A 52,500-nucleotide genomic window follows, 5' to 3' on the forward strand; every position below is an offset into this window, starting at 1 on the left:
TCCATCTCAGGGTAAGAAGGCTGTTTTCAGGGACTTTGTCTCTATACTTTTAGATTCGTGGACTTTTGAGAGAGTGTGTGTGTGTGTGTGTGTGTGTGTGTGTGTGTGTGTGTGTGTGTGTGTGTGTGTGTGTGTGTGTGTGTGTGTGTGTGTGTGTGTGTATGCGTGACTTCTGCCGCCTCTCTGACCACGGAGCGTCAAGGAGAGCCGAGTATTGATAAAGGAGTGGCTTGAAAGAAGACCAGACAATTGCGTGCATGAGGGCGACAGGTGGAGGTGGACAGGTGCTTCACACGTGTTGGGCTGACGGCTCCCTCGTGTGTCAATGTTAGGGTTTTACTTACTCCTCTAACAGACAAACAGACACACATACACAGAGATAACATTTCTCCTGACGAAGGGAAAGAAGGAAGGCTGGAAGGAGGAAAAAAGAGTAGGAGTGGATGGCGGGTTAGGAGCAGAAGTAGGAGTAGCTAAAGGAGGCGGAGTAAGAGCAGGAGGAGGAGGTGGGGTAGGAGTAGAAGTAGGAGTAGGAAGAGCAGAAGAATAGGATTACGAGTAGGAGTAGGAGAAGGAGGAAGAAGAAGTAGGAGTAGGAGAAGGAGGAAAAAGAAATAGGAGTAGGAAAAGGAGGAAGAAGGTGGGGTAGGACTAGGAGGAGTAGGAGGAGTAGGAGAAAAAGGAGAAGGAGAAGAAGGAGAAGGGGAAGGAGTAGGAGGCGGAGTAGGAGAAAGAGAAAGATGAAAAAGAACAACAACAACAACAACAACAACAACAACAACAACAACAGCATCAAATAGAAGTAGGAGGCGAAGAGCAGAGGTAGGACTAAGAGTATAGGTGTAGGAGGAGGAGGAGGAGGAAGGAGGAAGAAGGAGACGGAGAAGGAGCAGGAGAAGGAGGAAGAGTAGGAGTATAGGAGGCGGGGTGGTCCCAATTACCCCTATATGTCCGTCACGCCCTGGGCTCTACTCATTTCCCCATTTATTACAATTACTGACGCCGAGGTGCTGAAGGAGGGAAGGGAAGAGCGGTTAGGAGAGGTGAGGTTAGGAAGGGAAGAAGAATTGCGAAGGTGGAAGGAGCTTGTGTGATGTTGTGAAAGGTTACGTTAGGTTAGGTTAGGAATGGGGGAGTTTGTGAAGTAAGGTTGGGTTAGGTTAGGTTAGGAATGGGGGAGTTTGTGAAGTAAGGTTGGGTTAGGTTAGGTTAAGGATTGGGGAGTTTGTGAAGTAAGGTTGGGGGTTTAAGTGACGGGGAATGCAGTGAAGGGTAGGTACGATGTGGATGGATGGCTGGATGGATGGATGAGATGGGGAGGAGGGGAGGTGTGGGGTGAAAAGGGAGTAAAGATAGAAAGAAGGGATGTATGGAAGAGAAGAGAGAGAGAGAGAGAGAGAGAGAGAGAGAGAGAGAGAGAGAGAGAGAGAGAGAGAGAGAGAGAGAGAGAGAGAGAGAGAGAGAGAGAGGTGGATAAGGGATAACTCCTGTCCATGGAAGAAACCTGCGATGCCCCCCGGAATGCAGGTTAAGTAAGGTCAACCCACACCCCGGGAGGTCGACGGAGGAGGAGGAGGAGGAGGAAGAGGAAGAAGAGGAGAGGAGGAGGAGGAGGAGGAGGAGGAGGAGGAGATGGTAGGGATGCTGGTTCACTGGGGGAGAGACACTGACGGGGAGGGGAGGCTGTGGGGAGGAGGATGGGGAGGGAACGCTTATGGTGAAGGGGAGAACATGTCAGTGGTAAAGGTTTGGTGGTGGTGGTGGTGGTGGTGGTGGTGGTGGTGGTGGTGGTGGTGGTGGTGGTGGTAGTGGAGTGGTAGTGCTTATTATATTGAGAGAGAGAGAGAGAGAGAGAGAGAGAGAGAGAGAGAGAGAGAGAGAGAGAGAGAGAGAGAGAGAGAGAGAGAGAGAGAGAGAGAGAGAGAGAGAGAGAGAGAGAGAGAGAGAGAGAGAGAGAGAGAGAAAAACGAAAAACGAGAAACAAGAGAGAACAAGAGAGAGAACGACAAAGAAAAAAATAAAAAATCGACAAAAAAAAAAGAGAGAGAGAGAAGAGAAGTAGAAGTATTAACAGTAAAGAAAGACACACAATCCTCCTCCTCCTCCTCCTCCTCCTCCTTCAAAGATAACAAAGATAAGGCTACTCTGTCACCTCTACCACGTGTCACTGCTCACTCCTTATCACAAACACCATAAAACGTACTGAGGACACACCGCCGACCCGCCGCGAGACGAAACTTTCAATATACTCACCGCGAAATATGTTTAATAAATCCAGCAAGTAAAGTGGTTTGGGGGAAGTTGGCCCAGTGTTTTTTTTTTTGGGGGCGAGGGTTATTTGGGGGGGGAGGGAAGGGGTTGTTTGTTGTGTGTCGGGGGGGAGGGAGTGGATGTTTGAGAAGTGTGGAGTACGATGCTGGGGAGTTTTGTGGTGTTTGATACTGTTTAGGAGTGTGTGGGAGTGTTTTCGGAGTGTTTTGGGAGTGTTTGGGAGTTTTTGTGAGTGTTTGGAGGTGTTTGTGAGTGTTTGAGACTGTTTAGAGAATGTGTGGGAGTGTTTTGGGAGTGTTTGGGAATGTGTGAGAGTGTTTGGGAGTGTGTGAGTGTTTTGAAGTGTTTGAGAATGTTTAGGGATGTGTGGGAGTGTTTTGGGAGTGTTTGGAGGTGTTTGTGAGTGTTTGTGAGTATTTGGAGGTGTTTGTGAGTGTTTGTGACTGTTTAGAAGTGTGTAGGAATGTTTTGGGAGTATTTAGGAATGTGTGGGAGTGTTTGGGATTGTTTGGGAGTGTTTTTGGAGTATTTCGAGGTGTTTGGGAGTGATTGGGAGTATTTAGGAATGTGTGGGAGTGTTTTTGGAGTATTTGGAGGTGTTTGGGAGTATTTAGGAGTGTGTGGGAGTGTTTGGGTATTTGGAGATGTTTTGGAGTAATTGAGAATGTTTGGTAGTGTTTATGACTGTTTTGTGAATGTATGGGTGTTTGTGAGTATTTGTGAGTGTTTGAGAGTGTGTGGGAGTGGGTGGGAGTGTTTGAGAGTGTTTGGAAGTTTGTGGGAGGGTGTGGGAGTGTTTTGGAAGTTTTTGTGAGTGTTTGGGAGTGTTTGTGAGTGTTTGGAGTGTTTTGGGAGTGTGTGTGTGTGTGGTGAATAAGGTGAATAAGAATGTAAGGTGTAAGTGAATTAGGGATAGAAAGGAGGAGGAGGAGGAGGAGGAGGAGGAGGAGGAGGAGGAGGAGGAGGAGGAGGAGGAGGAGGAGGAGGAGGAGGAGGAGGAGGAGGAGGAGGAGGAGGAGGAGGAGGAGGAGAAGGAGGTACAAAAACTGAGAAGTGGAGGTGTGACTAAAGGTTCTGATGTGTGTGTGTGTGTGTGTGTGTGTGTGTGTGTGTGTGTGTGTGTGTGTGTGTGTGTGTGTGAGAGAGAGAGAGAGAGAGAGAGAGAGAGAGAGAGAGAGAGAGAGAGAGAGAGAGAGAGAGAGAGAGAGAGAGACGGGAGGCTAATGGCGTATTGTTTACATGTGGTGACACGTGGTGACTTTGTGCCTCTCCACCACCACCACCACCACCACCACCACCCGACCTGTGTGTTTGTCCTGGTGGTGGTGGTGGTGGTGGTGGTGGTGGTGGTGGTGGCTGTAGTGGTTGTAATTGTTGTATTTCTTTGCTGGCATTTCGTTTCATTTCATCAAATTTATCCACACAATGACTCACCTTGAAAGAAAATGGTATCGTGATATTTTCCTTCTCTCTCTCTCTCTCTCTCTCTCTCTCTCTCTCTCTCTCTTTGGCATCAAGAAAACACCGTAAATTTTGTGTCGCCATAAGTAATTAGCTTAAAAATAACATAAATTTGACTCACACACACACACACACACACACACACAGACAAGCGAAGACAAAAAAAAAATCTCTTCTGTATCACTACTTTACCGTGAAGAGTCAAATGTACTGCACGAACTAAAATAAAAAAAAGAAGAAGAAAAAGAAGAAAAAAAAAAAAAGCAAGGTAATAATGAATGTAAATAATATCCTGCTCATGGAAGGCGTCAAAGATTAGCATGAATTTACGATCATTACCAGCAATTATAAGCAAACACCACCAGTCGAGTCCCGGAGCATTCGACAAGCCACAAGGAACAAGTCGACACAATATTCTAAACCCACTGAACTCGACACTGCAAGATTTCAATGACGTTTAGTACTGCAAATGTGTCAGGAGCAGTGATAAACGTTTGCATCCCCCTTGGCAGCCTTATCTGTGGCAGGCAGCGAGGAGAAGGGACTCTTATCAGCCAGACGTCACATGAATCAGTATCTACACCCAACACCCGCATCGCTCCCCGCCAAACTACTGCAGGAGACGCTGGCCAGATCCTCACCTGTTGATAATCACGTCCAGGTAATTTGTTTTGTGTTTGTATGTATGATTTGCCCTTGCGTGTGTGTGTGTGTGTGTGTGTGTGTGTGTGTGTGTGTGTGTGTGTGTGTGTGTGTGTGTGTGTGTGTGTGAACCAGCTCAAAAAAAAGAGAGAAAGGGAGAGGAAAGTAGGAAAAAGAAAGGAAGGGATTGTGAAGGGAGAGAAAATAAAGGCGAATCATTAAAGGGAAAAAGGAAAATTAAGAGAGAATGTGAGAAAAGAAAAAGAAAGAAAAACGAATCTTCCAAATAAATAAGATGGAAAAAGAGGAAAAAAAAAAAGAGGCATTTCAAGAGCGAGGGAGGAAAGGAAAGCTTGTGACGGGATAGGGAAGGAAGTGAAGAGGGAAAGATGGAAAAAAAGAAGGCATTTTAACGAAGAAAAGGGAGAAAAGAGGAAGGAAGAAGAGAAGTGAATCACGATAGAAAGAACGAAAGAGAAAAGGTAAAATAAAGAGAGAAGAAGGAAGGAGTTGTGAGGGAAGAGGAGAGGAAGGAGAGGAAGGGGGAGAGAGAGAGAGAGAGAGAGAAGAGCAACCCATCTAAGAACCAAAGATTTATATACAGGAAATGAGACCACGAATTAGGCCGTACGTCAGCCCCCCGTGAAGGCCTGGCCGCTACTGAAGAAATACACGGTGACGGAACTCTTTAATGGACCACGCTGGAACTCAGGAATTAAAGAAAATGGACTCATAAAAATACCGCAAAGAGGGCTGGCGTTTGATTTACGGCGAGGAGCTTAATGCTGGGAATTTATTAAGGAAGGAAAAATATATAAAAAAGAAAGAAAATAAAAAAAGAGCCGTTACAAATAAAAGGAAGGGAAAAATATTAAAGAAAACAATAGTTCTTTAATTTATACAGTGTGGAATTTGATGCTGAGAATTTATTAAGGAAGGGAAAATATATAATAAAGGAAAGAAAATATAGAATAAAAGAGCCGTTAAAAATAAAAGAAAGGAAAAAAACAAGAAAAAAACATGTGTACATCAATTTCTACAGTGTGGAATTTAATGCTGAGAATTTATTGAGGAAGGAAAATATATAATAAAAAGAAAGAAGATATAGAAAAAAACAGCCGTTACAAACAAAATGAAGAAAAACAAAACAAAACAAGCGTACATTAATTTCTACAGTGTGAAATCAAATGCTGAGAATCTATTGAGGAAGAGAAAATATATAATAAAAAGAAAGAAAATATAGAAAAAACAGCAGTTACGAATAAAAGAAAAGAAAAAAAAAAAACAAGTGTACTTTAATTTCTACAGTGTGGAGTTTAATGTTGGGAATCTAAAAGGGAAAGGAAATATAAAAATGTAAATCGTACATAAAACTGAAAAAAAAAAAAAAAGAACAAGGGAATTTGAATGTTTGCAGTGTGGAGTTTAATGCTGAGGATTATTTATAGGAAGGAAGGAAAAAGAAAGAAGAACACAAAGAAAGAAAACAGAGAGAAAGACAGAGAAAAGATGGAAAAAGGGGAAAGGAATGGATTAAGTATAGGAGGAGGAGGAGGAGGAGGAGGAAGAGGAGAAGAAAAGAAAAAGACGAAAAAAAAATCCAGATGAACATAAATTATAATATCCTTTCAATAACATTAATATACCTCTCTCCCAACACTCCTATCCCACAGTCCTCTCCCTTCTCCACCTCGTGTCATTCCCACACTTACACCATTATTCACAAACGCCTTCCCCTCTTACTACAATTTTAAAGCCAGAGAGACAACTAGTCGAGTTTTTAAGACAGTTTCTTCTTTTTGATAAACTAGAAATCTTGCCAATCTATCACCAGAAAAATAAGAAAAAACTCATAAAAACACGGGTATCTTCAACTGGAGCCTTCGGAAAGCAGTGATGGTGAGAGAGCAAAGGGTTTCAGAATACAGGAAGGCTTGTATTCTCAAACACTTCTGCGTCTCACCTCCACTACTCCAAAAGGCTTTATTTAAATTTACTCGAGTTTTTTAAGATGTTTTTTACGGTTCTAGAGGCAGAGTGACAAGATTTCTACATTATTAACTGAGAAAACACTTGAAAATCCCGCTAATCATCTCTGTGGCCTTGAAAAAATAGTCGTGGTGAAAGAACAAAGGGTTTTTAAGTGTGTTTTTACAGTTCTAGAGGCAGAGTGACAAGATTTCTACATTATTAACTGAGAAAACTCTTGAAAATCCTCGCTAATCATCTTTGTGGCCTTGAAAAAATAGTCGTGGTGAAATAACAAAGGGTTTTTAAGTGTGTTTTTACAGTTCTAGAGGCAGAGTGACAAGATTTCTACATTATTAACTGAGAAAACACTTGAAAATCCCGCTAATCATCTTTGTGGCCTTGGAAAATAGTCGTGTTGAGAGAGCAAAGCGTTTCTGAATACGGATTTTTATCTCATGTTCCTGTGGTCTTGTGGCGCTCTGGTGGCCCCTGGTGGAGGGCTTCGGGACCTGGGCGCCGCGTGCAGACCACATCCATCACCCAAACACCGTCAGGAAGAGAGACAGTGACGGATTGAGAACAGCAACAGCCATTGGTAGCTTAACTTGCTGTCCTGGTAGCCATAATACATCTCTTCTTCTTCTTCTTCTTCTTCTTCTTCTTCTTCTTGCTCCTCTTCTGCTGGTGCGAATACTGTAGCTCTTTCCTTTATTGTTGTTCTTTTGTTGTTTTTCTCTTCTCTTCTTCTTCTTCTTCTTCTTCTTCTTCTTCTTCTTCTTCTTGCTCCTCTTCTGCTGGTGCGAATACTGTAGCTCTTTCCTTTATTGTTGTTCTTTTGTTGTTTTTCTCCTCTTTCTTCTTCTTCTTCTTCTTCTTCTTCTTCTTCTTCTTCTTCTTCTTCTTCTTCTGCTTCTGCTTCTTCTTCTTCTTCTTCTTCTCCTTCTTCTTCTTCTTCTTCTCTTTCTGTTTATTCTTTATTTTCTTTCTTTTTTCTTGACTCGTTTTTCTTTTTCGTTTTTTTATTCTTCCTTCTTCTTCTTCTCCTTCTTTTATCTTCCTTTTTCTTCTTGAGCTATTTGTCTTCTTTCTCTTCCATCTTCTCTTGCCTTGCCTTATTTGTGCCTCCTCCTCCTCCTCCTCCTCCTCCTCCTCCTCCTCCTCCTCCTCTGAGAATGTCTGGGTATGTCTAAGAATGCACAAGGAAGGTTGGCAATGCTCTTAGGATGGTTTGGGATGGTTAGTATAATTTGGGATAGTCTAGGATGGTTTCGGATGGTTTAAGATGGTCTGGGATGGTTTGGGATGGTCTGAGGATGGTTTCGGATGGTTTGAGATGGTCTGAGGATGGTTTAGGATGGTTTGGGATGGTTTGAGATGGTCTGAGGATGGTTTAGGATGGTTTGGGATGGTTTGGATTAATTTAGAATAGTTTAGGATGGTTTAGGATGATCTGGGATGGTCTGAAGATGGTTTGGGATGGTTTAGGAAGGTTTGGGATGGTCTACGATGGTGTGGGATGCTCTGAGATGGCCTAGGATGGTTTGGGATGGTCTAGAATGGTGTGGGATGCTTTGAGATGGCCTAGGATGGTTTGGGATGGTCTAAGGATGGTTGGAATTGACAGAAGAGATACTGATTAGGGATAAATTTCAACGTTAATTGTATTTTTTTCTCCCCCTTACGAGTTATAAAGCAAGGACACTAAACAACCACACACGCACGCACACACACACACACACACACACACACACACACACACACACACACACACACACACACACACACACACACACACACACACAATCTCATTTAACGTGATTTCCAACACTCTTATATTTCCTATTTAATTGTTCCCTCCTCCTCCTCCTCCTCCTCCTCCTCCTCCTGCAAACCTGTCTAAGCCAAAGAGGTTGACGGGAACAGGAGGAGGAGGAGGAGGAGGAGGAGGAGGAGGAGGAGGAGGAGGAGGAGGAGGAGGAGGAGGAGGAGGATGGAGGATGGAGGAAAGAAGGCGAAGGAAGAGGAAGGAAGAAGAAGAAGAAGAAGAAGAAGAAGAAGAAGAAGAAGAAGAAGAAGAAGAAGAAGAAGAAGAAGAAGATACTGAAGTAACAAATGAGAAAGATGCAAAAAAGGGGAAAGGAATGGATTAGGTGAAGGAGGAGGAGGAGGAGGAGGAGGAGGAGGAGGAGGAGGAGGAGGAGGAGAAGGAGGAGGAGGAGGAAAAGGAGAAAGAAAAGGAAAAGAAATAAAAGAAAAAAAAACAATCCAGATGTACGTAACACCCTATGAACAACAGAAATATAACTCTCCCAACACTCCTCTCCCACACCTCTCCACACACATCCTCCCACTCACCCTCTCCTCACACCCTCTCCCACACACCCTTTCCCACACACCCCCTCCCACACACCCCCACCCACACACCCCGTCCCACACACCCCACGTTAGCATAGTAATCGCTCACTCTGCTCCCTTGATCTCTCCACCCACCCCTCCCACAGCGCAGTAACGTTATAAATACTCTCTGATAACCATGGGCGGCATCGTAACAGCACATCTTGCCCCGCGCCGCCCATAAAAGCTGTTAGTTGGAGAGAAACAGCCGGCAACCCACAGCGCCATCTCCACCCGTAACATTACCACCACTCATTAGCCCCTTCACCTGGCTTAAATGGACAGGTAAAGCCACGATACCTGTCCACTGCTAGCGCCTCGTGAAGATGGATCACAGACGGGCGGTGAGCGACAGGTGGGCTCCGAGACAGGCAGTGTGATCCATCGTTCGTGGGTCAGTAAGAGTGATCAGCAGTGAGAGAGAGTGATGTTTCCAGTCCCTAAGGTTTTTGGCTCTCCCTCTCTTTCTCTCTTCTTCTCCCCCTCTCTCTCTTTCTCTCCCAGCGGCCATTGGGAGAGGCCACGCTGCGCCCACTCTGCCCCCTGGTGGTGGACATGGAAAGCACACCTCCCTCAGCCTATCCTCGTCAAACTGTGCCTGGAAGCGTCGCCTTTTATTCTCTACGGCAAGTGTTTTCCATTACTCCTTCCTACCGTTCCCTTTTTGCTGAGTTCTAGACCCTTTTGCTCTCTCAACGCAGTTATACAAGGCCACACATCTGGTTAGCCGGGTCCTCAAGATTTAATCTGTCACTAGAACCGTAAAAACATCCTCAAAAATCCACGTAACTTTAATTAGAACCTTTAATATTGGCCACACATATAGTTGGCCAGGTTCTAATGAGTGTTTCTTCTGTTGATTAAGTAGAAATCGTGTTAATCTGTCACTAGAACCGTTAAAACATTCCTCTAATATCCATTTACCTTCATGATTAGGTTGTATTTCTGAACGCTTTCCTCTCTCACCATGATTGTTTTCAAAGGCCATAGGAATGACTAGCAGGGTTCTGAAGAGTGTTCCTCCTGTTAATAAGGTAGGAATCATGTTAATCTGCCACTCAAAACGTAAAAACAAGCTTAAAAATTCCTATACCTTCAACTAGAACCTTCAAAATTGGACACAGAGATGGTAAGCCGGGTTCTCAAGAGTGTTCCTCCTGTTGACTAGCTAGAAATCGTGTTCATCTGTAACTAAAACCCTATAAACACCGTCAGAAACCCGCGACTCTTCAACTAGAGCCTTCTGAAAGTAGTGGAAGGGCGGAGTAGAAAAGTTGCAGATTATGGCGCCAAAACTGAGGGTCCTTCACGATTTTATGTTCATGGGAGACTGTTAATGGCTGATGGAGTGATGGAGTGATGGCGCGAGGGTGTGAGGATGTGAGAATGAACAGAGGGTGAGCAGAGGGTGAAAAATGGCACGGAGGAAAGGGGAAAGCAAAACGAGAGAGGGGGAAAAAGGAAAAAAATATGTAAAATGAAAGAGGGAAGGAAAATAAAAAAAAAAGGAATGTAGGATTGAAATGGACCGGAGAAAAGTGACAAGGAGAACAAAATTAATAGAAAGAAGAAAATGAAAGAAAATAATGAAGAAGGGAAGGAGAGAAAGGAGGAAAATGAACAAAAAGAGGAATGTAGGGTTACAATAGACCGGAAAAACGTGACAAGGAGAACAAAATGAATAAATGAATAAAGAGGAGAAAATGAGAGAAAAAAATGAATGAAGAAGGGAAGGAGAGAAAGGAGGAATATAGGGAACGTGACACCACCACCACCACCACTAGTGACGCCCCATAACACAATTACTTTTGCCGGTAACTGAAGGCGCAGACGAGGCGGTGAGAGGCGTGACGGAGAGCTCCCTTACCTCCTTCCGCCCTGCTGCCCCTGTACTCTCTAATTACCCAGGAGAAATGACCCGCCGCTAACTAAATGCCAGGTAAAGGTGAGGTGGTTAACGAGGCTTGACCACCGCCACTTCTCCGCTAAAATGAGCTAAGTGGAGAGGCTGGAAAGTGGCGAAGCGAACACATATAATTAGCTAAAATGTTTTGGTCATAATTGTGTTGTAAAATTACTTGACCTGAGCGTTACCTGGTGTTTATGTAGCGAAACTGTCTATTATTAGTTATTTGAAGTGTTTCGTGTGTATTTTTTAAGGAAATGTTCAAGTATCTGAAATATTTGGGTGTTGTGTTGTTAAATTAACTTGAAGTGAGTGTTACTTGTTGTTTTACGAAGCGAAATTCAATTGTTACTTATTTTAAATGTTTCGTGTACATGTTTTTTATTTTTTTATTTATTTATTTTTTTAAGCGAACATCTAATTATCTGAAATGCCTTGGTCATAATTGTGTTGTAAAATTACTTGAACTAAGTGTTGGCTGTTTTACGAAGCGATACTCTCCATTATTTGTTATTTGAAGTGGCTTGTGGGTAGATTTTTAAGTGAAGACACAATAATCTTAATATTTTGGCCATAATTGTGTTGTAAAATTACTTGAACTGAGTGTTGGCTGTTGTTTTATGTAGCGAAAAAACAACAACAACTTTTCTTAGTTATTTGAAGCGTTTCGTGTGTGTTTTAAGCGAACACATCCAAATCTGAAATGTTTTGGTGATGATTGTGTTCTAAAATTACTTGAACTAAGAGTTGGCTGTTGTTTTATCTTGCAAAACTGTTCTTCATTAGTTATTTGAAGTGTCTTGTGTTTTTTTTTTCTAAGCGAACACATCCAATTACCTGAAATATTTTGGTTATAATTATGTCGTAAAACTGTTTGACCTGAGTGTTGGCTGTTTTACGAAGCGAAACTGAAAAAAAAAACTGTCTATTATTAATTATTTGAAGTGTTTCGTATGTTTTTTTTTTTTTTTAAGCGAACATCCAATATGTTTCTGGTTGTGATTGTGTTGCAAAATGACTTGAACTGAGTGTTGGCTGTTTTACGAAGCGAAACTCTCCATCATTAGTTATCTGAAGTGTTTCGTGTGTGCATTTTTTTTTAAGCACGCACATACAATAATTATAAATGTTTTTGTGTTCTATTGTAAATTTACTTGAACTTTAAGTGTTGGCTGTTTTACGAAGCGAAACTGAAAAAAAAAAAAACCTGTCCATTATTAGTTATTTGAAGTGTCTTGTGTTTTTTTTTTCTCTAAGTAATTGTTTGTTATTAATATATCTGAGTAGAGTATTAGTTGTTTTGTGAAGGAAGGCGAATTCCTTGCCACTTATATTGTTTTGGTTGTTTTGTGAAATGTTTGTGCTTGTAAATGTGCCGAAACTGAACACTGGTTGTAATTTCATGTGTCAAAAGCGATCGTCATTGTTGTCATTTGAATTTATGAAGCTTAAAGTTATGATGAGGAGGAATTGCCGTGTGTGTGTGTGTGTGTGTGTGTGTGTGTGTGTGTGTGTGTGTGTAATTCACTGTTTGATCTGCTGCAGTCTCTGACGAGACAGCCAGACGTTACCCTACGGAACGAGTTCAGAGCTCATTGTTTCCGATCTTCGGATAGGCCTGAGACCAGGCACACACCACACACCGGGACAACAAGGTCACAACTCCTCGATTTAAATGTACTCACTGCTAGGTAAACAGGGCTACACGTGAAAGGAGACACACCCAAATATCTCCACCCGGCCGGGGAATCGAACCCGGTCATCTGGCTGCGCTCTAACCACTGAGCTACCGGGCCGTGTGTGTGTGTGTGTGTGTGTGTGTGTGTGTGTGTGTGTGTGTGTGTGTGTGTGTGTGTGTGTGTGTGTGTGTGTGTGTGTGTGTGTGTGTGTGTGTGTGTGTGTGTGTGTGTGTGTGTGTGTGTGTGTGTGTGTGTGTGTGTATTGAAAGGAGAAGGTGAAGGATAAGAATGAGGAGGAGGAGAAGGGGGAGATGATGGTGGAGAGGAGGAAGAGTACGAAGTGAAGAAAGATGGCGGTACCTTGTCACACCTGAATAATATAATTTCTACCTTTGTGTTCTCTGCCGGCGGAGTCATTACGTGGCAGCAAATTGTTCCTGATGTGACACTGTGAAATATTGGAACGGGGATGGAGTGGGGGTGGTGGGGTGGGGCGGGGGCGGAAGGGCGGGGCGAGTACCGAAGCTCACCTGGGACTCCCGCGCCAGGTGTCACGAACTCCCAGGTAACGACTGTCACGTTCGGAAATACACCTGGCGACACCTGAACGTTACGAGACATAATACATAAAAACACTTTAAACTTATAAAAAAACGTATCAGAACAATATTATAAAGTTTAAGCGATATTTTTCTACGGTTTATTATTTCTAGAACGATAATTTAGAGGTCGTGGGAATGTTAGACGAAGCTGAAGTCGTAGTCGTGGGTGTCAACGAACGACCAGGCAGTCCAAGAAACGACATCAAGACACGACCGCAATTGTAGAAACTGCTGCGTGAAAAACTACCTCCAGTCTTGCCGTGATGAGGGATGAGATAATTGGTGGCAGCGATGAGGATAAACAGAACTCCCGGCGCACGTTGCTGTTGCTTCCTCTCACTAAATTCTGACCCCGGCGCTGCGCAAAGAACCGATATTTGAGTGTGAGGCGGTACAGTTCTTTCTTTCTTTCTTTCTCTCTCTCTCTCTCTCTCTCTCTCACACACACACACACACACACACACACACACACACACACACACACACACACACACACACCGTATAGTGTAGTGGTTAGCACGCTCGACTCACAATCGAGAGGGCCGGGTTCGAGTCCCGGTAAGCGGCGAGGCAAATGGGCAAGCCTCTTAATGTGTGGGGTGTGTTCACCTAGCAGTAAATAGGTACGGGATGTAACTCGAGGGGTTGTGGCCTCGCTTTCCCGGTGTGTGTTGTGTGTTGATGTGGTCTCAGTCCTACCCGAAGATCGGTCTATGAGCTCTGAGGTCGCTCCGTAATGGGAAAGACTGGCTGGGTGACCAGCAGGCGACCGAGGTGAATTACACATAGAGGTAGGGCGTGACAGGGGGGCTGCGTCGCTACTATACACTAATGCTAACAAAAACACGTCATACACACCCGAGAAAATATTTACCAAGAGTCGCGAGGCTTGAAAGATTGCAACTGTGTGTACCTGAGCGAGTGACAGTATATTTTGGGGGTGACTTAATGTGTTCGCTGCATGGGGGAAGGACGAAGAGGAGGAAGAGGAGGACGGAGAGGATGAAGAAGGAGGATATGGAGGTGATGGAGGAGAAGGGAATGGTATGAAAGTAAGGTTTAGGTTAAAGAATAGAACATATAACAGCACACACACACACACACACACACACACACACACACACACACACACACACACACACACACACACACACACACACACACACACACACACACACACACACACACACACACACACACACACACACACACACACACACAAGCGAGGGGTTCCACTCATCACCGAGGTGGTGGCGGTGCCTCGCAATATCATGAACAGCCCCAAGTGGCCGTAAACGCGGTGGGCGGCGAGCACATCAATTAGGAAGAATCGGGTCCCTTGAAGGGGGGCGGAGGGGGCGCCGCGCCACGCCAGCCCTGGCATGCCTGGAGAAGTGTTTGTGAGGCGGGGCAGCTCCACCACTGGCTGTTGGCGGTGGAAGTGCAGGCGTGGCGAGGCGAGGCGAGGCAAGGCGGGTATGGACGGAGGCGGCGAGGCAGCGGTGAGGTGAGGTGAGGTAAAGTGAGCGAGGTGGGCGTTGTGAGGGTGCAGGGCAACCACTCCTTTGTCTGAGGGCGGCGCAGGTGACGGGTGACGGGTGAGAGTATCTGCAGCGTCTTGTCGCGGATAAAGGGATGCCTGGGAGGCCTTTGTGTGGGGGAGGCGTCCCTGCCACGCCACACAATCCCCTCGCGAGTTATGATAATGACGGGGCGCTGCGCCGCGCCGTATTGCGCTCATCACTACACTTGTCCCGTGGCTCACGGTTCCCACGTAAGCAACGGAACTCCGAGTGGCGAGGCGCGGGTCGAAGAGTCCCGCGGCACGACGCTCCTCAGCCAGTGTCGGTAATGAATGGCGCGGCGGCGGGAACAAAACCCCCGGGAGACAGTGGCGGCGGGGGGCGGGGCGGCGCGGGGTGGGGGGCGCAGGTGATGACGAGCGAGTGTCCTCCAGATTGACAAGCACCACGTGAAGGTGCGCCAGGAGGTCCCTTGGCCGGCCAGGGCCCCGCCGCGCCCGACAAAGGGACGAGCCTGGCGCAGGTCTCTGAGGGCGGGACGCAGCGGCGGGTTGTGCACTTCATCGGTGGTTGGCCTAACGATCGGTGTTTGTCTGGGCGCAAGTCGTGTCTTCCGCCAGGCTGGGTCTTGTTTGTCTGTTGTTTCAGGGGCTGCGATGGTCCTTGCTGCACAAAGCCGCGCCTCCCCGCCACGCCCACGCTAATGGCCACAAACTGGGCCTGGTGAGGGGCGCGGACCCCCGGGGCCTGTACAGCATCCTCGTCCGCCTCGTAACGCATAAATGTGAACACCGATGGGCCTTATCACTCTGCAGGACAATGAGCGGCACGGCGCGGGGCAGGGTGGGGCGGGGCCAGACCCTCCTGGCGGGGCCTGGAACCATGCAAGGCTTTCACCACGAAGGCAACGTTTTCTGCTCGACGCCCTCACTCCCGCCGTGACCAGAGCTGGTCTTAGATTACTTCAAGAGTTTTACTGTTAGTGATTGGACATTGAAGGATGTTTTCATGATGGTAGTGACAGTTTAACGATGGTTCCACACCGCCAAGAGGAAGAATACCCATCAGAACCTAACCAATCACCACTGAGACTCTTGAAGACGGACTGGTGTTAGAATATAATGAAGGAGGCTGCACGAGGTGGTGGGTTGTCCAACACTGGGGCACCTCCTGTACTAAGAACGTCTCCCTTTGCCAGCCCTCCTATCACCACCTGTCCCCCTATCCACCCACCACCAGCCTATCCACACTGGTGACAAACACGGGGAGACGAGCGGCGAACAGCTAGAGACAGTAGTGGGCGTGTCCTGACATGCAAATGACGGTTTGAGAAGAGACGACGGTGAGAGCGAGATGAGAACCCGGACGGCACTTCTGAACCAGGGAGCCTCGCAACCGCTCGCCCCCCTCAAGGGCCGGACAATATACCCAGCGGGCCGCGGCCTCCCAGCGGGGCAGACACTCCTCGCGGCCCAAGACAATCGGCAGGAGACAATGATGGCTCTCTTAATGCGAAAAATATGAGGATGGCGGCCAACAGACATCACTGCAGGATTTTCCCATCAGGATTAGGACACAAAGGGATGAGCACAGTGGGCACAGGCACTCCGGGGACACGCAGAAAGCCCCGCAACAAGCACCACGCCGCGAGGACACTACTCTGGCACCCTACTGCCTGCCGAGGGAGGGAAACGAACAGCTGTCGATATGGGAGGAGAAAACGGAATAAACGAGGTGCTGGGAGGAAAACAGGAGGAAAATACGAGGGAAGCGGAGGGAAAATGGTGTCGTGGTGAGGGAGGAGGGAGAGTGGAGGGAGAGTAGAGGGCCGGGAGTTGTAGAGTGAAGGGAGTGGTGTTGTAATCTTTCTCCTCGGCTGTGTGATGTGAGTGGCTGAGGCGAAGTGGTGAGGGGGAGGAAGAGTGAGTGTGAGGTGAGAGGTGAGAGTGGCCCGCTGTCCTGGCTTAGCGGTGTGGTCTGGCTCAATCACTCACTCACTCACTCACTCACCCATTGAATGACTGATTAACTGACAGATTGGTGAATTCACTCACCCTCTGCCTGACTGACTGATTATCTGAATGACTTATCGTCTGACTGATTAATAAACTGCCTCATTAATTCACTGACTGCTACTACTATCACTACTACTATTACTATTACTACTACTACTGCTGCTACTACTACTACTACTACTACTACTACCACCACATTAAAATACTACTACTACTACTACTACTACTACTACTACTACTACTACTACTACTACTACTACTACTACTACCACCACCACCACCACCACCACTACCACTACTACTACTACTACTACTACTACTACTACTACCACCACCACCACCACCACCACCACCACTACTACTACTACTACTACTACTACTACAATACTACTACTACCACCACCACTACTGCTACTACTACTACTACTAATACTGATACCACCACCACCAATAATCACTCCTCACAACCATAACCACTCCATCACAGTTTGCAGAACACGACAGGACATGTTTGGGACAGGAAGCGGCAGCCACAACCTGACCACTTGAAAGAGGCGTGTAGGAAGCCACACAGCGAGCCTAACCACACCACCACCACCACCAAGTTCGAGACCCGCCGCCGCCTGGAAAGCCCCTGCAGTAAAACACAGAGCAAGGCAACGGAGAAGGACACGAGCCAAGGTATATTTTTTTTTTCACCACTAAGCCACCTCAAGTAAGAACGAAAAGTCACTATTGAGAAAAGAGATCAAGTGGAAGTGAGTCCATTTGTGGGAGTTTTATTTTGACGAGTGTTTAGTTTACCAATTCTCTTTCGTGAAATATCTAATCTAACTTAACTGCTGCTACTACTACTACTACTACTATTAATTACTACTACTATTGCTACTGCTACTATTACTACTACTACTACTATTATTACTTGTACTACTACTACTACTACTACTACTACTACCACTACTACTACTACACTACTACTGCTACTACCACTTGCTGCTCACTTACCACTACCACTACTACTACTACTACTACTACTACTACTGCACTACTACTGCTACAACAACAACAACAACAACAACAACAACAACAACAACAACAACAACTACTACTGCTGCTGTCTGCTGCTGCTGCTACTACTACTACTACTACTACTACTACTACTACTACTACTACAACTACAACTACTATTAATACTACTACTTTCACCAATACTACTACTACTACTACTACTACTACTACTACTACTACTACGAAGGATGTGCAACGAAGGACCTGAAGTGGGAAGGAAACAGCGAAGGATACTCAAATAGATCTCCCCCATTGAAACACCAAAGACGAAGGACACGTACTGGAAGCGAAGGATTTGCGCAACATCCTCACACTCTCCCTGAAGGATTTCTACTGCAGGATCTCAACTGAAGGAGCTCAACTGAAGGATCTGCACTGAAGGACTCCTAGGTAGGACTCTCCCTCTACCTCTCCCTCTCTCTCTCGGGATTGACGGGTAGGGATGGATGGCAGGGGCGGCGCAGCGGACAGGGGCGGACGGGTTTCATCCATCAGAGGGCGTGATGGATGGGTAAGGATGCTGCGTCTCCCCACCTGGCGCCGCCCCCTGACACTAATGGCCCCAGCCTCATCTCGCCTCACACTGGGGGCCTCTGTTTTTGTGCCGCCCTTGCTTCCTCCTCCTTCTCTTCCTCCTCCTCCTCCTCCTCCTCTTCCTTCGTCTCTTCGTTTCTTGCTCTTCTTCGTTCTCCCTTCTCCTTCATCTCCTTCTTCTGTTTTTTTATGTTCTTTTTCACGTTCTGACTTCTTTCTCCTTCTCTTCCTCCTTCTCTTTCTCCTTCTCCTCCTCTTACTCTTCTTCGTTCTTCTCCTCCATCTCCTTCTCCTGGTTCGTTTTCTTTGTTATTTTTCACGTCCTGGCTTCATCCTCACCCTCTTCCTCCTTCTCCTCTTACTCTTCTTCCTACGTCTCCTGTTCTTCTTCTTCTTCCTTCTATTCCTCCTCCTCCTACTTCTTTTCCTTTGTTTTTTTTCATGTCCTGATTTCCTCCTCCTCTTCTTCTTCCTACTCTTTCTCCTCTTCCTCTTCCTTTTCTTCCTCCTCCTGCTTGTTTATCTTTTTCTTATTCATGTCCTGACTTCCTCCTCCTTCTCTTCCTATTCCTCTTTCTCCTCTTTCTCTTCCTTCTCCTCTTCCTCTTCCTTATACGTCTCCTTCCTTCTACTCCTCCTCTTCTTCCTCTTCCTCTTCCTTATACGTCTCCTAATCCTCTTCTTCCTTCTCCTCCTCCTCTTGGTAAGGAAGAGGAAAGTTGAAAATAAAATCGGAGGGAAAGATACCAAATGTACGTGTAAGGTGGAGGAAAGTGAAGGAGGAGGAGGAGGAGGAGGAGGAGGAGGAGGAGGAGGAGGAGGAGGAGGAGGAGGAGGAGGAGGAGGAGGAGGAGGAGGAGGAAAAGGTGTGTTGCGTTTCATGTTTGTCTGTCAGTGGCGCTCCTTAGGATGAAGTGATAAGGCGACAGGTGCGACACAGGTGATGGAAGAGAGAGAGAGAGAGAGAGAGAGAGAGAGAGAGAGAGAGAGAGAGAGAGAGAGAGAGAGAGAGAGAGAGAGAGAGAGAGAGAGAGAGAGAGAGAGAGAGAGAGAGAGAGAGAGAGAGAGAGAGAGAGAGAGAGAGAGAGAGAGAGAGAGAGAGATGGACTTCGTGTGTTGATTTGCTTACTCTTCATTTTTTTTTCATCAATCTATCTATTCTCTGTCTTCTTTCTCTCTCCTTCCTTTTCCTTCCTTTAAAAAAAATATCGCCTTTTTTCAATCCTCCCTTAAAAGCAACCCCTTTTTTTTTCAAACCTCCTTTAAAAACAGCCTTTTTTCAATCCTCTTTAAAAATATCTTCTTCTTTTTTCAATCTTTCTCTAAAAATCAACCCTTTTTCAGGCTCCCTTTAAAATCAACCCAATTTATTAATCCTCCCTTAAAGTCAACCTTTTTTTCAATTCCTCCTTTAAAATCTACTCTTTTTTTCAACCTTTCTTTAAAATCAACCCTTTTTTTCCAATCTTCCTTTAAAAATCAACCTTTTTCAACTTCCTTTAAAATTCAACCCTTTCTATAGATCCTTCTTTAAAATCAACCCTTTTTTCAACTCTCCTTTAAACAAATACCTCCTTTTTTTCAATCCTTAAAAATCAACCCTTTATATAAACCCTTCTTTAAAATCAACCCTTTTTTCAACTCTCCTTTAAAAAATACCTCCTTTTTCAATCCTTCTTTAAAATCAACCCTTTTTTTCAACCCTCCCTTAAAACAGCATATCCTTTAAACCTCTCTTAAAAACACACTTTGAAATCTCGTCTCTCCCATTTTTCCTCCTACTTCTGCCCCTCCTGCTCCTGCTCCTGGCCCTCCTTCTACCCCTCCTTCGTCTCCTTCTACGTTCCCTCCTTCACTATCAGAGCAAAACAATCCTAGAATCACCAGTTCTCTATCAGTCTTTCTGTTTTATTTGATATCAGTAAAGACAGGAGGTAAATGCAAGGAGGAGGAGTAGAAAGAGGAGCAAGAGGAGGAGGAGGAGGAAGAGAAGGAACAGGAGGGGCAAACAATCCTTCATCAATATCCTGCTATCGGTCTATCGGTCATCAATCCCTGGCTGAAGGAACATCTGTCTGCAATCTCGCCCTTCCGCGCCGCCATACTCAGGGTTCATTCGTCATTTGTCTACAATAGTCCACTCATTCCCTCGTGTTGTTTTTATCTGACCACCCCATCGCACTGTTCGTCTCTCTCTCTCTCTCTCTCTCTCTCTCTCTCTCTCTCTCTCTCTCTCTCTCGTTTTTGTTTGTGGTTTTGTTTTTCACCCACTTTTCCTTTTCTTTCTTTCCTTTCTCTCTTTCTCTTCGTTTTTTTTTTCTTCCTTCCCTTTCCTTCTTTCCTTTTTCCTTTGTGTTTCTCCCCTCTCTTTTCCTTTTCTTTATTTTTCTTTCTGTGTTTCCTTCAACTTTCCTCTGTCTCTCCTTCACTTTTTTCTTCTTTCATGTCTGTTATCTTGTGCTTTTCTTTCCTCTCTTTTTCATTAATTTCTTTCTTTCTTTTCTTCCAAACTCTTTTCCTTTTTCTTGTCTGTGCTTTTTTTCTTTCTCTATTTTCCTTTGCTTACTTCTTTCCCTCTTTATTTCATTCCCTGCTACGTTGTTTTCCTTTTCTTGTGTATATTCTACTTCCTTTCTTTTCCTTTGCTGTCTCTTTTCTTCTTCTTCTTCTTCTTCTTCTTCTTCTTCTTTTCTTCTTCTCCTTCTTCTTCGATTTATTTTTCTTTTCCTTTCTTCTTCTTCTTCTTCTTCTTCTTCGGAGGAGGAGGAGGAGGAGGAGGAGGAGGAGGAAGAGGAGGAAGGGGAATTAAATAAAAAAATGCAGGATGATAAATGGAATAAATGAAGTAGATGGAATATCACAAGACAGAAGAAGAAGAAGAGGAAAAGGTGGAGGAGGATGGAGAGAGCTGTGGAGGAGCATTTGAGGTGGAAGGGTAATCTGTGGAGGCTAAGTGGAGAGGTGGAGAGAGGGAGTGAAGGGGATGAGAGTATGTACATGGATAAAAGGTGCTACGGTTGGGAGGGAGGGGTGTGGAGGAGCTGAGAGGGGAGTAGGGGCAGGTGGAGGGGTGGGGAGGAGGGGTGGGTGGATGCCTGGCGCAGCGGGGGAAGCTGGGTGGAATGTTTCATTAACTCGCCTGTGTCATTGTGAGTCTCTAGCTGCCCCTTGCACTCCCACCCTCATCTCCCCACGCCCCTACCCCCCCCTACACCCCTCCACGCCCACCCACCGCCCTCCTTCATCACCCCACTACCTGGATTAACCTGGGTAGCACCACACACCAGGGAAAGGAGTGACGGTGATAAACTAATATTTCTCTTTGTTTTTCTTGTTTTCCATCGTCACTCCACCGTGGGAATGACGCCTGTATAGAGGAACGCCTTCTCCTCTCAATAAACTGGATATCTTGCCAATCTATCACCAGAAACACAAAAATACTCTTAAAAACACAAGTATCTTCAACTGGAGCCTTTGGGAAGCAGTGATGGTGAGAGAGCAAAGCGTTTCACAATACAAGTCTGAAATCTCAAAGTGACGAATGTTTTCCTGTTTTCCTCCTCTTTCCTCTTTTTACGGAGAGGAGAGTAAGGAAAAGGAATGAGAGGGTAATGCATTCTTGTGTTCTTCCTTTCCTTTTTCCTCTTTCGTCTTTTTACGGAGAGGAGAGTAAGGAAAAGTAATGAAAAGGTAATGTATTCTTGTGTTCCTCCCCCTTCATTCCACAGCCACTTAATCAGGGAGTAGCAAGGATGAAGTTTGTCTTTTCTGTTCCTCTTCCTTCATTCCACAATGGAGAAGACAAAAAAAGGAAAGGAATGATAGAATAATGTTTTCCTTTGTTCCTCTTCCTCATTCCACAACGGAGAGGAATGTGAAAAGGTAAAGGAAGATCAAGACATATTTTTCTCTTGCTCCTACTTCCTCATTTCACAACGGAGGTACAAAGGAAAGGAATGGTAAAGAATAACGTTTTCTCTTGTTCCTCTTATTCATTCCACAACGAAGAAGATAAGAAGGGAAAAAATGATATAGTAATTCTTCTTGTTCGTCTCTTCATTCCACCACGAAGGAGAAAGAAAAGAAAACAAAATAAGGAAAAGAGTAACAGAGAAAATAATAAAAGAAAGAAGTAACAGAAAAATAGAAATAATAAGAATGGTAAACAGAAAAATAGTAATAATAGAAAACTAATAACAGAATAATAGTAATAACGAGGAATAACAAATAAATAGTGATAATAATCTCATCTCCTCTTCACAGCACCACAACATGGCCCCTTCACTCCCCACCACCCCTCCACCCCCCATCCCTCACCCCTTGACTCCATCACCCCTTATCCCTTCACACCCCTACCCCTCACCCCTCACCCTCACTTCTCTCACCCCATCACCCTATCACCCCATCACCCTCATCTCCCTCTCACCCCTTTGACTCCATCACCCCCTTACCCATTCACCCCATCCCCACCCCTCCTCACTACATCCTCATCACCCCATTACCCCATCACCCTCTCACACCATCACTCCCTCATCCCCCCTGACTCCATTACTCCCTTATCCTTCACCCCTACCCCCTTTCTCCTCACGTCCTCATCACCCCCCCTCCACGTCACAGCCAGCCAGCGTCCCTTCCCTCAGTATGCACGGAAGTCAGTGCCGCCGCCGCCTCATTACACGAGTATCGCACAATAACCCTTTGAGGAACCAACACAATAACTCCCTTTGTTACTGATGCACATTCTGATTTGATTTGGCTGCAGGAGACATACAAACACACACACACACACACACACACACACACATCTGTCTCCCTCCGTCCCATCTCCATCCATGCCTCACACTCCTCACTCACTCACTCACACGCTGCTAGATGTCACTGTTGCTTCATAACTGATAAGATTGGTAACTGTGCAGGTTCTAAAGGATACTAATATTATGAGTTTTCACTGGTTTATCATTATTAACTATTTCTAAAAGTAAAATCCATAATAACTAACATTGGTAACTGTACTGGTTCTAGAGGATACTAATATTACGAGTTTTCACTGGTTTAGAATTAATTACAATTTCTAAAGCTGCACAATGACACTTTTACCGCTAGATGTCACTGTTGCTCCATAATAAATAGTATTGGTAGCTGTACTGGTTCTAAGGAATGCTAATATTACGAATTTTCACTGGTTTAACACTATTAACTATTTCAAAAGGTAGAAACTGACACTTTCACCGCTGGATGTCACCACAATAAGCTAAACAATGGGTGAGAGATGAAGATACGTGGAAAAAAAGAGTGTCGTGTCTTTTTCTGAGGCTGCGTGTGTCTTCCAAGGCCTCCTGAGGTGAGGAAGATGTTAGCAGCGAGGAAAACAAGGGAGAGATGACACACGAAGGAGAGGGAGAGGGAGGAGGAAGGAACAAAGGACTTTATTTACACGTGCGAGAGAGAGAGAGAGAGAGAGAGAGAGAGAGAGAGAGAGAGAGAGAGAGAGAGAGAGAGAGAGAGAGAGCGGAATGTCAGACGAGAGAGATAAGGAATTTTAATATGATGAACATTCATATTAACACTACCAGGGAAATACACGGATTTTCCTGGGATTAATTCACCTGGTGGAAAGATTACCTGGAGGAGGAGGAGGAGGAGGAGGAGGAGGAGGAGGAGGAGGAGGAGGAGGAGGAGGAGGAGGAGAAGGAGGAGATAGAGGAGGAAAAAAAACAAGAACAAGAACAGGATAAAAACAGGAACGAAAAAAGAACAAGAAAAAGAAATGGAAGAAGAAGAAGAAGAAGAAGAAGAAGAAGAAGAAAAGAAAGAAGAAGAAGAAGAAGAAGAAGAAGAAGAAGAAGAAGAAGAAGAAGAACTTGAAAAGAAGATGAATAATAATAATAATAATAATAATAATAATAATAATAATAATAAGAAGAAGAAGAAGAAGAAGAAGAAGAAGAAGAAGAAGAAGAAGAAGAAGAAGAAGAAGAAGAAGAAGAAGAAGAAGAAGAAGAAGAAGAAGAAGAAAGGAGAAAAAAGAAGAAGAAAAAGAAGAAGATGAAGAAGAAGAAGAAGAAGAAGAAGAAGAAAAAGGAAGCTATACCAATTCCACTTTATTCCACCTCCTTTATCACTTTCCTTCTTCACCCCTTCATTATTCCTCTTCTCTTGACTCCCTTCTATATAGCACCCATCCTCCTCTCTACCTCTACTTCACCTCTCTCACCCTTTTTTCTCCTTCCCTATTTATACCCACCCTTCTCCTCCCTTTCACTCTCCTCACCTTTCCTTCATCTTTTTAACCCTTCTTCTCTCCAATTCCTACTTGTATATACCTCATCTCTCCATAATTCATCTCTCCCATTCACTTCCCTCCACTTAAACTCGCCTTGTCATTTGCCCTCATCTCATCTCGTCTCATCTCTTTCCTCACAGAAACTTAATGAGAAGAGGCGGATAATGACGCGACGTTGGAGAGAAATTTTTAGCAGACGAAGACGACGGAAAGACGAGGCAAAGACGAGCTGGAGACGACCTGGAGACAATTTGGGTCGTTAGTCGTAATGTTTCCAGCACAAAGAAGGTTGATTAGTGGCCGGTCTCTTTATAAATTGACCAATTAGCCAACCGGGAGCGAATCAAGATGGTAGAGAGAGAGAGAGAGAGAGAGAGAGAGAGAGAGAGAGAGAGAGAGAGAGAGAGAGAGAGAGAGAGAGAGAGAGAGAGAGAGAGAGAGAGAGAGAGAGAGAGAGAGAGAGAGGAAGGTAGGGAAGGTTTTTTTTTTATAATGATGGTAATGATGATGATGATAGTGGTGGTGGTGTGGTGGTGGTGGTGGTGGTAATGGTGATGACTGGTGATGTGATAGTTGGTGTAATCTTCATCTTCTTCTGCCTCCTCCTCCTCCTCCTCTTTCGTCCTCTTTTTCTGGCCTTGCTATCCTCCTCCTCCTCCTCCTCTTCCTCCTCTAGCAATGAGGTCAAATGATGAAAGGAAGAGGTGCGTTGATGAAATGATGAGAGAGAGAGAGAGAGAGAGAGAGAGAGAGAGAGAGAGAGAGAGAGAGAGAGAGAGAGAGAGAGAGAGAGAGAGAGAGAGAGAGAGAGAGAAGACAACATAAGATCCAACACACACACACACACACACACACACACACACACACACAAACAAGCAATTCAGCCGTCAAGTGGTTCACAGGATCGTTGTGCGTCGTTACGTCTCATCGCCACAAAGGGAGTGAATAAAGGAAAGTCCTAAAATGCCGTTCTATTAACCTTCCCTTTGAAAAGTCAGCGTGGCAAGCGTTATGGCGCCGCCCTGTCACCTCTTAATGGACCACCACCACCACCACCACCACCACCACCACCACCATCACCACCACCCCTCCATGCACTGGTCGCTTTTTTGTAAGGACACAATCCATTCGAGACGCAATTATACATGGCATGGCCCGGGACGTGAGGGAGGAGGAGGAGGAGGAGGAGGAGGAGGAGGAGGAGGAGGAGGAGGAGGAGGAGGAGGAGGAGGAGGAGGAGGAGGAGGTGGAGGTGATGATGTGTTGATGATGTGGTGGTGTGGTGTCGTGTTGTGTGATGTGGTGATGGAATGATGGTGTGGTGTGGTGTGGTGTGTGTGTGGTGTGGTGTAGGGTGGTGTGATGTGGTGTGGTGTGGTAATGAAATGGTGATGTAGTGTGGTGTGGTGTGGTGTGGTGTGCTGTGGTGTGCTGTGCTGTGGTGTGGTGTGGTGTGGTGTTGTGTAGTGTGGTGTGGTATGGTGTGGTGTTGTGTTGTGTTGTGTGGTGTGGTAGTGTGGTGTGGTGCGGTGTGATGTGGTGTGGTGATGTGATGGAGGTTGGTGTGGAGTGCAAGGCATTACACAATAATTTCAATATGCAACAGGTCTTTAATCTTTAAATCCCTCCCAGTGTGTGTGAGTAAAGTACTTCCAGTGTTTGGGAGAAGAAATACTTGCCGCGGTATTAAAAAAAAAAAAAAAAAAAAAAAACAGGAGGAGGCGGAGGAGGAGGAAAAGAGGAGCAGGAATACGCGGCCTGGTGCGCGCCTCCCTGGCATCCGGCGTGCAGGTGAGGGTGGCGGGCGCCCTGCAGAGTGTTACTTTATTGCAGGCATTACGGATATTAATACTCCAGGTGACACAGGTGCGGGGCGCGGGGCGGGGCGGAGCAGGGAGCAACGGAATGTTGCCTCGGGCGCCGCCGCCGCCGCCGCTGCATCGCGAGGCGGCGAGATATGGTCGTGGGATCGTCAAGTTTATGATTGGTTTGTGCGCGTCACAAAAAGCCTGGCCGGACAATTGTGTCGCCCCGTGAGGCCGCTCAGGATGGTTTTGTGCGAGGTTTTGTCAAGTATCGTAATTGCGTCTCCGTCTTGGCGGGACGAGGGCTGCCGGGCCGCGCCACACCCACGGGGGGCAGAAGAAAGAGTCCTGCGGGCATCCGAGGCGCGCCTCAATGGAAACGTCAGTAAGCCCGTTGGCGGGAGAAAAGGTGACTTCTGGGGCCCCGCCGATGGAGAGGGAAAGTCGCAGGGTAAGAAAGGCCTCCCAGGGCCCGCGGCGGTGTTCCTGGGACCCCCAAGCGTCCCGCGGGACCACCGGCCTGACACGGCGCCTCAGGATGTGTTCACGGTGCGATGGGAACAAGTACAAGTTTGTTACCGGCGCCCAGCTGGCCAGGCGGCGCCGCTGCCCAACACGCCCCACCTGCGGCACCGGTGCATGGTGGTGGTGGTGGTGGTGGTGGTGTAACAGTTGTTGCAGCACCCCAGCAGGTGTTGGCGGGCGGGGACAGCGTGGCCGGACGTCGGCGGTGAATTACTCAGATGAAATTGAGGTTTTTCATGTGTCTGTAATGGAAGCATGCAGGCGAGTGCTGTGCCGAACCATGCAGGCTGGCTGGCTGGCGCGGCGTGCGTGGCGACGGTCGCGGGTAGAGAACTGTAGCCACATGTGACAGGGCAGGATGGGCAGACTGGGACGGGGCGAGGCGGGGCGAGGCAGGGTGGGGCGGGGCGAGGAGGGCGTCCTGGGCTTCCCGCTGGCGTTGGAGACGGTGACAATAGTCCGCGTCGCTGGGATGTTTCCAACGACCCTGTCATTACCCAGCAGAGGCCGCCACGCCACCCCGGCCTGGGAGACGATCACTCCGGGAGAACCCAGCGTCAGGAGGCGGCGTTTCCCGGGGCGGCACAAAGGCGGGGAGAGGAGGCGAGGAGGTGACCCGAGCAGCCACACACGATGCATAATGTCCTCACAATTTGCAAGGAAAGATAATGACATCCACAAAAACTCTGGGACGTCACTGCCTAGCTTTTCTTCCTCTGAGAGCGTCACACACACTCAGGAGGGGCGCCCGCCTCACACATCACACATCGCCTCACACTCTGCACAGTAGTAACGCAGAAAAGCCGCCAGATCAAGATGTTCTTCAGCTACCGGAGAGAGAGAGAGAGAGAGAGAGAGAGAGAGAGAGAGAGAGAGAGAGAGAGAGAGAGCGCCACCACACCGCCTTGGAGTCAGCAGTGAGGAATGAAAACAGCAGCAGCAGCAGCAGCAACAGCAACAGTAACAACAACAACAACAAAAACAGCAAGACTCAAGAGAAGGAGTATCATTACAGTGCTTTTCCCATCAGCTGAAAGAGAGAGAGAGAGAGAGAGAGAGAGAGAGAGAGAGAGAGAGAGAGAGAGAGAGTGAGTGAAAGAAGCAACGTACGTAAACAGCCCGTATGATTACAGCAATTACGTTCTACACACACACACACACACACACACACACACACACACACACACACACACACCAGTATCGGGTTCCAGCTCCCCTCCGCGGCGCCCTCACCTCCCGCAGCCGTGGCGACCGAACACCCCTTAATTATCTCCACTCGCGAGGCACAGACGCAGAGAGGAGGCAACCCGACACTGTGCATTGAGATGGAAATGCAACACACACGCTAATCCTCTTGGCTTTTTAGGAAGGAGGAGGAGGAGGAGGAGGAGGAGGAGGAGGAGGAGGAGGAGGAGGAGGAGGAGGAGGATGACAACACATAACAATTTATACTTCAAATGGATGGAGGGAAAGGTGTGTGTGTGTGTGTGTGTGTGTGTGTGTGTGTGTGTGTGTGTGTGTGTGTGTGTGTGTGTGTGTGTGTGTGTGTGTGTGTGACGTCCCAAAAGATACCTTAAGTCTAACCACTACTAAAATTTTTCCCCCTAAACAAAATCACAACTTTATTTTTATATACGCTAGCACTCTTTACCATTCACCTTTCCTTCCCCTCTTCTTCCCCTCTCCTTATCCTCTCACTCTTTTCTTTCCCTTCTCTTTCCCCTTTTTTTCTCTTCTTCCCCTTATTTTTCCCTCTCTTTCCCTTTTACTTCCCCTCTCCTTGCTCCTCTTTCCCTTCTCATTCCCCTCTATTTCTTCCTTTCCATCCCATCTCCTTCGTTTTTCCTTCCCCTCTCTTTCTCCTTTCCTTCCCATCTCTCTTCTCTTTTCTTTCCCATCTTCTCCTCTCCTACCTTTTCTCCTTTTCCTCTTCTTTCCTTTTTCTTTTTCCCCCTCTTTCCCTCTCCTTCCCTCCTCTTCTTCCCCTTTCTTTCCCTCTCCTTTCCCTTTACTCCTTCCCTCTCCCTATCTTTCCCTCTCTTTCTCCTTCCTTTTCCTTCCCTTCTCCTTCCCCTCTTCTTCCCTTTCTTCTCCTCTCCTTCCCCTTTCCCCTTCCCCTCTTCTTCCCTTTCCTTTTCCTTCCCTCTCCTTCCCTTCTCCTTCCCTTTTCCTTCCCCTCTCCTTTCTTTCTTCCCTTTCCTTCCCCTCTTCTTTCCCTTTCCTTCCTCTCTCTTTCCCCTTTCCTTTTCCTTCTCCTCTCTTTCCCCTCTCCTTTCTTTTACCCTTTTCCCTCCCTCCTCTTCCCGACCAGGTGTTATTGATCAAGGCGCGGTTACCTGCATTTCTCACACGATCTTGCCCCCTCTCGCCCCGTTCCACCAATGACGGGGCGGGGAGGAGCGGGGAGGATACATAATTGATGCGTGGCGGGGCGAAGGTGCACGTAATCACCCCATCCATGACAGCCAAGGTGAGTTATTAGGCAACCCCGCCACAGGATTGGCCCGCCTCGTGACTAATTTGACAGCCTCGAGGGTCGTTATGCTCTTGGTGGTGGTGGTGGTGGTGGTGGTGGTGTGGTCTTTTCCTTGCTTTTGTTTTTGTTGTTGTTTTATTTGTAGTGGTGTTTGCTTTCTCTTTCTTCTTCTCTCTTTTCTTTTTTTCTTTCTTTCTCCTTTTCCTTCTTCTTCTTTCTCTCCTCTATTCTCTTTTTGTATGATATTCTTTTCTTTATTCTCTCTCTTCTTCCTCTTCTTCTCCTTCCTCTATTTTTTTCTCATTCTTCCTTTTCTTTCTTCTTTTCCCTTTTCCTTTCTACATCTCATCAACTTCATTTTCTTCTTTTTCCTCTCCTTTTCTTTTTTTTTTTCCTATAATTCCCATTCTAAACAGAGCTAACTACTCTAACTTCCTTTAATATTCCTTTTTCCTTCACACACACACACACACACACACACACACACACACACACACACACACACATCATCATCATCATCTCCTTCTCGTCTTCCTCCGTCAGTTTGCCCAAGTACATGATACAACACGACACGACGCAGTAATTCGAGGCTTCACTTTTAGGAACACTGGTCACGGATTGGCGGTTCGGTTCTCAGTATTGTCTCTGAGCGGGGCATGAGAAACGAGAGGGTTCGAGTCCCGGAAATGCTTACTATTCTGATCAAGGTGTGTGTGGGGGGATGGGTGGAGAGGAGGGGACGCGTGGGTGGGTATTTGTGGGGAAGAATGAGGAATGGGGAGGTTCTGTATGGTGTTGTGGTTCTATTTCTATTTTTCCTTCATTTTTTTCTTCTTTTCCTCCTTTTCTTCTTTCTTTGCATCCTTCTTCTAAACATAGCTAATTTCTCACTTTTCCTTTTTTCCTTTTCTCTTGTCATTAGTTGTCAGGAGGAGGAGGAGGAGGAGGAGGAGGAGGAACAAGGCAAGAAAAAAGAAGTAATAGTTTTCACGTTCGGTAAATGAAAAAGAAGATGGGACTGCAGAAGGAAGAAAAAGGGAGGTGTTTGTTTCCCGTTTTTTCTTTCTTTTCTTCACCTTTTCTTTTTTCTTCTTTCCCCTTCTTCTTTCTGTAATTCTCCTTCATCTTCTTTTCCTATCATATTCCTTTTCATTCGTCATCTTCTCCTCTCTCAACTTTTCCTCATCTCTTCTTCGATAAGGTCTCCGCTATCCATTCCCGCCACACTTCACTCACTCAGTACTGGGACGCATCTTTACCTTGAGTTTTGTGTGTGATTAGACGAACTTATATACATTAGGAAGGGTCTATGGAGGTCAGAAGTTTAATGGCCAGGGTCTCCACTATTTCAACCCCCACATAAGTTTCTGAAGCTGTATAAAATCACCAAATAGGAAGCAGAATGAATATGAAAACTACTAGTACTGAAGGAGTTAACCTGTCACTCGCAGTCGCAAAGGAAACACCAGCAACCGGGCCCGTGAATGATAATGCTGTGTGTGTGTGTGTGTGTGTGTGTGTGTGTGTGTGTGTGTGTGTGTGTGTGTGTGTGTGTGTGTGTGTGTGTGTGTGTGTGTGTGTGATGTTATAAGCTTGTGGGTGTTTAGTTGTCCGTGTTATTAGTATAAGCGTATGGGTGTTTGGGTGTGTGTTTAGTTGGGAATGTTAAAAGTTTGTGTGTGTGTTTGGATGATTGTGTTATTAGACGTTAATAGTAAAAGTGTATGGATAATTGGCTATGTGTGTGTGTGTGTGTGTGTGTGTGTGTGTGTGTGTGTGTGTGTGTGTGTGTGTGTGTGTGTGTGTGTGTGTGTGTGTGTGTGTGTGTGTGTGTGTGTGTGTGTGTGTGTGTTATAGTGCGGGTGTTTGGCTGTGTTATAGTGTTCACGTTTTCGTTGCGTTTTAATGAGTGGAGAATGTTAGAGCGTGTGTGTGTTTGGATGTTTAGATAAGCGTGTTATTGAATAAGAGTAGAAGTGTATGGATGTCTGGCTGTATGTTGGGATGTTATAAGCGTGTTTGGATGTTTGGATGTATAATATCAAGCAGTAATAGACGTGTATGGATGTTTGACAGTGTTTTGATGAATTAGAACGCTACCTTATGTGTTTGAATGTTCAGATGTGTAATTAAATATGACTAGAAATATATGGCTGTTTTAGTCTTGTGTTATTTAATAGAAAGGAATATTTCACGTTAATGTGTTTGAACGAAAATGTTACAAAAGCTTCAAATGTTTAATTATTAGGTTAAAAAAAAAACTTCTATCCTTATATATATACTTCTCCCCGTTCTATTTCACTGGCACTGATGAAACTCAACACAAACAAACAGACAAATAAATAAAACCTTTGTATGAACGCAGGAAAGACAGAAAAAATATAAAAAAAAGAGAAAGGAGGTTAACTCTATAATTTCTAAGCTACAGTGGTTCCAGTGACACATATCCACAAAAGAAAGGGATCAAAAAGCTTAACAGGTAATTAGAGGGAAAGAAACACATCAGGTCAACTTCTCTAACAGCCAATTAATCCCACCACTAACTCTCGCCTCATTAAAAACAGAAAGTTACGTTGACCAAGTTAAAAAGAAGTAATTGAATTAGTAAACTTTGAGAAACACTAGAAAAAAAACTGATCTCTCTCTCTCTCTCTCTCTCTCTCTCTCTCTCTCTCTCTCTCTCTCTCTCTCTCTCTCTCTCTCTCTCTCTCTCTCTCTCTCTCTCTAGTTTATGTTCGTGTTAGTTTTTCATTATTTTTGTTATATTTTGCGTATTTTTTCATGTTTTTCTCCTCTATGTCTATTATTCTCTCTCTCTCTCTCTCTCTCTCTCTCTCTCTCTCTCTCTCTCTCTCTCTCTCTCTCTCTCTCTCTCTCTCTCTCTCTCTCTCTCTCTCTCTCTCTCAATTTCTATGCAACTATTTCCCTTTCTCTCTATTTTTCTTCTGCAGGTGCGTCAGTGTACCTGTGCGCTGCTAATTAAGGAGCGGAGGCGAAGGTAACACCGGTGTGGAATTCACTGCATGAACATTGAAGTCAAAAGGAACCAGCTGAGTGGAATCCGATGTTTTTTAAAGGGATCAGATAAGAAGAGGGAAAGTTGATTAGAGAGAGAGAGAGAGAGAGAGAGAGAGAGAGAGAGAGAGAGAGAGAGAGAGAGAGAGAGAGAGAGAGAGAGAGAGAGAGAGAGAGAGAGAGAGAGAGAGAGAGAGAGAGAGAGACGAGAGACCATTCCCACTTCCTTTTTCCTTCTCTCCTTCACTTTCCTTCCCTCCTTCTCTCCTTCCTTCCTTCCCTTTCCTTTCCTTCTTCCCTCCTCTCTCCCTTCCTCCTTCCCTCTCCTTTCCTCTCCTTCCCTGCTTCCTTCCTCCTCTCCTTCCCTTCTTTCTTCCTCCTCGCCTTCCCTCCTTCCCTTCTTTCCTCCTTCTCTCCTTCCTTCCTTCCCTTTCCTTCCCTCCTCTCTCCTTCCCTCCTTCCCTCTCCTTCCCTGCTTCCTTCCTCCTCTCCTTCCCTTCTCTCCTCCTCCTCTCCTTCCTTCCTTCCCTTCTCTCCTCTTCTCCTTCCTTCCTTCCTTCCTTCCCTCCTTCCCTCTACTTTCCACCTTCCCCCTCCTCCCCTCCTTCCTTCTCTATCCCTCCTTCCTCCTCCTCTCTACCCCTCCTCCCCCATCCCTCCCCCATCACCCGCCAACCCGCACGTGGTAAGGGTGACACACGTGCTGCCGTCACCGTCATCTGATAACTGCACGAACCCTGGCCCGTGATTGGTCCACACCTCGTTAGTGGGACATTCAGAGGGGGGAGATATAAGGACACAGGGACACAGGGACAGGATAACAAGGGCCAGGTGTCTCGATTCCTTCCTTCCTTTGCCCTTGTTTGTTGTAGGTCCTCGTAATGTTGTTAAAAGGGATCATTGTATATATGGGGGGGGGGAGGCGGTTTGTGTGTGTGGGAGGGAGGGGAGGGGAGATGAGCCGTGTGTGTGTGTGTGTGTGTGTGTGTGTGTGTGTGTGAGTCAACTTATTAGTGTAATGTGGCGAAGGAGATGTAAGTAATACGTGTGGTAGAGTGGCAAAGTGTGGTGACCAAGAAGATAGTGAATAAGTGTGGTGAGAGTGAGTGTGGTGTCAAGAAAGAGCTATACTCACCACCATTTCCACAATACACCATTTCTTTCACAATCCTGTGGTATGATTGAAGCTACATAGGTATTTATTGCTATTCTAATGCTCCTAGTGGCAGGTTAACAAGATTTCTACACGATTTCCACATTGTTAGTAGCAGAAACGCTCTTGAGAACCCGGCAAATCATTTCTGTGGCTCTGAAAATAGTGGTGAGAGAACAGAGCGTTTTCTTAGTACTGGTGATGAGGTGTGGTGATATGCAGTGATGAAGTGTGGTGATGTGTGATGAGGAGTGGTGATGAGGTGTGGTGATGAGGAGTGGTGATGAGTGTGGTGATGATGTGGTGATGAGGTGTGGTGATGAGTGTGGTGAGTGTGGTGATGAGGTGTGGTGACGAGGTGAGATGATGAGGTGTGGTGATGGGGTGTGGTGATGAGTGTGGTGATGAGGTGTGGTGAGGTGGAGCGAGGTGGAGTGGTGTGGTGTGGTGTGTGGAGCGGCAATCCATCCACCTCTCCACTAGGAAAGAAATAATGTTGTTTTGATTGTATCGTGTGGCGACGACTGATTGTGTGGAACACTCTCTCTCTCTCTCTCTCTCTCTCTCTCTCTCTCTCTCTCTCTCTCTCTCTCTCATCAGATAAGCCGACGTGATATACAGCTCACTGCCTCTAATTCGTCGTCACCACAACAGAAGGAGGAGGAGGAGGAGGAGGAGGAGGAGGAGGAGGAGGAGGAGGAGGAGGAGGAGGAGGAGGAGGAGGAGGAGGAGGAGGAGGAACAACAACAACAACAAACGCAATCTGAACACACACACACACACACACACACACACACACACACACACACACACACACACACACACCTGAGCGTAATTACCTGTATCAACACCTTACAAATTTAGCCACACAAACAATTACCTACAAAACACCGAACACCACCTGTAACATTACCTGCATAAACATCACACCAGCCTAATTAAGCTACACCTTCACACAACACACCTGTACAACACACCTGATGCTATCTAATTGAACAAACACCTGAGTAATAGCACCTGTACACACCACACCTGACTAATCACCACAACTACCTGCCCAACAAACACCTGTACTCACCGCAACACCTTTTACACCTGCACAAAAGGCCAATCTATTCATCAAACCCTCAACACAGCCGCGTCACTCCCCCTGGGGCAGTAGGCAACCCTGCAGAGTGGCGGGGAGCAGTTGGTAGCCCTGATCAAGATGGCGGTTTCAGATATCATTAAGAGAGTGTTGTGGAAGCCCTGTGCCCTCTCCAATATGGCAGTTTCTAATCAAGGTTCTCACAAAGGAGGTATTCAATTACACGATATGCGCGTCTCTATCTCTCCGGCCATCATTGCTTCCTATCCTTTCTTCCTATGATCCTATCCCAGTCCTCCTCTCTTCCTCTCGCTGCCCAATGCTCTGGTTTTACTTTGGTATGATTGGTGAGGTAATAGTGTCTTTCCTTCCTTCCTTTCTCCTTTCCTTTTTTCTTCCTTCCTTCCTTTCTTCCGATTCATTTGATCATTCTTTCATTTCTATTTTTTCTGAATGCTGTGGTTCTACTCCGGCTTGATTGGTGAGGGTTTTAGTGTCTGTCTTTCCTTCCTTCTTTCCTTCCTTCCTTTCTTTCTTCCTTCCTTTTTTTTCTATCTTCCTATTTTTTCTATCACTTTCTCATCTCTCTCTCTGCCCAATGCTCTGCTTTCACCCTGGCATGACTGGTGAAGTTCTAGTGAGTGTCTATCCTTCCTTCCTTCTATCTTTCCTTTTTTCTTCCTTCCTTCCTTCCTTCCTATCATTCTTTCATTTCTATCTCTTCTCAATGGTGTGGTTTTACTCTGGCATGATTGGTGAGGTCTTTGTGTATTTCCATCTTTCCTTCCTTCCTTCCTTCCTTTTTGTTTTTCTTTCTTCCCATTTTTTCTATCATTCTCTTATTTTTCTCACTTCCCAATGCTCTGGTTTCACTTTATATGATTGGTGAGGGTCTTAGTGTCTTTCCTTCTTCCTCTCTTCCTTCCTTCTTTCTTTTCTTCCTTCCTTCCTTTCTATTCTTATTCTTTCATTTCTCTCGGTTCTAAATGCTCTGGGTTTACTCTACATGATTGGTGAGAGTCTTCGTGTCTATCCTTCTTCCTTTCCTTCCTTCTTTTCATCCTTCCTTCCTTTCTTTCTTTCTTCCTATTCTTTCCATCGTTCTTTAATCTTTCTCGCTTCCCAATGCTCTGGTTTACTCTACATCATTAGTGAGGTTCTAGTGAGTGTCTTTCCTTCCTTCCTTCCTTCCTCCCTTCCTTCCTTCCTTCCTTCTTTTCTTTCCTTCCTTTCCTTCCTTCTTTCTATTTTTCCCATAATTCTCTCATTTTTATCGCTTCTAATCCTTTAGTTTCACTCTACATGATTGGTGAGGGTCAAGTGATTGTCCTTCCTTCCTTCCTTCCTAGTTTTCTTTTTTCTTTTCTTTCTCTCTTCCTTTCTTCCTTCATATTCTTCCCATCATTCTCTCATTTCTTTCGCTTCTAATGCTTTGGTTTCACTCTGATATGTTTTCAATAGTCATAGAAACGATTGTTGACGTTCTAGTGGTTTCTCTTCCTTCCTTCCTTCCTTCCTTCATTCATTCCCATCTTTTCCTTTTTCCTCTTTCATCCAGTAAAATCATGAAAACTCTCTTTGAAAACTGTAATTTCCTCTAAAGCCCATTAAAAGTTGATATGAGACGTTGTAGTAGTAGTAGTAGTAGTAGTAGTAGTAGTAGTAGTAGTAGTAGTAGTAGTAGTAGTAGTAGTAGTAGTAGTAGTAGCAGTAGCAGTAGTAATAGTAGTAGTAGAAGAAGAAAATAAAAAAAAAATCACTATGACACATCTCCATATTTTTTGCAGCTTTAATCATTCATCACCACATCACCATTTCCTTTCCTTCTTGCCTTCCTTTTCACTGTCTCAAGGAAGCACCAACACACTGACACAGGAGGAGGAGGAGAGGAGGAGGAGGAGGAGGAAGACAAGGAAGAAGGAAGATGAGGAGGGAAGAAAAAAGACGAAAATGGAGAGGAAGAAGACAAAGAACCTTGAAAATGCGAGAGAGAGAGAGAGAGAGAGAGAGAGAGAGAGAGAGAGAGAGAGAGAGAGAGAGAGAGAGAGAAATACAACCATAGAAAATGAACGAGCTATGGATCTAACGAAAGAGTCAGTCAGAGGAGGAGGAGGAGGAGGAGGAGGAGGAGGCGCTGCGGCGTTTATGGGGAAGCCGTTGGGCGTGAAAGTAAATCACCACGTCGTAGGAGGCCATTTATATTCCCCCGCACTGGCGCCCCCTGCGAGGTCCTGCGGGAGGCTGAGGCAAGGGCGCGTGATCTGCCTGGCGAGGAGGAGGAGGAGGAGGAGGAGGAGGAGGAGGAGGAGGAGGATAATAGGACATAGCGAGGGTTGAGGAAGGCGTGGACATATACATATATACCTACACAGGAGCACACACACACACACACACACACACACACACACACACACACACACACACACACACACACACACACACACACAGAGAGAGAGAGAGAGAGAGAGAGAGAGAGAGAGAGAGAGAGAGAGAGAGAGAGAGAGAGAGAGAGAATTATCAGCTTCATTATATCCTACCCTCCCAAACACACAAGTTAACAGGTATTGTCTCAGGTAAGGAGTCACTTATAGATGTAAGTAAGCACGTATCTACAAGGCAGTTACTTATTAATGCTTTCACTTCAGTACTTAAGACTCACTACCACTTCCCCTCAGTAACTTAAGTATTGTCTTTTATCTATGTAAGAGGGGAAAGCTGGCTAAGAGTAAGAAAGAGTAAAGAATAAATAGATAAATAAATGAAAAACAGGTCTACTTAGAATGCCAGTCCCCGTGCAGGTGTGAGAGTTTGCCAAAAGACAGAGATAAATGTCCTGAAACCTTTAGGGTAGGAAATTATTTAAGAGTGCATTTATGTAATCCTTGTATGTAATAAATGTAATCCTTAAGTGTAATCCTTCCTATTTAACATTTTGAATTAGTACTCGTGGGGGTCATTAGGATTACTAGATCTTCGTGGCTCCAACAACAACGACAACAACAACAACAACAACACAGACAACAATAGCAACAACAACAACAACAACAACAAACAACAACAGCAGCAACAACAACAACAACAACAACAACAACAACAACAACAACAACAACAACAACAACAACAACAACAACAACAACAACAACAACAACAACAACAACAATAACAACAACAATTATTGCTTAACATCAGAGAAAGGGTTATATTTTTATTAATCCTTTCCTCGCCTTGTTATTTTCATCGTATATTTGTAAAGGAGTGTAATCTGTTTTCTTTATTATTTCAGTCTTCACTTTGGTTCAATAAAAGATTACTGATTATTTTCGTTTCTTTTCTTTTTACTTTTTCTTTTTCTCGTCACTTCAATCCTGCATTTCTTATTAGTTCCTTCATTATTTTCTTTCCTCTTTACTTTTTTCCTTTCCTCGTCACTTCAATCCAGTTTTTTTGTCATTTTCTCTATTATTTTCTTTCTTTTTTTACCTTTTTTCTTTTCTTTTCACTTCAATCCTACATTTCTTATCAGTTCTTCCATAATTTCCTTTCTTTTTTACTTTTTTCTTTTCCCGTCACTTCATATTCCGCTTTTCTTGTCAATTCCTCTATTATTATAATCTTTTTTTTTTACTGTTTTTCTTTATTTCGTTAATTCAACCCTGCATTTCTTATCAATTTCCCGATTTTTTTAATTTTAATTTTTCCTTTTCTCGTCACTTCAATCCTTTACTTCTTATCAATTCCCCCTTTATCATCTATCACAACATAATACATCTACTCTTTGCATTCTACGTATTCCCTTATTCTCTATCTCCTCTTATCACTATTATCTATCACAATATACTTCTCTTAATCTCACCGTACATTTTTCCTTCTACCAATCTCATCATCATTACTTTCTCCCTCTGTCTCTTCTTTTCTCTTAATGTGAGCGAGGTGTCCCAATGAAAACAATTATATAAGGTCACTGAATCTATTAAACCAGTCAAGGGAAGGAGGAAGAGGGGATTGGATTCTTTATATTGACTCACTTATGGTATCTCAGTCCTCTCTGGTTTCGTAAAGATTTTATTTTGTTTTCTATTTTTTTTTTTTTTTTTGTTATGAGGGAGAGGAAGGGAGAGAGGAGAGAGGGAGACATGCAAAAAAATCATACGCCACCACTTGCAGCATCCTCTCCTCTCCCTCTCCCTCTCTCTCTCTCTCTCTCTCTCTCGAACACCCGGCGACAGACAATACATTAGAGACACAGGGCGGCAGGCGGCATCTGTTACTGTCCCTGCGAACCCTCCTTCAGATAATTGTGGCTAGGAGGAGGAGGAGGAAGGAGGAGGAAGAGGAGGAAGAGGAGTGATTTATTTCCAGCGGCTGAGTCATGGCGTCGCAGTGAGTCCCGCCTTCTTATCTCTCTTCGTGAATCGCCAGCCCTTCTCTTGCTAATTAATCAGGTATCAGACCCAGGCACTCACCACCACCACCACCACCACCACCACTTAATACACACCGTGGCAACTCATCCCCCGCACCTATCAGCACATTCCTGCCTCTACCTGCGTCTTTCATCCAATCACAGCCCGAATCGAAGCTACCTGAAAGTGCTGGCCAATAGGGAATGGGTGTGGCTCTCTAGCTCCGCCTCTTGTGTTTCCCGCGCTGCAGTGACGTCTGGTGGCAGGAAGGGGAAGCTTGCGTGTCTTCTCAGGGTTGTATGTGAGCGGCGAGATGTCAAGAGTTAATCCCTTCACTACTGGGACGCATTTTTACCTTAGTTTTTGTGTGTGATTAGATGTTTTTATTGATATTGTGAAGGATCTATGGAGCTCAGATTAATGGTCAGTCTTCACTATTTTTAATCCCCCATATAAGTTTCTGAATCTGTGTAGAATTAGAATAGTTAGCAGAATGAATATGGAAACGTGTCCTGGTACTGAAGGGGTTAAGCTCGCTGTGCAGGTTAACCCATTCAGTAGCATGACGCTTTTTTATACTCATTCTGGTTACTGTTTGGTGATTTTCTACAGCCTCAGAAACTTATGTGGGATTAAAACAATGAAAACTCTAGCCATTAATCTTCTGACCTCCATAGACCCTTCGTAATGTGAGTAAAATCGTTTAATCACAAACAAAACTCAAGGTAGAAATGTGTCTAAGAACTGAAGGGGTTGAGTTCTAAGAAAGGATAACGCTCGCTTATAGAACTAAACATATACGAATGCTGTGTTTCATTACCTGGATGTTCATGCTTCATTACTCTTTGTATTCATTCATTTATACATTTTGCTTTTGTTTTCCTCACATACGAACGATAAATAAAATCTCCAGATCATTTCTCCACTATGATTCACAAGATACCAGAAATCAGCTTAAATTAATGGAGGAGAATATTAACTGAAATCCACTTGACTTACCTGTACTTCCTCACTTCCTTCCACCTGTCGCTCTCACCTGAACCACGGGCCACTCACCTGCAGGAGAGGAACACAGGTAATGCAGAGGAAATAGTAGAACCTGGAACAAAAGAGAAGGAAATAACAGAGAGAGAGAGAGAGAGAGAGAGAGAGAGAGAGAGAGAGAGAGAGAGAGAGAAAATTACATTATCTCACTAACATATTTAAAGCAAAAACACGGACAATATTTTCTCTACGTGTGTGTGTGTGTGTGTGTGTGTGTGTGTGTGTGTGTGTGTGTGTGTGTGTGTGTGTGTGTGTGTGTGTGTTAAACAGTGGCACATGTGTTGCTTCCGGTGCCATTTCCCCTCACTAATTTGAGCTAATTAAGAGGTCAGTGAGGGGAAGGTGTGAGGGTCAGAGAGAGGGAGAGGGAGAGGGAGAGGGAGAGGGAGAGGGAGAGAGAGAGAGAGGGAGAGGAAGAGAAGTGTCACTCAAAATAGGGAATAAAATAACAGGAAATTAGTTCGTCTCTCTCTCTCTCTCTCTCTCTCTCTCTCTCTCTCTCTCTCTCTCTCTCTCTCTCTCTCTCTCTCTCTCTCTCCTTCAATTCTTTCACCATAGCCCCATTTTGGAACCTTTAATGTGGGAAGGGAGGGACGGGAGGGGTAGGGGTTGGGAGGGAGGGGGGAGGAGGGGTGAGGTCACGGCCTATTAGTAAAGGGAGCTGTCACGTGACCCAGGATGACCCGACATGTGCCCTCTGTCTCCCTGTGTGTGTGTCAAGGGAAGTGTGAAGTGTTTAGAGAGAGAGAGAGAGAGAGAGAGAGAGAGAGAGAGAGAGAGAGAGAGGTGTCAGTCATGCATTTATTTATTTATTCACTCACTCTCTTACTCACTTTAACTATTTACATCTCCCTTCCTCTCTCTCTCTCTCTCTCTCTCTCTCTCTCTCTCTCTCTCTCTCTTTCCTTCCTACCGTCACCTCTGTACTAATAATTCTTGTGTGTGTGTGTGTGTGTGTGTGTGTGTGTGTGTGTGTGTGTGTGTGTGTGTGTGTGTGTGTGTGTGTGTGTGTGTGTGTGTGTGTGTTTTGACCTTTGACCCCGATGTGACCTGCCGCGTGTCACTATACTCATTTGACCTCACCCTCCATTTGCTCTTTTTTCTTTTCTTTCTTTTCTTTCTTTTTCTCTTTCTTAGGTCTTGTTTTTCTTGTTCTTTTCTATTTTTCTTTACTCCTTTTCCTCATTTCTTCTTTCATTATTTTCTTTCTTTTCTTCTTATCTTGTTTTCTTTACTTTTGTTGGTCTTTTCTTCGTTTCTTTCTTTTTTTTCCTTATTCCTTCTTTCTTCCTATTTTTTTCTTTTTTCCTTTTTTTGTGTTCCCTTTAATATTTTTCCTCCTATCTCCTTTTCTTCTTTTTTTTATTTCTTCCACTTTCATTGCATCATTTTTATCATCTTTTCCTCTTCCTCTTCATAATCTTTCATTTCTATTCCTTGTAGTTCTTCTTTTTTTGTCCTTTCCTATATTTTTCCCCTCTTTCTTTCCTCTTTTTCCTCTTTTTTCCATTCTCTTATTTCCCATCTTTATCACCAATTTCTCTTTATCTACTATCTTTATCGTTAATTCCTCTTTCTCATTACTTTCCTTCATTTTTTTTGTATTTTTCTGTATTTTCCCTCTCTTCTATCTCCCATTCTCTTTTTTTCCCACTTCTCCACATTTATCTATCATTATCATCGTCTATTTCTTACAGTTCTTCTTTCTTTTGTCTATTCTTTTATTTCTTCCCTCTTCTATCTCCTTTTATCTTTTTTTCTCCCTTTTCTACTTTTATCTATCATTCTTATCATCTATTCCTCTTCCTCTTCATAATCTTACATAACATTTGCTTAGTTTTCCTTCCTCTTTCTTTTATTTTGTTTTCCCCTCTTTTATCACATTTTTCTTTCTATTTTTTCTTTCCCTCATTCATCTCACATTTCATCATCAATTCCTTCTTTCTCTTGTTTTTTTATTCCTTACATTTTTCCTTTCTTTTTATTTTTTTTTATTTTTCCCCTCTTCTCTCCCCTTTCCTCTTTTCATCCTACTTCTTCCACTCTTTTGTCTACCATTCTTGTCGTCTCTTCCTCTTTCCCCTCATAATTATCCATCTCTTTTCCTCTCTTCCATCCTTCCTTCCTTCCTTCTAGTATTTTTCCCTCATTCTTTCCTTCCTTTGTTTTTTCCCTCTTTCCTTCCTTCTTCTGTTTCTCCCCTCATTCCTTCCTTCCTCCTGCTTTTCCCCTCCTTCCTTCCTTCCTTCCTTTGTTTTTTTTTTCCTCATTCCTTCCTTCCTCCTGCTTTTCCCTCATTCTTTCCTTCTATTCTACCCCTCATTCCTTCCTTCCTTCCTTCTGTCTTTCCCTTCTTTCCTTCACCCCTCTGCTTTCCCCTCATTCCTTCCTTGCTCTGTTTTTCCCCTCATTCCTTCCTTCCTTCTCCTCCTTTTTTCCTTATTTCCCCTTTTGTATTTTGAGACGGAAAGGAAACAGCCATGAATCTCTCTCACTCCCCTCTCACAACCTGCTTCTAATTACACTCGCTCTCTCTCTCTCTCTCTCTCTCTCTCTCTCTCTCTCTCTCTCTCTCGTCTGGTCATTCCGTCACTTCTTCCTTCTCATATTCCTTTATGTTCAATTTTATTTCTATTTGTTTTGTATTTTCTTCTTCTTCTTCTTCTTCTTCTTCTTCTTCTTCTTCTTCTTCTTCCTTCTTGCTCTCTATATTCTTTCTTCTCTTCTTTCTTCTCCTGTTTCTATACTTTTAATTCATTTTCCTTCCAATTCTGTTTGTTTTGCTTTCTTCTTCTTTCTTCTTCCTCATTTTATTCCTTTTCCTCCTCGTCCTCTTCCTATTCTTCCTTCTCTTCAACTTCCTCCTTCTCCTGTTTCTATACTTTTAATTCACTTTCCTTCCAATTCTTTTTGCTTTGCTTTCTTCTTTTCTTCTTCTTCTTCCTCCTCCTTCTCCACTTTAGGGTAAGACCACCAGGGGTCGTGAGTGCCACTATAACGACTTGACGACCACACGACCCCAAACACTGACCAGCCTCCTCCTCTTCCTCCTCCTCCTCCTCCTCCAGGTCGGCTCTCTTTGCTGGGAGGAAGGTGACGAAGGAACCACCTCCTTGGCACGACTTAACGACTCTGGTTCACCGCCGTGTGTGTGTGTGTGTGTGTGTGTGTGTGTGTGTGTGTGTGTGTGTGTGTGTGTGTGTGTGTGTGTGTGTGTGTGGACGGAAGCGGTCAGTAACACAAGAGGCGAGGGCTTTGTGAGTTATGTATGTAGTAGATCTCTCTCTCTCTCTCTCTCTCTCTCTCTCTCTCTCTCTCTCTCTCTCTCTCTCTCTCTCTCTCTCTCTTCTTTATTATTACTATTATTGATACTATTAACCTGTAAACTGCACGATAGGATTTCACAGTAATATTGTTATTATTATTATTATTATTATCATTATTATCATTATCATTATTATTATTATTATCATTACTATTGTTATTATTATTGTCCTTATTATCACTTTCATTATCATTGTTATCACTATTACTGTTGCTGTCATTATTTAGTACCACACATTACCTTTATTATTGTTTTGTTATTATTGGTGTTAATTGTGTTATATTCGTGACTGTCCTAGCAAACCAGCAGAGCACCGCGGCCACAGGGAGACACCACCTCAATGGACATGATGCGTAATTATAACATCAATTGGGCACATGTTGTTTTTGTCTATAATAAACAATCTCTCTCTCTCTCTCTCTCTCTCTCTCTCTCTCTCTCTCTCTCTCTCATAAATACTATCCCTCCTTATTCCTTTTCATCACATCCTTCTCCTCCTCATCATCACTTCCTTCTCCTCCTCTTCCTCCTCCTCGTCCTCCTCCTCCTCCTCCTCCTCCTCCTCCTCCTCCTCCTCCTCTGAAAGTATCGTCTGTCTCTCCTCATCACTTAACGACGATTAGGCAAGGAGAAAAAAGAGAAAGAGAAAGAGAGAGTGTGACCAGCTTCCTCCCGCCGCGGCCGAGGGAGAGCCGCGGCGATGAAGGGCAGCAGGGGGCTCAGGTGGCACTGTGGAGCCGCCCAGTGCCTGTTGCGAGTCTGTCATCCCCTGAGCAGCCCCTCCAGTCACCGCTAACCACCGCTAACCTAACCTAACCTAACCTATAGAACTTGTTAACTTATCCAACTTATAATCTTATTTTTTACTTTTGTTATTTGAACCTAACGTAACCTAACTTAATTTAACAACCTAACCTAACCTAACTTAACCTAACCTAATCTAACCTAACCTAACCTAACCTAACTTAACCTAACCTAACTTAACCTATCCTAACCTATATTTAACCTAACTTAACCTAACCTAATCTAACCTAACCTAACCTAACTTAACCTATCCTAACCTATATTTAACCTAACCTATCTTAACCTAACCTAACCTATACCTAACCTAACTTAACCTATCCTAACCTGACCTAACTTAACCTAACTTACCCTTCAGTACAGAACATAGGAAAACATACATAAACACTCAACATTAATACCTCTCATTATTATTTCGACTTACCCTCATCCGTGTGTGTGTGTGTGTGTGTGTGTGTGTGTGTGTGTGTGTGTGTGTGTGTGTGTGTGTGTGTGTGTGTGTGTGTGTGTGTGTGTGTGTGTGTGTGTGTGTGTGTGTGTGTGTGTGTGTGTGTGTGTGTGTGTGTGTGTTGTTGTGAGTCCAGTGAACACCCTCGTCCCTCTTTCGGCCTTTGTGTTTCGCTGCACAATAAGTTTTCTTTCTTTGACTTCTCTCCCACCCACTGTATAGTCCATCTCTCTCTCTCTCTCTCTCTCTCTCTCTCTCTCTCTCTCTCTCTCTCTCTCTCTCTCTCTCTCTCTCTCTCTCCTACATACTGATTTTCTTATATTTCCTTCACTTCCTTCCATTTACGTATACTGACCAGACACCTCCTCCTCCTCCTCCTCCTCCTCCTCCTCCTCCTCTTCTTCCATTCCTACACACACTCCTTCATTTCCTTACCTACCCTTCCATTTTTTCTTTTCTTTTTAAAATCTCTCCATTTCTCACAGCTTCATCCTTCCCTCCACCTCACTCCCTCCACTTCCTATCAAAATGTCTCTCCACAACTCAACTCCACACTTAAATTCAGCTTCTTTTTACTCCACTTGAGTTCCTTCCACCTACACCATCACACCACACAACACCACAACAATACATCCCTTGTTTCATCCCACCTATATTCCCATCCCTCGCTCCATCCCACAACCCACCACAACACTACACAACACCACACAACACCACACAACACAACACCACATCGAAATACACCTTCTTTTTCTCTATTTCTTTTCCTTCCACGTACACTGCCTTCCCATCACGTCCTCCCTCACTTCTGACTTCCCACAACACCACACAACACCACACAACACCACCACATCGAAATACACCTTCTTTCCTCTAATTCTTTTTCCTCCACCTACACTGCCTTCCCATCACGCCCTCCCTCACTTCTGACTTCCCACAACACCACACAACACCACACAACACCACACCACATCGAAATACACCTTCTTTCCCTCTAATTCTTTTCCTCCACCTACACTGCCTTCCCATCACGCCCTCCTCACTTCACACAACACCACACCACATCGAAATACACCTTCTTTCCCTCTAATTCCTTTCCTTCCACCTACACTGCCTTCCCATCACGCCCTCCCTCACTTCTGACTTCCCACAACCCACCACAACACCACACAACACCACACAACACCACACACACTTTTTTTCCGCCGTGCCATTGTCAGTCACTGGGAGGTTCGGGGCCCGGGAGCGAGTCTTCTATAATTGAGCATAGACCCCTCCACTTTTCCACGCCCGTCAATATTTCCTATTATTGACTTCACGACAACTAGACAATCATTGGACGGGGTTCCCTTTCTGGCGCGTCCCCTCCCCCCGGCTATTATCCTTAGCCAAAGACATTCCTTTACATCGATTTTGCCTCTCTTGTTCCTATTACCATATGCTGTGAGAGAGAGAGCGAGAGAGAGAGAGAGAGAGAGAGAGAGAGAGAGAGAGAGAGAGAGAGAAGGGCGGGGTGAAGCACAGGATATGAAAGAAGAGAAAATTGCAAAAGAGAGAGAGAGAGAGAGAGAGAGAGAGAGAGAGAGAGAGAGAGAGAGAGAGAGAGAGAAGCACATACACACATACAACTTGAAAGATCCTACGTGGCGCGAGTCCTGGGAGAGCTGAAGAGGGAGAGGTGAGAGAGAGGGAGAGTGAGAGGGAGGGGGCGTTGGGGGTCGTAGGAATGCACGAAGGGCACAACCAAACTGAGGATTTATTTTTTCCATTGTTTTTGTTAAATTAACCGAAAATTGATTCACAAACTCTGAATACGCCGCGCCGCACCTTTTGTTCCTCCACCCTCACACCTGCGCTCTCTCTCTCTCTCTCTCTCTCTCTCTCTCTCTCTCTCTCGAACTTTTATCTTCCTTCCTTCCTTCGGTTCTTTTCTTCTTTCTTATTTGTGTTCTTGTTTCTCTCTCTCTCTCTCTCTCTCTCTCTCTCTCTCTCTCTCTCTCTCTCTCTCTCTCTCTCTCTCTCTCTCTCTCAAGTGCTTTCCTTAACCTGTTGTTCTTGTTCATGTCTCTCTCTCTCTCTCTCTCTCTCTCTCTCTCTCTCTCTCTCTCTCTTTCTGGTTTGTGAAGTAAGAGGGAGTGAGAGAGTAGCAGCATCATTATTACCTTCATCATCACTCTCATTATTTTCAACTTCGTCATCATCGTCATCATTATCTTTATCTATCTTTCATTTCCTTCGTCAGATCAAAATAAAGGTCTTTTTCTCATCTTTTTCTTACCTTTCTTCTTCTCCGTGTTTTCTTTTTTTTTTTCTCTTTTTATTCCAGTTTTTTCTTTATCCTTTCCTCTTTTCTCATCGTATTTTTCCTCTTCTCTGTCTTCCTTCCCTCCTTCCTTCTTTTCTCCTTCATTTTTTCCTTTTTCTCTCTGGTTTCACTCTTGCATTACTCTCTCTCTCTCTCTCTCTCTCTCTCTCTCTCTCTCTCTCTCTCTCTCTCTCTCTCGTGCTTATCCTTCATTTCTCTATAGGATGCTCCACCTTCCTTCACTTCCTATCCTTCACTCTCCTTCCAGTCCTATCATATCCTCCTTCACTCTCCTTTAGTATCCTTCACACTGCTTCACACTCCTTCATCGTCCTCTAGAACCCTTCAAACTCATTCATTATCCTTCAAATCGTATCATACCCTCCTTCAGGACCCTTCACAGTCACACAAGAGTCCTCATACTCACCAGCACTCCTTCAAAGTCCTTCAGAATCCTTCACACTTACATAGACTCTCCTTCAAACTCCATAATTCCTCTTACATACTCTTAGATCCTCCTTAACACACTCCAATCATCCTTTTACACTCTTTAAACCCTCCTTCATACTCTTAGATCCTCCGTCACACTTCTTTATCCCTCCTTCACATTCTAAGATCCTCCTTCATACTCTTAGATTCTCTTTCATACTCTTTAAATCCTCCTTCCCATTCTCTAAATCCTCCTTCACACTTTCTAAATCCTCCTTCACACTGTTAGATCCTCCTTCACAATGTAATCCTCCTTCACAATCTTAGATCCTCCTTCACACTCTCTAAATCCTCCTCCACACTATTAGATCCTCCTCGATATTCTCTAAATTCTCCTTCGCAGTCTCTAAATCCTCCTTCACACTCTTAGATCCTCCTTCACACTCTTAGATCCTCCTTCAACACTCCTTAATCCCTTCTTCACACTCTCAGATCCTCCTTCCAACACTATAATCACACTTTCTAAATCCTCCTTCACACACTCTAATCCTCCTTCAGCACTCCTTAATCCCTTCCTCACACTCTTAGATCCTCCTTCAAATTCCTTTACGAAGCATTGGACTCATTAAAAATCCCTCCACACTCCTACAATATCCTACTTGAAAGAGTCCTACAGGATACGCCAAATTTTCGTGCCTGTAGTAGAAAGTTAGAAGGAACACTAATAAATAATAGAAAAAAAAAGTGATATTCTCGGAAGCAAATAAATAAATAAATAAATAAAATAGATAAATGAATAAAATAAAATAAATCGAAACTATAAGAAAGAGATACGATACAATAAAAAAAAAATGGATAAATAAGTAGTGTGGTTGTAGGAAATATAACGTTCACTTAAAGAAACACTACGGTGGATTAAAATGATATACAGTAGTGGGAAATTCAACGTACGATACTTGAGGGAACGCGTACGAAAGCGCTGCGCAGTGAATCCAAAACAAAGATACGATGAGTCGGAATGGAAAGATATAGGACCATACTAAGAAACGCCCTGCTCTCTCACCGCGACTGTTTTCCAAGGCTACAAAGATGATTACCGGAGTTTTCAAGAGTTTCTCCAATTATTAATGCAGAAATTTTGTCACTCTGCCTCTAGAACCGCGAAAACAAATTAAAAACACTTTGCTTTCTCAACACGACTATTTTCCAACGCCACAGAGATAAACAGCGAGGTTTTCAAGTGTTTTATCAGTTAATAATGTAGATATTTTGTCATTCTACCTCTAGAACCGTAAACACACCTTAAAAACTCGTCAATTTCAATAAACTCTCTTGAAATAGTGGTGGAGCACAGAAGTGTTTGATAATACGTGCCATATACACACGTTCGACACTTTTGAATCTAGTGTACGATAGCAAGATAAGATGCAACCACAGCGTGTATGATAATTTACACTCTTCTGATTAAATAACAACAGTAAAACCCGTATTCTGAAACACTCCGCTCTCTCTCTCTCTCTCTCTCTCTCTCTCTCTCATCACGAATATTTCCAAGAGCCAAAGAAATCATTATCCCGGTTCTAAAGATTGTTTCCTTTATCGATAATGTCTAAATGTTGTTAATCTGCTACTAGAATTGTTAGCCGCTTCAGTACCGTGCATAACACATTCTCACATTATTTTATTCTGCTTACTATTTGGTGATTTCACACAGCTTCAGAAACTTATGTAACTGATTAGAATAGTAAAAAGGCTGGCCATTAATCTTCTGACCTCCATAGACCCTTCCTAATGTCACTAATATCGTCTAATCACACCCAAAACTTAAGGTAAAAATGAGTTGCAGTACTGAAGAGGGTAAAATGTCCTTAAAAACCTGCGTCACTTCAAGTAGAGCCTTTATAATTAGAGGTGAGGTACAAAGGTGTCTCAAAATATAATCCTAAAAGCAACGCCAGCGATGATCAAGAGGAATGCAAGAGGAATGAATCTTTATAACCACACAAATCACAACGACAACGCTTCTCTTCCTCCTCTTCCTCTTTCTCTTTGACTCTCTCCTCTCTCACTCACTCTCTTGTCCATGCCTTTGTGTCTCCCGCTTCTCCCTCTCTCGCCTCTCCCTCTCCCACTCTCCCTCTCCCTCTCCCGGGTATTCTTCTCTCCAGTTCATTATTATTTCCTCTCCCTCCCTCATTCTCCTTTTCTTGTCCTCTCAGTCTTTTATTTGCATTCTTCACCCTCAGAATTCCCATGATGCATTGCTGTCACTCTCCACCAGTTTTGGACAGAAAATTTGTTCCTTCTTGTCCTCCTGTCTGTCTGTTTGTCTGTCTGTCTGTCTGACCATCTTTCCGTGAGTGTGTTTGTATGTCTGTCTCCTCTTCCTGTCAGATTTTATAGGGTAAAGGAGAGAATGATTAGTGTGTGTGTGTGTGTGTGTGTGTGTGTGTGTGTGTTGTGTGTGTGTGTGTGTGTGTGTGTGTACACACACACACACACACACACACACACACACACACACACACACACACACACACACACACACACACACACACAGAGAAAAAAGAAAAAAACAGAAACACACACATTCACACACACAAACTAAAAGAAAAAGAAAAAAAAGATGAAAAAAAGACAAACAGGCAAACACACACATACATACATACAGACAGACAGACGGACAGACAAATAGGCAAGCTCACACAAAAGGACACTCGTTCCTACACAAGCTTCCGTCCCTCTTCAAGTGTAATTGGGCAGTTAACTCACAAGACTCTTAACTGCCTGGCTCCTCTTGATTCTCTTGATTCTGTGGCGGGAAGTTAATTTGATCATGCTGTGTTTGAGGAAGTTACCCATGCATCTTGCCCTCCCCTCTATCTCTCTCTCTCTCTCTCTCTCTCTCTCTCTCTCTCTGGTTTGCTTTTCTCTATTTTAATTTTGTTTTTCTTTTTTTTATTTCGTTAGAGAGAGAGAGAGAGAGAGAGAGAGAGAGAGAGAGAGAGAGAGAGAGAGAGAGATGAGACAGACAGACAGACAGACAGACAGACAGACAGACAGACAGACAGACAGACACACACACACACACACACACACACACACACACACACACACACACACACACACACGCCAATTAAAAAAAAAAGCTAACAACACGACCCCATCACCCCATCACCACCCCATCACCTCGTCACCACCACCACCACCACCACCATTAGCCACAATATCGTGTCATCACCATAATGGGTGGTGAATGAGCCGCCCCGCCGCCGCAGCCACTCAAAGGTCCTTCAGCCTCAGGAGTGCCCCGTGCGGACATCCTGCGTGGGGGGGAGGGAGTCCTAAGGGTCCTACGGCGGTTCCTTCTTCCCTCTTGACGCCTCGTGACTGTTGGGGTCTTTTGGCGGGGCAAGGCAGGGTGGGGCGGGGCGGGGCAAGGCGGGACGGGGCAAGGCGGGGGTGATAAGAGGAGACGAAATTTTTGGTGGTCTGTGTGTGTGTGTGTGTGTGTGTGTGTGTGTGTGTGTGTGTGTGTGTGTGTGTGTCTGTCTGTCTCTGTCTATCCGTGTGTGTGTGTGTGTCTGTGTGTGTGTTGTGTGTGTGTGTGTGTGTCTATCTATCCGTATGTGTGTGTGTGTGTGTGTGTGTGTGTGTGTGTAATTCACTGTTTGATCTGCTGCAGTCTCTGACGAGACAGCCAGACATTACCCTACGGAACGAGCTCAGAGCTCATTATTTCCGATCTTGGGATAGGCCTGAGACCAGGCACACACCACACACCGGGACAACAAGGTCACAACTCCTCAATTTACATCCCGTACCTACTCACTGCTAGGTGAACAGCACCTACACGTCAAAGGAGACACACCCAAATATCTCCACCCGGCCGGGGAATCGAACCCCGGTCATCTGGCTTGTGAAGCCAGCGCTCTAACCTCTGAGCTACCGGGCCGTGTGTGTGTGTGTGTGTGTGTGTGTGTGTGTGTGTGTGTGTGTGTGTGTGTCTGTCTGTCTCTGTCTATCCGTGTGTGTGTGTGTGTGTGTGTGTGTGTGTGTGTGTGTGTGTGTGTGTGTGTGTGTGTGTGTGTGTCTCTGTCTATCCGTGTGTGTGTGTGTGTGTGTGTCTCTGTCTGTCTCTGTCTATCCGTGTGTGTGTGTGTGTCTGTCTGTCTCTGTCTATCCGTGTGTGTGTGTGTGTGTGTGTGTGTGTGTGTGTGTGTGTGTGTGTCTGTCTGTCTGTCTCTGTCTATCTGTGTGTGTGTGTGTGTGTGTGTGTGTGTGTGTGTGTGTGTGTGTGTGTGTGTGTGTGTGTGTCTGTCTGTCTGTGTCTATCTGTGTGTGTGTGTGTGTGTGTGTGTGTGTGTGTGTGTGTGTGTGTGTGTGTGTGTGTCTATCTATCTGTGTGTGTGTTTCACTGTTTGATCTGCTGCAGTCTCTGACGAGACAGCCAGACGTTACCCTACGGAACGAGCTCAGAGCTCATTATTTCCGATCTTGGGATAGGCCTGAGACCAGGCACACCACACACCGGGACAACAAGGTCACAACTCCTCGATTTACATCCCGTACCTACTCACTGCTAGGTGAACAGCACCTACACGTCAAAGGAGACACACCCAAATATCTCCACCCGGCCGGGGAATCGAACCCCGGTCCTCTGGCTGTGTGTGTGTGTGTGTGTGTGTGTGTGTGTGTGTGTGTGTGTGTGTGTGTGTGTGTGTGTGTGTGTGTCTGTTTCTCTGTCTATCTGTGTGTGTGTGTGTGTGTGTGTGTGTGTGTGTGTGTGTGTGTGTGTGTGTGTGTGTGTGTGTGTGTGTGTGTGTGTGTCTGTCTATCTAACTCTGTCTATCTCTGTGTGTGTGTGTGTGTGTGTGTGTGTGTGTGTGTGTGTGTGTGTGTGTGTGTGTGTGTCTGCCTGTCTCTGTCTATCCGTGTGTGTGTGTGTGTGTGTGTGTGTGTGTGTGTGTGTGTGTGTGTGTGTGTGTGTGTGTGTGTGTGTGTGTGTGTGTGTGTGTTTCATTTGCCTGTCTGTCTGTCTGTTTGTCAGTTTTTATATACCATCAACTTTGCACATATCTGAACTTTCTTTCTCTCTCTCTCTCTCTCTCTCTCTCTCTCTCTCTCTCTGTAGTAAAGTTATTGACATCATTACCGGAACATGGCGCCGGAAATGTCTCGTCTCTCGTACACCGGAGAGTCATCAATATTGCCTCACCTGCCCCTCGCTCACCTCACCCACGGACACACAACCACGGACACGGACATGCAATAAGGACACAGACACGCAATAAGGACACACGCACTAAGGACACCGACGCAATAAGGACACACA

At 44.8% G+C, this 52,500-nt stretch overlaps 1 long non-coding RNA gene across 1 annotated transcript; it reads left to right on the top strand.

The window, feature by feature from the left end:
- Nucleotides 1–6,688: 6,688 nt before the first annotated feature.
- On the top strand, nt 6,689–24,808 carry LOC123503154. The gene is made up of 3 exons (XR_006674349.1): nt 6,689–6,940; nt 16,952–17,145; nt 24,490–24,808. It is a non-coding gene; the product is annotated as an uncharacterized LOC123503154 (long non-coding RNA).
- Nucleotides 24,809–52,500: the final 27,692 nt, after the last annotated feature.

The sequence above is a fragment of the Portunus trituberculatus genome, chromosome 13 (assembly GCF_017591435.1).
Source record: "Portunus trituberculatus isolate SZX2019 chromosome 13, ASM1759143v1, whole genome shotgun sequence".
In the NCBI taxonomy this organism is placed as follows: domain Eukaryota; kingdom Metazoa; phylum Arthropoda; class Malacostraca; order Decapoda; family Portunidae; genus Portunus; species Portunus trituberculatus.